The sequence below is a fragment of the Nannobrachium achirus genome (genome assembly GCF_963921795.1).
Source record: "Nannobrachium achirus genome assembly, chromosome: 19".
Taxonomy (NCBI): domain Eukaryota; kingdom Metazoa; phylum Chordata; class Actinopteri; order Myctophiformes; family Myctophidae; genus Nannobrachium; species Nannobrachium achirus.
Window position 1 is genome coordinate 21,664,943 of NC_137826.1, and position 72,089 is coordinate 21,737,031.

The 72,089-nt window shown below is 43.3% G+C and overlaps 5 protein-coding genes across 5 annotated transcripts in view; 3 read left to right on the forward strand and 2 right to left on the reverse strand.

The window, feature by feature from the left end:
• Window positions 1–2,099, forward strand: part of dlat (dihydrolipoamide S-acetyltransferase (E2 component of pyruvate dehydrogenase complex)) — an 11,630-nt gene extending 9,531 nt beyond the window's left edge. The window contains exons 13-14 of the mRNA XM_080749702.1: window positions 330–466; window positions 949–2,099. Of these exons, the coding sequence (XP_080605828.1) occupies window positions 330–466; window positions 949–1,078 (267 nt within the window). The 3' untranslated portion in view covers window positions 1,079–2,099. The remainder of the gene's footprint in view (window positions 1–329; window positions 467–948) is intronic.
• A 117-nt stretch (window positions 2,100–2,216) lies between these two features.
• On the forward strand, window positions 2,217–8,002 carry LOC308305056 (immunoglobulin superfamily member 11). Its single transcript, XM_080749703.1, has 7 exons — window positions 2,217–2,508; window positions 4,733–4,887; window positions 5,307–5,373; window positions 5,907–6,038; window positions 6,561–6,713; window positions 7,273–7,395; window positions 7,496–8,002. Exons 1-7 carry the CDS (start codon window positions 2,367–2,369, stop codon window positions 7,696–7,698), a joined length of 975 nt encoding a protein of 324 aa, XP_080605829.1. The 5' UTR covers window positions 2,217–2,366; the 3' UTR covers window positions 7,699–8,002.
• A 7,190-nt stretch (window positions 8,003–15,192) lies between these two features.
• Window positions 15,193–17,412, forward strand: LOC308304692 (dynamin-2-like; the record flags this gene model as incomplete). The annotated part of the gene is made up of 1 exon (XM_080749318.1): window positions 15,193–17,412. The coding sequence occupies one exon, from the start codon at window positions 15,193–15,195 to the stop codon at window positions 17,410–17,412; it is 2,220 nt and encodes a 739-aa protein (XP_080605444.1).
• Window positions 17,413–19,438: 2,026 nt separating this feature from the next.
• Window positions 19,439–57,629, reverse strand: LOC308304535 (pecanex-like protein 3). Its single transcript, XM_080749155.1, has 35 exons — window positions 57,127–57,629; window positions 54,405–54,613; window positions 53,023–53,128; window positions 52,738–52,777; window positions 51,594–51,692; window positions 49,576–51,345; window positions 49,100–49,229; window positions 48,475–48,644; window positions 47,633–47,690; window positions 46,983–47,139; window positions 45,291–45,448; window positions 44,784–44,937; window positions 44,294–44,326; window positions 43,395–43,566; window positions 42,896–43,006; window positions 41,751–41,842; window positions 41,022–41,131; window positions 40,384–40,489; window positions 39,924–40,016; window positions 39,243–39,393; window positions 39,014–39,158; window positions 37,934–38,111; window positions 37,264–37,372; window positions 36,330–36,459; window positions 35,034–35,092; window positions 33,390–33,605; window positions 31,314–31,567; window positions 30,461–30,691; window positions 29,047–29,150; window positions 28,162–28,309; window positions 27,253–27,483; window positions 26,250–26,524; window positions 24,769–24,941; window positions 23,639–24,063; window positions 19,439–22,851 (listed from the first exon to the last, which is right to left on the reverse strand). The coding sequence occupies exons 1-35, from the start codon at window positions 57,277–57,279 to the stop codon at window positions 22,699–22,701; spliced, it is 6,903 nt and encodes a 2,300-aa protein (XP_080605281.1). The 5' UTR covers window positions 57,280–57,629; the 3' UTR covers window positions 19,439–22,698.
• A 10,256-nt stretch (window positions 57,630–67,885) lies between these two features.
• On the reverse strand, window positions 67,886–68,959 carry LOC308304693 (leucine-rich repeat flightless-interacting protein 2-like; the record flags this gene model as incomplete). The annotated part of the gene is made up of 1 exon (XM_080749319.1): window positions 67,886–68,959. One exon carries the CDS (start codon window positions 68,957–68,959, stop codon window positions 67,886–67,888), a length of 1,074 nt encoding a protein of 357 aa, XP_080605445.1.
• Between the last annotated feature and the right edge of the window lie 3,130 nt (window positions 68,960–72,089).

Below are 72,089 nucleotides of genomic sequence, written 5' to 3' on the forward strand. Positions count from 1 at the left end.
TTTTCAGAGCTCATTCTTCTCTGTTTTTTTCCCATGCATGAGGTGTGCAAGGTTTAATCATGGCTAAGTTGACGAAAATAAGGCTTCTAAAATGCTTGGTAGCCAATAGCTAACTTCAAGCTAACTTCATCCTCTTCCTGTACATGCAGTCATGCACAAAGGAAAGTGTTCAGGCAAGTCATGGCTGCAGGGCTTCTGCATATACCAGCATATCTCTATGGGATTTTCTCTGGCCACTGGGCGCCCTCTAGTGGTGAAAGGGGTGGCACTAAATGAGTTAAAATAATATAAAAATATCACTTGTATTGTCTTGTTCTTTCTTTTTTAAGGGCGGTACGTTCACAATTTCAAACTTGGGGATGTTTGGCGTCAAGAACTTCTCGGCGATCATCAACCCTCCCCAGGCTTGTATCCTCGCTGTCGGAGGTTCAGAGAAGAGACTGATTCCGGCTGACAATGAGAAAGGGTAGGTTGTCTTTACCCATATGCTACCACAAATACTGTAGATGACAGATCTGATCTCCCAAATCAAATGTTTCTTTGACTTTTGTGTAGTAACAAACAATTGTGTGTTTTATTTTATTTTATGGTAGTTTACATAATGGTAGTATTGTACATTCAGCATTCAGTGCTTTGAGTTCAGGTTTGTCAGTCACATGCTATAGTTAGTGTACAGCTCTCCTGCCGACTATAGGTCCAATACAAAAAGAGATATGGAAGTTAAGAAAAGCTAATATAATAAAAAAGAAAGGTAGAGGATAAAATATAGCTATTCTGTTGAAACATAGTTTGTGATTTTCTGAAAATGGTGAATGTGGCAATGCTGATGACATAGTAAAATGGATAATAAAAATCTGTGGAATAGACTACAAATGTCCATATTCAAATGTATGTGCAGATAATGGGTTAATGTATGTATTTTTGTGGATGTTTATTTCTTTTTGGCAGGTTTGACGTTGCCAACATCATGTCCGTTACACTGAGTTGTGACCACCGGGTGGTTGACGGGGCAGTCGGCGCTCAGTGGCTCGCCGAGTTCCGCAAGTTCCTAGAGAAACCAGTCACCATGCTGCTCTGATGGGACAGTACTGTCAAATAGAAAGAGATATATTGTGATAGGCCGGGACCTCTCAACTGAGTCGATCTCTTGATCCACCTGTGTTAGGCTGGCTGGCCTATTACAAGGACACTCCCAGTCTCCCTAAAAGGGAAATGGCAGCAGCCACTCTAATCTCCACCATACCCACACACAGCCCATCTACTTGCCTGTTCGGTGTTGCTCTACTTTCTCTTCCCCCCCCCCCCCCCCCCCCCTCTCCCTTATTCATTATAATGTATTTATTAAGGCCCCATGTCTCACATGTGAGACCAGAGTGAGGTGAGGCCGTTACCCCAGGTAGAGGCTGGCCATAATGGCAGGAAAACATTGTTAATGTTTTTAATTGTTTGTTTATTTGAAAGTCCAAGCAGTGGGCAAATTGTACTTTATTCAGGTGTACATGGTGCATCTGTGTGTGTGTGTGTGTGTGTGCGGCATACAAACACAGTGTATCACAGTTTATGTATGAGTTGTGTATGAATGGGATAAAGGCTACTGGAAAAGCAACAGCCCTTTTTGGTTCTAGAGTCTTTCCAGTAGCTGAAGGTTCTGTGTGTACTGTAAGCCCAGAATTAAACACGCACACATACTTTACCAAATGTCACTCCCCAGCCCCCAGTCGTGGTCCACATGTGCTCTCTTCCATGGGTAGATAGTGCAGCATCTCTGTTGGACAGTGCAATGCTGTGTATGTCATAGTGGGTCCTGTAGCTGCCTAAGACGATACGATGGCAATAGGTTACAAGTGGCTAAAGAAAAAGAAAAAATTTGAGACTGCAATTTTATTTAATATTTATCCAGGCCTTTAGTGTATAATAGCACTCTCTTTAGGGAAGCACTTAACAGTTTCTGCCTATCATCTCTCCATCTCTGCTACAGTATGGGAATGTGTATTTTCAAAACTTTTGAACACTTTACTTTTTAAACATAAACTGGGGATGTACAGAGAGGTGGTGCTGGATGTATCATTGTCATTTGATGAATAAATGAAGTAAACCTGGCTGTATGGGATTGTTTGGGGTTTGGGTTTTTATAAAACATAATTTTGAATGCCTTGCTTGCAGAATTGAATTGCATTCACCAGCTCCCTGATTATATATTTTATATATATTATTAGATGACATTATGAATGGAATTAACTTAATTGTAAGATAGATAGATAGACCTGTCAATTCAAGGGGTCAATATAAGCTTCAGGCTTGAAGAACCTGTGTGTGTGTGAGCAAAAGGAGGGGTGGGGTTAGTTGCATCACTCGGCAGATTAAATATGCATGCATGGTCTTTGTTTTTGCATGAATGTTGTACGTGGTTACAACGTGCAGACAGAATTTCTTTGGTCTTAGTTATGGGTGGCGCTGGAAGATGGTTGTTCTGGACTTTGTGTGTGTATTTTAATACTACTGAGAATGGTAAGCAGAATCTATTTTATGACTCCAGTTTAGAAGTCGATGTCAACTTCAATTTTATTGTCACATCACATGTTGACAGAAGTTCAAGTCGGTGAACATTTTTATACAAGCTCCGGTCATTTGTAGTTTTCAGGAAAGAATAGAGATGGAACAAGGAAAACAGACAATGACTAAATACAAAAATTAACTGATTAAACTCTCCTGACAGGCTAATCTAGGTCATTGGCACAGCGCAAAGACTTTGTGGGGCTTAGCAAAGAAGATGTAACATGTTTTACAAACATGGATTTCCATTAAAATTGATATTTATTCTCTTTCTGTCATGCTGCTGTAAATGCATAGGGACGTAGAGAAAGTGAAGTTCCAGTGTACCCCTGCAATGTATCAGCTACTGTGAACTCCATGAGTAGGCCTATGCAGAGATGTTTCAGTTTTGCACCTGTAATGTATTATAGCTACCCTGGATGAGAAATAACACTCTACAACCTGTCATCAGTGATTACAGTAGTTTACTACATAATCATGAATAATTTATGCATTTAATCAATGTTAAAGAATATGGAAAAATATGAATATAAATAAGTGTTTAAAATGTAAACTAAAACGGAGTCAAGTGAGTCTGGCACAGACTAAGCTACTTATTCACTCACTGCAGTACTGAACTCAATTTCTCAACGTTTTTACTGTCGAAGCAAAACGGCTATTCATTGAAAAGCTATCAAATTATTCCTCCTTAATTTAAATGATACTGAGGGTTTTTACTGATCTGTGAAAATGGGTTACATGGAAATGTATGCTTCCATTGCAGTGAATTGAGCTCTTGTTCTGCTCTCAGCTGTCAAGTGTAATTAACAACCAATACACAATGGGTTACCACACACACACACACACACACATCCCCCCCCACACACACACACACACACACACACACACACACACACACACACACATCCCCCCACACACACACACACACACACACACACACACACACACACACACACAAAAGGACATGGAGCACAACAAGGAGGGGGAGCAGGGGCGTCACAAGGGGTAGGAAAGTGGGACTGAGTTACTGGGGCCCAAGGTGGAGGGGCCCTAATAACTTTATCTATTTTTGAAAATGTGTGAAAATCTTTGAATATATGTATTTTTTAAGCGAACATGTCTAACTCAAATTTTGCTTCTGGAGGTCCCTGGAACTAAATATTTTGAGATCGGGGTCCGTGGCCAAATACATATCATCTTGGGGGTCCTTGACATAGGTTTCTTGCACACATTTTCACGATTTAAAAAAAATAGCAGATATACAAGCTCATAGCGCGGCACTCGGTGCTGCGCTGTGAGCTTGTATATCTGCTATTTTTCAATAGTTAACATTCATGGGGGGCCCGCAGTGAATCCTTGTACCCAGGGCCCAGAATTTGGTGTGACGCCCCTGAGGGGGAGGGTTCATTGTTACAGTAATGAGGGAAAGGCATCCTCATCAGCCTGTCTGCAGGTTCATAATGAAGTTAAAAACCCACACCTCCACGTTTATGTGTGTTCAAGGTTAATCTGTCAATGGTTTGTCTTGACCACAACCTTAAGAATGATATTTAGATGATAGCATGTTATTTAATTAATTGGTTACCTGAGATCATATCGTTCCAATATCCACATTATTATTTTAGTGTCCATCTTGTTTAGACCAGTAGTTCTTAACTTGTGGGTTGGGACCCCCAGGGCGGTCCCCAACTGATTTCAGGGGTCCCCAGATGATTAACTTAATGTGCAAGATTGTTTTCCCACTCAACAGTAAACAAACCAACATAAAGTGTTTAAGCGTATATGCACATTTCTAAAGTGACAATTTAAGGACATTTTAATTCTTCTAAAATGACAAATTAAACATTGGCCAAATTGTCAAATATTAGTGGCAGAAATTGTGAAAATACCAGATCTACATGCATGAGCATGTAGATCTGCTATTTTCACAATAGAACCATGTTATACAAAATGTAATGCCTCAACTCTTAGTGCTCGTCAGGGTGGGGGGTCCCCAGTTTAAATATGATTATTTTGGCGGTCGCGGCCTGAAAAGGTTGAGAACCACTGGTTTAGACTGGTACCTCTTGGTTTTCCTGTGATCCTAGTTTCTCGGGAAGCAGGAATAGAAAGCACCCAAAGATGACAGGGAAGTACCATACAGTAGGTGTCCTGACTCTTCTCAAATGACTCCTCCCAGATGGCCTGTCAGTGACCATGAGGGAGTCCAGTATGGAGGCGGTTCAAGGTGATGTGGTCGTCCTGCCCTGCTCGTTCTTCACCAGCACCCCTCTGTCTAGACTCAATATCATCTGGACCGTGGCACCCTTCTCTGACCCAGATTCCCCTATGCAGGTCTGCATGAAATAGGCTAATCTCCTGAAATTGCAGAAAGGGCATTTCCTAGTGATGTATTTGTATAAAATGGTTAGGTTCGTAATTCAGCATCACACACAGATTTCAACCCAGATTTGTTATGCTGTTATTTGCTAGCCTTGGCTATCTTAGATTAAAGGGATATTTCACTTTAGAAATCATCGCAGGCTCTTGGGAACACCCAGGACAGTTTTTTAATCGCTCGATTCAGTATTTAGATATTTGATATCGATATTGACACCCTCTGTGTATATCTAAATACTGAAGCAAAACAAATAAAAAAAACTGTCCTGGGTGTTCTCAAAAGCCTGATTAAAATTACCAAAAGTTGAAATATCCCTTTAAGCAGTGCAAAAAATGTAATTTACAAGAATGTAACACGTTTTTCTCACTTCCAGGTGATCGTGTATGACCATGGACAGGTGATTGAAGACCCCTCCCTCACTGGCAGAGTGGGATTTTCAGGTATTGTTCACACTCAGTTTTGTCCATATACTGTAGTTTAGTTACATTTAAAAGGGACAGGATTTGAATATAAACAAACAAGTGCATACTTTTTCCTTTTTGAGGACCTAGTCTTAAATGTCACGACACCAACATGACTAAAAATGTACATTTTAACAAACCTGACACATGACTTTAAAATAAGAGTGTATCAATTTTGCTATGCCTATTTTGTCACTGACCCATATACGGTACATTGATGAATGATATGACAGCAGGTACTTCTACATGTACATTTTCAGCCAGCCACTACAATATAGATTTACGTCCCTTGATTCCCTTCCCTCTAAATATGGAAATAGTCACAGATGTTCAGAAATATACTTCTCTCACAACATTCAAGGACATTATATGAGGCATTATTGTCATGGTTTTGATGTTTTAATTGCTTTCTGCTTTCAGACTCAAATTAACTAAGGACTTTACTTGAAAGAAAGAAATGTAACTGGAACTGTTTGTAACTGGAATTCACACAATCTCCCCCTATTGCATAGGCATCCCATGGAGTGCTGATATTGTGCTGAATGACACACGCTTATCAGATGCTGGTGTCTACCGCTGCATGGTGAACAACCCACCAGAGCCAGGAGATCCTGGCATAGGAGAGCTGATGCTCAGCATCCTGGGTAGGTGTCTGACTGGCATATTGTATAGGCCTACTGTACGTTGTCTCTGTGCAGGGTAGGTGTATGGTCTAACTCTAACGATTTAGTTCTAAACAGAACATTTCCAACATGCAAGGTGCAAGTTATTGTTTGTATACTGGCTGCCAGTGTGCCAAAGGAAAATGTTCCATTTATATTACATTTAATGGACATTAAAGTTATCTACTAACAAAATAGATGGCCAAATTGTAACTGTAAATAAACAGATGACTTTGTTTTGTTCAATTATTGTTCTCATGCAAGTGTTGCTGGAATACTCAAAACATATGTGATTTTGGGTCTACCTCTAGCTCCTATATTTTACATTCTGTTTATGGTAAATCTATTGTGCTATTCAAGATTCATTATGTACTTTACATTGCATATGCTGATACACAAGAAAATAGTTTCTATGTAGGGTAACTGCCAATAGAAACTTGGCTTGGTTTTTGGACAGCGAGTATGATTAATTGATTGATTGATTGATTGATTGATTGATTGCAGCACCTCCATCACTGCCTCTCTGCCAGTGGGATGGAGATATTGATTTGGGAGGAAGCATCACCCTGTCCTGCTTGGTAGCTGAGGGGGTCCCAACTCCAGAGATGCACTGGGACAAGCTTTATCCTGAGGAGTCCCTCCCAGTCACTATGCACGGTAAGAGCTGCAATGGACATGTTTCTTTTTTTTCTTTTTTGTATTATATCATATCAAGTGCAAGTACATCACCAAGAAACAGTACATAATTTGCGCTATATAGATGTGTTAGTCTTTGTGTATACCGTAATTTGTATTTCATTAAATTACGCAGCCTCACAAACCCTCATTAGAACTTCATATTGTGTACTAAATGAAAATCTGACGTTTATTGGTTTGATCAAGCAACACGGTCATACAACCAAGTATACATTGAGCTTAATGTTTACAGTGCTTAGACCTTCCATCCTTATCTGTGGTAGACTGTTTACTTTTATTTGTATTATTATTATTAAAATTATTAATATTATTATTATTATCATATTGGGTTCAGCAGGTTACATACATCATACAGTACTTTTGTATTTACATCAGAATTTGATTCCAGTGCCGCTTTTTGCCCCTTTTCTTGACAAATAACAAAAAAAGAATTATGTGTTCTGATGAAAATGAAAATCTTATCTGAGCTTAAAGGTTTTGCCACATTAATGAGACAATATTGTTTTCTTTTACAAAACAGATGAGCTTTCAGCCTCAGCTGACATTGTAAACATATCATCCCAGACCTCTGGTCTGTACCGTTGCTCTGTCACCAACCCTTTGGGTACACAGAACTGCTATGTCAACTTGTCTGTCTACAGCCGTAAGTCCTTAACTATAACTAAAGTGTTAACGTTTGTAAAATGCTGATACACAACTGTCAATAGAATTCAGCATAAGCTTCTTTTTCCCACTCTGCACAGCCCCAGAAAGTTCCCCCGGCATCCTGCAGGGGGTGCTACTGACCCTGGCTATGACCTTGGTACTGGTGGCACTGACAGCCCTGGTGTATTGGCTCCATCGCTCTGGACAGCATGGGAAATGGAGGGAAAGGAAGAAAGAAGAAGAAGAGTGTTACAATGAGATAACATACAATCCATCCCTGATGAAACGCTCCTTTGTTTGATTCTGTCATCAACAGAAGTACAGCAGCCATATATATAGCAACATATATATTTGTACATTCATCTGAACATTTTAATTTTATATATATAAAAAAGAGAGTGGAAATTAGCCTTTGGTTTATGTATTTCAGTCAGGGGTCATCAATAACATGGACAAATGTGTCAAATACTTGGCCTTGTCTGTGTCAAATCTTTGGTTTTACACATCATCATTATAATAACCATTCTTATTTTGATCATAATACCCTATTAGGCTACTGTATGTCAAGTGTCCAGGGTTTCCGTTCAAAGAGATAATAAATAAAGGTGACATAATAGCAAAGTCAATGTCCTTGTAGAATATTATTGTGTGGGCCGACCACTGGCTTATAAGCAGTTTATGTGGTTGCTTAGGGCCACAACCCCTTGGGGCCCAGGGGCAGTGTTGTAGTGGGGGGGGCACGCGTGGGCACGGCGTGCCCACACTTCTCTCACGTCGCGTGCACGCGCATTGACGCGCGTGCACAAGTGATGCGCGTGCCGGCAGGCTGGCTGCTGGTCTGTCATCAAGTACCTACAGTACCGCAGACAGAGTGCAGAAGCCAGGCAAGTACAGAGCAGATCGTCCACCGATTGGTTGTAATATTGCCATGACAACCAACAAGGCAACAACCAACCAACCAGCAAGCTGACTGCCCCTTCGGGCTATGGGATAAGACTCACTGACCAACCAACCAACCAACTATGTGTCTGTGTTTACTTCTTCAAACGTTAAGCGGTTCATAGCCTGCAGCAGTTTGTTTGTTTGTTGTGAATTTTTGTTACCTTAATGGATTATCTACCCAAGTATTATACCAGCACTGTCTGTACAACGGCAACGTGGTGCTACACGTGAGTAAATAAACATGTCTTATTCTTATTGGAGGGCTGGTTAGGTAAGACATAATGCCTATATTAACTATTATATTAAGCCTAAAACGGTTCTGTTATGCCGCCGTGCATTAACCATGTGAATTGTGAAATATCTCTTGTGAAAAGTCTTTAGGAAATATTGATATTATATTACAGGTCGTTCTGACCCAGCAATTGGTTGAAATAGGCTCGCCTGCCGTGCTGAAATGAGCATGATTGACACAGCAGATGGTAATAGAATATTTGAGAATGGATTAATGAATTGGAAATATCAGTTGTGCAGCTATTTTGCATGGTTTAGCTGATGATCTGGTCATCAAATTATTGGTTGAGAATGAGAACCACTGGTCTATATCAACTTGTTGCACTAACTAGCATTGACTGCTATGGTCACTTTTGATTTGGACACTGTACTATTTTAAGTTTAAAGTCATTCGATTGAAAGTTATTGCTCTACATGCGAGCATCTCGCTGCGGCCGTTTTGTTAGGCGACAGACAGGGAGTGCACAGAATGTTAGAGAGGCATGGGCTGAAGGGCCTTTTGGTGGACAATTCTGTTGATAAAGTTAAGGGCTCCAGCCCCCTTTGCTGTATGTGCGCACGTGCCTGGCGGCAGCGCATCACATTACAGAACCGTTTTAAAACGTCACGCGATGCGCGTGCACATTGGCGCGCGTGCCGTGCACGCGCATTGGCGCGCGTGCATGAATGTGCGTGCACGCGCGTGCGTCGGTGCGTGCCCACACTTCCAAATTTAGCACTACAACACTGCCCAGGGGACACCCTCACACATGCACACATACATACTGTGTAATCACCAGTAAGACGCCCTAAGGGCGAGATGCGGCGACAACAGAGACTGACACAATTGGGCTCTATTTTGATTGTCTTAAGTAGCAGCTCTTATGCCTTAACTTACAGGCCTGTATTGTCCTGTTTTGTATTGTCTTGTATGTCATGACTTGAATAAAGATTTATTAAAAAAATGAAAAATGAAAAAAACTTGACCAAGTTGAAAAAATTCAAATGGCACAGCATGTGTGTGTGTGTGTGTGTGTGTGTGTGTGTGTGTGTGTGTGTGTGTGTGTGTGTGTGTGTGTGTGTGTGTGTTGCAACCTGCAGGAACCGGGATGGTGTTTGGAGGTCTGTGCAGCAGCCGGAACTCGGACGGTGTTCGCCGTTTCTGTGGTGCAAGAAGACGAAACACCGTCCCGGTTCCTGACGCATTTGAGACGTCGAAACAACATCCCGGTTCTGCCGCCCCGAGCGGCGCGGCTGCCTGCGGCGCCGATGATTGACGAACAGGCGACGCCAAGAACAGCAGCTGCGTTCAGATTCTAAGTTCCAGCTGATTCAGTTTCACACTACAGGCTGCAGCAATCTATAAACACTTCGATTTCAATCCAAAGGCCATAATTACATGTTGCACAAAGACGTTAATGTGATGCCTTTTCTACAGTCTCTGTCCTCTGCCCACTCACACAACCGGCGGGCGACGCCGTCCATACGACGTGCATACGACGTCCAAGTCAGACCTGCAAACTACCTAAAAACAGCCATTTCCAGGCCAGCGTTCGCACGCCGTCTATACGACGTGCATACGCCGTCCAAAGTCAGACGTCCATACACAGACCTCACCACCAGTCGTCGCAAAAACACGCATTTTGCTGCCTTGAAACCGGCGGACCATTGAAATAAATACAACACAGACACAAAATACAAGCAGCCTATACAATAACATGAATATTCGATAATCTATAGACTTTGTGGTGATGATGATGATTTTATAAGTAGGCTTGAAATAAGTCAAATTCCTCCTTCTTTCTAGTTTGACATGAACTCAGGGGGAGCCCGGATTCGAACTGGGAACCCTTCGTGCTCTAATAACGGTTTCTCTACCCCTGAGCTATGCTGCCCCATGATGATTGATTGATTGAAGACTTTATTAGAAGTCTGCATAGAAAAAGGTACTGTTTCAATCATGACGGTATAGATCACTGGTACAAGGTCAACTAAAAGGAGATGCTAGAAAAGACTGCTTATTTCCATAGGAAACCATTGAAGTATCTCATATAAGAATAGGCCTACTAAAGAACACGTCAGATGTGTGACTGAATGGTGCAGCACATACTGTAGATTCCATTTTCAAATCAGCAGCTTAATTTAATTTAAATAATTGAAGACTAACATACAAATGAAATGAATAGTAGGGTACTAAAATGATTCAGAAAAATGTGTCTGAGTGGTGGTGGTGTAATGGTCTAAGCATCTGATTTTATGTGCAACCAGTCCTTGTTCAAATCCCACGCCTCCTATTATTCAATGCTGGAGTAAGTGGAGTTTCAACTTAACTTTACTAACTGAAGAGAATCATACAAAATAACTCTTGAATAGTAAGATACCATTGCTGAGTTATTATAGTGTAGATGCCTAATGTTTACTGAGATTCCATGATCAAATCCCAGGCATCATGGTAATTAATTGCTATTTTTGGCATAACATAGAGAAGACAAATATCACTTGTTTTCATGAGTTATAGGCTACAGCCATCTAAACACTTCAATTTCTATCCATTTCAATCCATAATTCAATGTTGCACAAAGACGCTGTTATGATGTCATTCTACTCTCTGTCCACTTTTTGGGGGATTATTTGGGATTTTGGGACTCTTGGGACTTTTCTCCGGGTGTTTTGCCTTGATGGGACTCACTTTTCTCCGGGTGTTTCGCCTTGATGGGACTCACTTTTCTCCGGGTGTTTCGCCTTGATGGGACACACTTTTCTCCGGGTGTTTCGCCTTGATGGGACTCACTTTTTTCCAGGTGTTTCGCCTTGATTTTGGGACTCACTTTTTGGGGGATTTTGGGACTCACTTTTCTCCGGGTGTTTCGCCTTGATGGGACTCACTTTTCTCCGGTTGTTTCGCCTTGATGGGACTCACTTTTCTCCGGGTGTTTCGCCTTGATGGGACTCACTTTTCTCCGGGTGTTTCGCCTTGATGGGACTCACTTTTTTCCAGGTGTTTCGGCTTGATTTTGGGATTCACTTTTTTATTTTATTTTTAATTTAACTCTGAGGCAATTATCTTAACCACTGCACCATTGTGGTTCTTATTTAATCTGTTCTCTTGCAAGCTGTCAAGTGAAAAATTAGAGGTAAAGGTACAAGAGCCAGGTAAAACCTTGAAAAATCCCTGTATTGGATTTGAACCCCAAACCTCCTGGTTGTCAGCACTGCATCTACTCCTCTGCTCCACCAAGTTGACAGAATCCATGCTGGATTTGAACCAAGGACTTTAAAATTGCAAACTCTATCTCTTTACCACTGCACCAACTGTAGTTTGTACTTATATGTAAAAGATCCAGGTAAGCTTTCTTTTCATAATTTAAACGTTTTTTTCCCCATTTAGGTGGACAGTGAAAGACAGAAAATGTTCATAAAGGTGTCAAAGCACGCACTCTACAACGTCACGCCCACTGCACTCACTACACTGAGCTCACAAAAATTGTCGTTAAATGTTTTAAAATAAATCTTCACAAACTGTGCAGACCTTGTTCATATTGCTCCAATTTTCTTTTTAAATATTTCATGCTTGAAATCTTTGAAACCAATTTTTGTGAGAATGACCCGAATGGGTTGCTTTGGTGCGGTTGACCTTAAAAAGGTTTTGTTACATGGCGAATCATTGGTGCAAAATTCAATAGAACACAGGAAAATATATATGTTAAGATTACGTTCTTGGGAGAGGACCCTATACCCTATAGACCCCGGTTGGGGAGTCCACCCCTTTACAAAAAATCAAACCTCGGTTCGAAGTGAAGCGGTGAATCTTAGTATACAATTGTCTGGAGAGCCGGTATAATAGGTTTAGAAAAATATATAGATTAAAAATACATTAAAATAAGAATTTGTAATTAAATAAATACATAAATAAATAAACAAAAATGAAAGAAAAAAGTGTTTAAATAAAAGGATGTTTAATTAAAAACTAGACCAGGTCAACCTGGTTGTGCCAGACCCCCTGTCTGTCATCATCATTTATGACATCATGCCTTTTGTAGGCATGTCATCATCATGTCATCATCATATATACCCTTTATATAGAAAACCCGGACAGACAGACCGACATTTGCTTATGTAGGCCTACCCATTTCATGGGTCTGGCAATTAAAGGAAAAGGTGTTTAAATAAAAGGATATTGTCTGGAGAGCCGGTATGACAGCCGGTATAATAGGTTTTAAAATAAATATAGATTAAAAATACATTAAAATAAAACCCGAAGACCAAATTATCATGTGAAGCTTGACCAATCCTCAAAGTATCCATTCATCAGCCCGGGAGGGACACTACACACATATTCTGGACGTACAGGACAGATAAAACCTATTCATTCTGAACTGAAATGGCCATATATGGACATGGGACACACATTTTGCTTTTTGAAAAAGCCTATTCATTCTGGACTGATATTCTGGACGTACGGGACAGAAAAAACCTGTTCATTCTGGACTGGAGTGACCATATATGGACATGAGGTGACATACATTGTGTTTTTGAAAAAACCTGTTCATTCTGGACTGAAATGACCATATATGGGCGTGGGACACACAAAGCCACTCATTGGAAGCGGTTTTCACCGCTTCAAAAATATAAATCTGACAGTCCGCTTACTCTGTATATGGTGTAGCGGACTCATGATCGGTCTCTCAGTTCAGAGATTCCATGTTCAAATCCCAATCCGCCAGACTCCTCCTACAGATTGTTGCTGTGTTACTTGGACCTTTTCAAGGTTCAAATACAAAATAATTAGTCAAAAGCACCCGAAAATATCTTCAGTGAGATGTAGTGGTTTAACAATCAGAGGTTCCATGTTCAAATCCCAGTCCTCCTACAGTTCATTGCTCAAGACCTTTGTTCTTTTCAAGGCTAAAATACAAGAGAAAAACTCAAAAGCACCAGGAGATACCTGTTGAGGGCCCAAAGGTGCCTTGGCTCAATGATGTGGTCACTTGTGCGGTTGTCCCTGCACAGACAGGTTTCAGACAAGTTAAAGTCCCATGCCTAAGTAAGTTACACGAAGGACCATCAGGTGTCCCTCCCCCTGTTTCCTGAGAGGCTAAAGGGGGGGGTTATATCTGAAAGAACTCTGTCCAACTAAAACTTTACAGAAATATGGGGACCCTTATGCCCATATATGGAGATCCCCAGGCATCAAACCCAGGCCCTAACTCGCCAAGGCCAATGTCATCAATATTAAGGACATATCTGGGAATGCCCATATTTAGTAATGCCCATACTTATATGGGCATGTTTTGACATAACATTGTTGAGTATCATGCAGGGGTCTCCATATATGGGTAGCTAGTCCGATATACATCACTGGCCAGATGGCCAAGAATTGGCGCGACCTCGCCCTTTAGGGCGAGGCATGTCGCAGAGGCGTCTTATTACTAGTTAATAGAGCAACAACCACAATGGTTATCATAAGACTGACACAATATCTAACTAGAAAGTTGCAATTGGAAATTGTAAGTGCGGTTGCCTATTCATTTATTTATATTTATTAGATCTGGGTAGCCACATTGTCATGTGAAGCTTTACCAATCCTCAAGCTAGCACCACTCCCCCATTGAGCTCAATGGACTTACTCTATAATGGTAATGTCACCGAGAACGCTGCTTCCTGATTGGCTAAAAGTTGAAAAGCGGGACAACTCCCGAACGGCCGGTTCATTCCCGGCAGGTCCAGGCTGGCCATTAGGAAAAAATAAATAAAAAAAATGTCGTCCTTCGTTCCTTTTTGGGGGCTGGGCGGCCAACAAAGTAAATCGTCACACTCGGGCAGAAACCTTGTATCTCCAAGTTTCAAATTTGTAATATTTTTCGCAAAGCAAAGCCCTGCTTCATAATACAAGGCCGTTGCACAAAAGTAGTGAAAACAGCAGATCTACAAGCACACAACGCCTCGCGGTGCGAGGCGTTGTGTGCTTGTAGATCGGCTGTTTTCACTAGTTTAAATCATTTTTCAAATGATAAATACAAAACGGTTTTGGACATACAAGGTTTCCACCCGACAACAACGAAATATAACTCATGTAATTGGCCCACTGGCTTGTCACTTGTCATGATCTGAAATGGCAAATCTTTGAGTAGCAGCAGCGCTATAGAGAGAGATCTCTCTCTATAGCGCGCAATGAGGGCCTCTCCAACTCTTTTTCCCGGGCTGAATCAGGGGCCCAGCATGTCCCTGAAAGCAGGCCAGACTAGAACAATAGTCTGGTTGCCCTACTGGCAACCACACTATCTAGATAGATGCAATTCTGGGAATGTGCGAGTGTGGTTGCCTGTGGACAGCCAAAATGTCATGTGAAGCTGATTGATAACTGACTGATAACTGAGTATGTTTGATTTCTGCTACCATAGCAACCCTGACATCATCAAATACTCTGTCCAATCAGTGTGAAAATGTGACACACACAGCGTCACAGCTTGTGAGGGTGAGGATATTTAAGGAGAAGCCACTCACTGGGAATCTCAACACTTTGAATAATCTGATCAACTGGTATTGCGTTTAGCAGCTGATCCAACGCAACGAACGAAGCCAAATGGGGAACCCAGGGATGGAAGACTTGATCCCCCTGATCAACAAGCTTCAAGACGCTTTCACCACCATTGGTCAGAGTTGTCATTTTGACCTCCCACAGATTGCTGTTGTCGGTGGACAGAGTTCTGGAAAAAGCTCTGTCTTGGAAAGTTTCGTTGGCAGAGACTTCCTTCCACGTGGATCAGGCATCGTTACCCGCCGTCCTCTCATCCTGCAGCTGGTCAACAATAAAACAGAATATGCAGAGTTCCTGCACTGCAAAGGGAAGAAGTTTGTGGATTTCAATGCTGTGCGGTCAGAGATTGAGGCGGAGACGAAACGGATCACAGGCTCCAACAAGGGTATCTCTCCCAACCCCATTTCCCTGACGGTGTACTCCCCAAACGTGCTGAACCTGACCTTGGTTGACCTGCCAGGGATGATAAAAGTGCCAGTCGGGGACCAGCCTGTGGACATCGAGCACCAGATCTTAGACATGCTGCTCCGGTATATCTCCAAGGAAAGCTGTCTTATCCTGGCTGTCACCCCCGCCAACATCGACCCGGCCAACTCAGACGCACTCAAGATCGCCAAGCAGGTGGATCCACATGGTCTGCGCACCATTGGTGTTATCACAAAACTAGACCTAATGGATGAAGGGACAGACGCAAAGGACATCCTACAGAATAAGTATTTTCCACTGCGTAGAGGATACATTGGCGTGGTAAACCGAAGTCAGAAGGACATAGATGAGAGGAAGGACATTCATGCTGCACTGACTGCTGAGAGGAAGTTCTTCCTATCCCACCCAGTTTATAGACACATGGCTGAGTGCATGGGCATACCACACCTACAGAAGACCCTCAACCAGCAACTTATTAATCATATCCGTAACACCTTGTCCGACTTGCGCAGTAAGCTTCAAAGCCAACTCCTCTCTCTGGAGAGGCAAGTGAAGGATTTACGCCTTGATGACCCCACACACAAGACCAAGGCCTTAATGCAAATGGTGCATCAGTTTGGCGTTGACTTTAAGACATGCATCCAGGGCTACAGGTACCAGGTGGACACTAACAAGGTATCCTACGGTGCCAAGATCAACCACATCTTCCACAAGCGCTTGACCCAAGAGTTGCTTAAGATTAAGATTGATGAGAAGGAGCTGAGGAGGGAGATAAAGAACGCCATCATGAACGTCCATGGTGTCAAAAGTGGCTTGTTCACTCCTGACCTGGCATTTGAGACCATTGTGAGAAAGCAACTTGCAGAGCTGAAAAAGCCCTGTCTCAGTTGTATCGATATGGTCATAGAGGAGCTCATCAACACAGTCAGGCAGTGCACCAAAAAGCTTAGCTCCTATCCCAGATTGAGAGATGAAACAGAGAGACTTGTCATGACTTATGTCAGAGAGAGGGAAGGCAAGACCAAGGATCAGATTCTCCTCCTGATTGATATCGAGCAGTCCTATATAAACACAAACCACGAGGACTTCACTGGCCTCTCTAATGCCCAGCAGAGTAACCCAGCTGCCAATAAGAATCAGGTGATCCGTAAAGGCTGGCTCACCATCAACATGAGCATCATGAAGGGAGGCCCCAAGAGTTACTGGTTTGTCCTGACTGTTGAGTCCCTCTCGTGGTGCAAAAATAAGGATGAGCAAGAGATGAGGTACATGTTGCGCCTGGATAACTTGAAGCTACAAGATGTGGAGGGGAAAGGCTCGAAAAAACATATGTTCGCCATTTTCAACACTGAGCGGAGGAATTTGTTTAAAGATATGCCTCAGGTTGAGCTGGCCTGTGATACTGTGGAGGATATGGACAGTTGGAAGAACGCTTTCATCAGAGCAGGAGTTTATCTTCAGGACCAGGATGAACTTGATGAGTGTGTCACTACAAACACAGTGTCTACTGACCACAATTCCTCTCAGGACCCTCAGCTGGAGAGGGAAGTGCAGAGCGTCCGCAACCTGACATACTCGTATATCGGCATCATCAACAAGTCCATCAAAGACTGCGTGCCCAAAATAATCATGCATCTTATGATCAACAGCACAGAGGACTTCATCCACACAGATTTACCATCCTACCTCTATTCACTGGTGGACCAGAACATCTTGATGGAGGAGTCGGCCGACGAGGTGAAGCGCAGAGAAGAGATGCTGCACATGTACAATTCCCTCAAAGAGTTACTCCAGATCATCAGTAACATCAACACCACCACCATCTCCACCCCCCGTTAGCGGCGACGGAGATTAGCTGGTAACAATCGGACGGACAGACAGACAGACAGACAGACAGACAGACAGACAGACAGACAGACAGTGCATGTCTGTCCGTCAAAACATATTCTCTCCCCATGCCTTTCGGCTGGTGGAGAGACAATACACAGAAATAAATTGTCATGTGAAGCTTGACCACTCCCTCATTGAACTCAATGGACTCACTGAGAATGCAGCTTCCTGACTGGCTAAAAGTTGCTCCAGAAAATATCTGGTGCCACACTAGAAAAATTAATTTACATTGCAGAGCTAACATCACTAAAACGAAACAGTGACGCCAACATGGTAACAATGCCCAACTGACATCAACAAAGTCCAACTGACATCACTGACTGACTCACTACAGTGCCCAAATTTGGAGATGACATCACAGCCTGGCCTGGACATGGAAAACCATATACGGGCATAAAAGAGTGCCAGCCAGACAGACGGATACAAAGGGTATTGGACAACTGGACATCGATGGTGATTATTCTGCCCAACGGGCACCGGTCTGTGTTTTCCAGCATTACTTCTGAGACTCCTACATTCAATCCCTCATCGCACACCCCCGGGCACAGGACAAGTGTCAATATCATCATCATGGATCTTTGTCATGGAGTTGTGAACATTCCAACCTCAGAAGATCAGACTTCTTAAGAAGGTTTGGCATCTGGCCAATTTTGACATCTACTCATGTTCAGTCATCTTGATGGCAGCTTAATTAATTTCCAATGATATAGTCGACTGTCAACTAAAACTAGACTAAACATTTCAGATGACAAAAATATGACTAAAACTAAATGAAAAATGATTCGAAAGACTGACAAAAATGTCAAAAAATCTAAATTTGCTGTCAAAATCAACACTGATGGAGAGATGGGGGAAGGACATGCCAGTCTCCACATCAGCTCCTGGTCAGACAACTCTGCAGGCTGGGGAAGAAAGTCTATTTTGGCAGACACATTCTGACAGCATTGTGGACATAGCATAATCAATTACCCTTGGTGAGGTGGATAAGTTAATCTCCATATACGGACATCTTGGTACAAGATGCATTCGATACACAATGACAAACTTAAATCATCCTAGTGATGTATGACTTACTGTAAGGGCCAGTTCACCAAGAAATTAAGAAATGAAAATAGAATCTTTAAGTAGGTTTAGTTGAGGTAGGTCGCTAAATTTGTCTTACAGTATCTTATGAAGTGCGCACTTTAACAAAGTAATCATATAAATGAAGATACAAACTATAGATTATAGGGGTGTCACAAAGATCTGTGACCTTAAAATCTACCAAGATTTTGAAATTTAGTCGACTAAGAATAAAACATTTCAGATGACTAAAATAGGACTAAAACTAAAACCCATTTAGGCCTAGGATTATTGAATGCTTTAACTATTGAAAAATAGCAGATATACAAGCTCACAGCGCGGCACCGAGTGCCGCGCTGCGAGCTTGTAGATCTGCTATTTTTGAAAACGTGTGAAAATCTTTGAATATATGTATTTTTAAAGCGAACGTCTCACGTAACTCAAATTTTGCTTCTGCGTGGTCCATGGAACTAAATATTTTCAGATGCGCGTCTGTGGCCAAATAAATATCATTTTGGGGGTCCTTCACATGAAAAGGTTTGAGAACCACTGACATAGTAGTCTCTCAAGAACAGACTAACTGAGCTCCAGTTAAGTGAAAAGGACCTTTTCTTTGACGATGGCTGGCCAGATTGCTGACAGAAACATAGGTTTTTCAAAAAATCTTAGAAGGATTCTAAAGACACTTATAGAATCGGGTCAAAATTCTAATTTTCACGATTTTTCAAAAACAGCAGATCTACAAGCTCACAGCGCGGCACTCTGTGCAATTTAAAACGTTTAATTTAAAACGGGTAAAAGGTAAATGAAACCACTCTGCATTTAATTTGCAAACAAAGACACAGAAGCTTTAATTTAAATAGGGGGAGGGGGAAAAGAAAATCACATAAAAAACTGTACATAACTTCGAATATTGACTAAAAGTTCTTAAATAAAAGAGACCCCCGTCCGCCTTTTTCTCGTTGAACTAAAACAATAAACCATAACAAAGTGGGCTGATGTACGATACACATTTGTGCAAAAAAAAAAAAATAAAAAAAAATCTTCCCAAACTGCATGGTTGTGTGACATGTGCTTTTCCCACTCAGAAGCCACTCTTCTGAACAGAAAACTGAAAGGCTCCCCTCCCACCCCAAGCCGCAACATAGTGTTTTTAATGTAAAATAACCCCCAAAATCTAATCATAATAAAATAGATTTTATATCTTAAATATATATTTATATACGAAACATGCTGTACATAAATTGCAGAGATCAAGTAATCCCTTTTGATTTTTGACACCCAGGTCTTTCCAGTAAATTTGTGCTTTCCTCTCCTGGATAATAATACAAAAAAAAAAAAAAGAAAAGAAAAAAAGAGAAGAAATAAAGAAAACTAACTCCCTAAATGAATGAGGGAGGGAGGGTAAGGAGGGGAGAAAAACAGAAATCAACCCTGATCAGAAAGTCTGTTTTTCCTGAGCCACAGAGTTTGCAACACGTTGGCGAGAACCGGGATACTGACACACAATTTGCCTGTTGTAGCATCTTAACCCATTAAAGACAGTAGTTTTAGATTTAAACCACTTTAACCATCATTTTATATTTTGGATCATTCAAAAATAGCAGATATACAAGCTCATAGCGCTTCATTTTTTACAAATCTTTGAAAATATGTTTTTTTTTGAGCGGTGCCAACTGCTCCTACATCTGGCTTTGTGTGTATGTCCGTCCGTCCTGCAAAGCTGGGCATTGGCCAAGCTTCATGGGATGTTTAATGAAATTAACTCATAAGGCACCACTAAAATCTTTGCTTCTGGGGGTCCCTGGAACAACATATTTTGCAACGAAGGTCCACGGCCAAATACAAATAATATGGGAGGTTCAGTTTGAGAACCACTGATATAAAAACGTGGGTGTTTCTGAAAAACGTTAGGATTTAGAAGACATTTGTAGTCGGCCTCAAGTCTCAATGGGTTAACAGGCCAAAGATTAAAAAGAAAAAGTCAGAATTTCTCCAAACAATTACGTGCTAGCCTTAGGTTTCTTATCAGGATATTACCAAACATGGGATGATGTCTATTTAATAAAGAAACAGGCTGGCCCTATGTGCGTGTCGATGGCAGAAGAAGTAAACAGTCCTCTGAAGCTGGAAAAATATGCAAAAAGAAAAAGAAAGTGGCAAAACAATAAGCATGCAGCGTGAAATGTTAACCCATAGCGTTAACCCATCATCACTGAAGAAAACACAACTCAAGTGTGATTCTGGGACACCTTCTGGCACTTCAAACGTCACCTAATATGCAACCTTTTAAAGACTTTGCCACTAATAAAAACTATATTGCTCCTTTATCGATTTCTATCCCTTTGGACAAAAAAACTAAACAAAACAAAACAAACAGCCTTCCTGTTGAAAGACGGTAGATCAATTTCTTCCCCATGTCAAGACCCTGAGAACGCTAGCTTCCTTTTTTTTTTAGTTTTCCTTATAAAAACCCAAACACAGTTCATAATACTAGACGATTATTTGGTGAGAAATCTGAAGCGTGCACAAGGCTGAGTCTTTCTCTGGGACAGATGTCTACGCTATGGCACAAGGTTAATTCCAGAATGCAGATCAATCCTGTGGGTGCGAGGGGCTGGGGGGAGTTTAGTTAGCCTAAAGCTGCTTGACCCAAGGAAACAACCAGTTGCAGACTTATTGTGAGATGGTCAGCTTACTTTCTGTGTCATCTGCTTCAACGCACAAGATCCCTCACATCAGTGTTATTATCAGTCTGCCTTTCACTGTGGCAGGGGGAAAGGAGTGCAAGGCTGGGAAGGAAACCAACGTAAAGTGACTTCTCAGGGATACTTCCAGTTCACACATATACTCATACAGCCTATGTATATGTGCATATACATAAAAATATATTAGACGTCATTTAGCGAGATGATGAAAAATTGCTATGATACTGAGCAAGTGGGGAGGGGGGAAAAAAAGTGAGCTGACAGAAGGCAGAATTCTCCAAGCACGCCGTAACGACAACCCCCCCCCCCTTTACAGATATCTTTAAGACAATATTAAGAATCAATAAATATTCCACCTTTGCTTTCACTCATAAACTTTAAGTTTATTTTTCCAACTAAAACGCTGGAGTTTGACTGTTTCACAAAACAGCAGTTGTAGTGGGTATATTCTGTAGTAGCAGGAGATGCAGTAGTATTAGAGTAGCAGTTGGGGGGGAGGCAGGGGAGGGAAGAGCCATACACTAGGGGAAAGGAGAGGGGCTTCTGGGTAGTAGTGGCCAGCTCTGCCACACGCAGAACTGCCTGGATCCCCTCCTATGGAGAGAACATGTAGACTCGGCTGGGATCTGGCCAGAGGGTGTGTGTGTGTGCGTGCGTGCGTGTGTATAAGGGGTGGGATTCTTGATAGGTCACCTTCGGAAAAACAAATCCCAACTCAGCGAGCCTCAGACACTGAGACGTGTGATTCTTCAAGTAAAAGTAAAAAGACATTCCACTCACCAAAAAAAAAAGAAAAAGAAAAAAGGCCTTAGTAATACAGTACTGCCAGCATCCAGTCTTGTGATCAACACAATATCAATGGTAGGCACCACTGTCGTACCCGACCACCCACCCCCGAATACGTCCTGGACCGAGCTGTCAGCTCTGTCCACAAACTGCACCTCCACCTCACCCCCTCCCCCATGTCCCTTGTGTCAATTAGCCTGTACTATTAGTCCTGTCCGGCCCGACACGTGGACTGTAAACTTGGCTGTAGAAGCACCGCATGTTGGCTGGGAGGGAGGGGAGGGAGGGAGGCAGGCATAATGGATGCTGCTGTTGATGTGCAGGATTCAGTGTTTTTATACCTCCTTTGGCTGAGGAAGACAGATGTATTCGTGTACAACTGAATATCTCCAGTATTGCGGTGGGTTGAAATAATGTGCAACAGGGGGATTCTCCCCCCCCACCCCATTTAGAAAATGTACCCCACCCTCCCACAAACACTTTTTTTTTTTTTTTCAAGTGTTAATTGTCTTTGAATGAGGAATCATTGTGGAATGAGTCCAGAGAAGACTTGGAATGAGTTCCCTGTCTAAGAGGAGGGGGACATCAGGACAACGTGGGGGTGGGTGGGTGTGTTTGGAGGGTGGTGTTGCGGTGTCGGTCGCTCGGTCGGTGGGTCTTCTCCAGCAGCGTAGACTCCTCAGCGCAGGTGCTCAAGTAAAGGCAGCTCTGTGGTTTCCTCCCGCGGGGTCACAGGGTCTACTGAGGTCAGCGGTATGCTGTCCACAGACTGTGTGGCTCCAAGGGGGTCCTGCGTTGGACTGGCCTCAGGTGGAGGCACTGGAGGGGTGGGCTGTGGAAACAAGGATACATTACATATGTATACATATACCCAGCCTTTATATACCCTGCGTGAGGTAAGTGCGGGACAGAGGGGCTGATAACAGTTATTGGCCCTAGGGCTGATACAGTAGCATTTGACCGATCAGCAAGCTAACGGGCTACAGCATGCCGAACAGTCAATGCAAGCCACATGTTAAAACATGGACGAAAACAATCCACCAAATAAAGTTGCTGCAGATGGTGTGGTAGAATTCATGTCTGAGGAGATTTTGCCACACACAAAGGAACCAAAAACAGCACCTGTCTCAGCCCACTCCCTCCCCACACTGTCAGGAAATCACATTTTGAAAAGTCAACTTTTGGAAGTGCATAGGTCTTAAGCACTACAACTACTAGAAATTATTCTTCCATGGAATACGATACAATAATTATGACTCAGCAAGAACAAGTGGTGATTGTCACAAATTAGTTTTAGCAAGACTATTCATTTAACAGCTGTTCAGTGGTCGAGTTTGGGCTTGGCGTCACCGCAAGAGGTCACAAATGCGATAACGTTGCTTTTGCCAGCTGTCCTTAAGTGACTGAATGAGTCATCTGATGGATACGACTTTAACCCATTTAGATCGGGTACAAATTATTGTGTATCATTATTTTATGCTTTAACTATTGAAAAACAGCAGATATACAAGCTCACAGCACGTCACCGAGTGCCGCGCTGCGAGCTTGTAGATCTGCTATTTTTGAAAGATTGTGAAAATTAGAATATTGACCCGATTCTTTTGCGGGGGCTCCCTCACCTGTGTGCGTATGCTGTGTATCGTGCCTCCATCGCTCTCCACTGCAGCCGGCCCGTTGTAGCCCTTCCTCCCCGACAGACTCCACTTCCCAAAGTGGCTCTCGTAGTGCAGCCCTCCGCCCAGGCCCAGGCCCAGGCCCAGGCCCAGGCCAGCCCGCTGGCCTCCCCTGTGCGCCGAGCTCTCCAGGAAACTCGCGGGGCAGAAGCGGTCGGCGCCCGTCAGGGAGGGAGGAGCCACGGAGCCGCTGAAGGAGAGCTGGGAGCTGGAGAGCTGCTGGCCCAGCAGGCCCTGGATGGAGGAGGTGCGGTGGAGGGAGGAGAGAAGCCCCGCCTCCATTCTGCCCTCTGATTGGCTGAGCAGGGCCAGTGGGAGGGGCTGGGGGTGGTGAGGCCAGTTGGTGTTGGGACCTACAGGGTTGTCTGTGCCTGAATGGAGGGGGGAAAGGGGAAATTAATTCAATGCCACTGTCATTTAGACAACATTACACAAAAAAGGAGGTGGTGCCCAGAATGGGTTCCAAGATTGATACTTATTATAATCAGATGAAGTTGTCAAATGTTACAGCTAATATATATTGAGAATTAAGAAACCAAAAAGAAATCAGGTTTTTTATCACAACCAAGTGCCATCACTTACTTATTCCCCTTTCTTCGTTGACGGCAGGGGCGTGATTTGGGGTCTCAGGGCATGGTAACTGCCACCCCCTAGCGTTCGCATTTAACCTCAAATTCCGATCTTATATTGCATTCTTTCACTACTTGAATTTAATTTGCAGATTTCAGATCCCAATCCATTCCTGTCCATCTATATGTGATACACTTTATATAGTAATGTGTTTTCTTGTTTTTCTTTTCAACCTGGCGTCCATACTTTGGCCATACTTATTATCATTATATAGGCTAATATTCTCAAACCAAAAAAGGGGAAAAAAGGAAAATTGTCTAAAAAGGCTATTTTCACTACTTTTGAAACAGGTTTCAAGTGGTCTTCTTTCTGCCACCCTAAAGCTTATTTTTTACACCTCTGGTTGACGGTGTGCCACTTCGTGATCTAAAAAAAAGACAGTGGATCTTGGCTCCAGCTATGGAGGGCTGCTGCACAGTGGTGATGTGAGTATTCCAGGTCCTTACCCATGGAAGAAGGCTGTACAGAGGTGAGGTGGGACAGTGGAAGGCTGGAGGCCGGTGTGCTCTGTGTGGTGTGAGCAGCCTGGTTGGTGGATATGGAGGCGGAGCCTCCCCCGCAGTCAGAGTCCTCGATGTTCCCTCCGCTGTTGCAGCCGGCACCGCAGCCTTTCTGTAACCTGGAGAGAAGAGGGGAAGGAGGAGCCCTTCAGTGACAATGTGAAACAAAAGCCCACCCAGACATGGTGTAAGCCTTAGGGTAGTGTTTCGGGAAGAGTAGGACGAAGGGCCTACGTCCTCCCGGTGGGGGCTCCTCACTGGCAAGTGAGTCACTGGGATACAACAGCAATGACAACTAGGCCTGGGGCGGTATTGACATTTTGTTATCGCGGTTATCGTCCTCCCATTTACCGACGGTATTGCGGTAATTACCGCACCCCCGTATCTATTAGTTAAGGTTCGGCGATAAGCCAAAATAGTCCTATCACTTGCCCAAAATTCACCGATCCATGGTCCTATAAGCCCGAGTTATACTTCCCCGTACAGCACAGCGGCTCTGGCTTTGAAAGTAGCAGATCTACAAGCTTACAGCGCGTCGCGTCCACGACACGTTCTGAGCTTGTAGATCTGTGCAGTGTCGGGTTTCTATAGTAACGCACTGTGGCTTCTCAGACAGACACTACATGCTGTGTGTGAACAATCAAACGATGAGACGGGTAGATCGTGTGATTCTGTAAACTCACGTCGCAATTCACATTGATTGAGTGGTGATATAAACAAGTAGGCAGGTTTAGTTACCAGACTTGACAGAAAAGGTTGTAAGAACAATGACGGAGCACGCGCGCTGCTGCAATTGCAGTCAAAAGTAGTAAGTGACAATCCCTAGCGTCTAACCAGCAGCCCAGCACTATTTTCGTTTTCGGTTTTAGTCCTCGCGCTTCGCCCGTATGAATGAAAAAGAAACTGCCACAAGGAATGTATAAACATACTTGTCATGTGGATTATGGAGAAAGTTTAACGCTGCTGCTAGGCTACGAGGCTACTGCTCCAGTAAAGGATTTGTCTCCGACACGATTTGGAAGCGTACTCCTTCCTTTGACGGCCAGAGCTTCCAAACATGCGGTACGCGGCCCAGAACAGAGCGGCATGGATCGCTTGCCGTCCTCGCTTCTCCCCGTTTTAAAACTCGCTCGTTCTCATTAAAAAATAGCCTCTTTTTTGACTGCGGTAAGGACCCCGACACCGCGGTAGGCCACGGTATACCGCGGTACGGTACGCGGTACGGCTAAGTAACATGGCCTCCCCTAAGTGACAAGAAATCTTGTGAAATAAAATGTCATCAATCAATCATCAAGGACGATGATACACGAAAGAAGCAGCAACGTGTGTGGGGTGGAATTACAGTAAAGGGGGATAAAAAAAGACTGGCTAGTGTAAATATCAAAAAAGAAGAACTATCACAAAATAACAGCAAATGAAGCCCGTACCTGTCCCAGCTGCTGATGAGCCAGGTGTAGATGTTGTGGGGACTGATGGGACCCCCCCAGACAGAGCGGAGCTGGGTGTGGCCCCCGGCGTAGGAGGTGGTGAGTGGGGACACGTAGATGGGGTAGCCGATGGGCTGGTCGCACGACGAGTTGATCATGTTCCTCAGGGCCTGCTTGGCGTTCTGGATGCTGCCGCGCTCCGGGTTCCGGTTCCTCAGGAAGACCAGCTCCTGCTGCTGCCCCGCCCACAGACCACGAACACACTCCCTGTTCACCTGTGGAGGGAGGGAGGGAGGGTCATAGAGTAGGATGTTGTCAGCAGAACAAGAAATCTTAAAAAACGCATACACCCCAGGAATGTCTAAAGCACTGTTTCTCAATGTCTGGTGCCTTCATGGGTCGGGAGAGTGTTTTTTGCAGGTCTTTCAGTCCGAGTGTATCAAAAAGGCAACTGGGTTAAGGCAGCGGAAGCTTGTGATTGGCTGCGCGGAGGTGACGGATGTCAGGGGGAGGGAGATACACCTAAACCTAACCTTAACCCTAACCCTAACTGCAGTAAAACTAACGCTGTTGAATGCTAACCTGGTGAAATGCTAACCTGCCGACGCTGGTGAATGCTAACCTGGTGAAATGCTAACCTGCTGACACTGGTGAAAGCTAAGCTGGTGAGATGCTAACCTGCCGTCGCAAGTGAATGCGAACCTGGTGAATGTTAACCCGGTCGGACCAACGGGAGGTCGTCTCCACCTTAACCGAGGTGCTTTTTTGCAGGACTGAAAGACCTGCAACACTCTCCCTTCATGGGTCAGTATACAAATGGAATGTACAATTGAGTACATTCCAGTTCATTTATATTGTTTCCATTTGGACACTCTCAGAGTTAAAATAACACTGAGGATTGGGTAGATTTAAAAACGACACATCAAATGGGAGTCCTAGAAATGGATAAGGTTGATAATCGCTTGCCTAAAACTGTATTCAGTTATGATGCAACCACACTGACCTTGATGACCCTGAAGCTAAGGAACCTCTTGTTGAGCATGATGATCTTGTACTCGTCGCTGCCATCGTCCATAATGTGCCGCAGTGCCAGCAGGGAGGGCATGTTGGCCAGGATGGCACTGCGCCACACCGGATCGCCCTCATGCGAGATCAGCATCTTATCCTCGTTGGCTGTGATGGCGTCGTACAGCACCGCAGGGTCTTCATACTCATCCGGGGATGTGAAGTGGTCCTGGATGGAGACATGAATCATGGGTATGTTTGATTGTACATCTATATTTCGTGTGTGTGTTCAGTGCCCCGGCTCAGTTGAACCACAGGGATGTCCGTCAGTTTGTTCCTTTGAATTTTGATGTGATTTGTTTTCAAAAGCAATAACCCACAAGTACAATTCAAAGCAAAATAAAGCCCAGGTCTCATTTTCATAGAACCATTTTTTTCTTGTGTTCATGCCTGACCTGAGTAGATTCCACTCCATATAAAATCTTCACACAAAAGAATTATCAATCATACAGTTATACAGTAACATCTGTGGTCTCAAGCCAGAGAACCAAGACAGTTGTATGTTACGACAACTATCCTTGCCGGTTCAATGGAACCGGTTCAATGGAGAAGACACGCTCTCTACAGGAGTGAAAAAGTATTTTCATATAACTTTGTGCAGATTCTTGTAAGTATCAGAATAAAGGGAATATCCGCACTCTTGAGTAGTTTCTTGAAGTTTTTCTTAAATTCATGAAGCACAACAGCAGTCTCACCAGCAAGCGGACGCGTTTCGGAAGGCACCAGTCTGAAACGCATCCGTTTGCTGGTGAGACTGCTGTTGTGCTTCAGGAATTAAAAGAAAACACCAAGAAACTACTCAAGAGAGAGCGGATATTCCCTTTATACAGTTGTATGTTACTCATACCTGATGTAACTTGAGGGACATCCGCACACCTGGAGCCACCACCCGATTCAACAGGTCCATGTCCGCAAACACCCACTCGTCCCTCGGAGAGGTGATGCGGAAATCTCCCTTAAAGAGGGCGTGAAGGCCATAGAGGAAAGGCTCCAAGCTGTGACAGGGACAAAAACACAATACTGGCTCTTGTCATTCTGATACTGAGGTATAGATGTCAGAGAAGCATACATAATGCCACAAGGTACCATCTGGGATCTGCTCTCTACGTAGGGCTGTCACGATATGACATTTTACATGACGATTAATTATCACTCAAATAATTGGCGATTAACGATTTAATTGTGTTTTTGTCGTTGATAATTACATTTCTGTTTGGCTTTCAGGCTTTGAAGTTGTACATGGTAGATATGACACATAACCTAAATATACAAAGAAATTACTGACATATTTGACAACTTTATACTTAAAAAAGAACATTGATAGTGGAAATAGCCGATCTACAAGCTCACAACGCGTCGCGATGCGACGCGTTGTGAGCTTGTAGATCTGCTATTTCCACTATTTTTGACTGGAAACAATTATGACGATTATGAAAAATAATCATGATTATGTCAAATAATCACGATTAGACGATTATGTAATAATTGTGACAGCCCTATCTCTACGGTAACAAGTCATTGGTTAGACCTCCCTTTGGTTAGACCACGTAAACCTAACCTTAACCTCAGTAAAACTATGCCTAAACCTAACCCTAACTTCAGTAAAACTATGCCTAAACCTAACCCTAACCCCTAACCCTAACCCTAACCAAAGGGAGGTCTAACCATGGGGCAGTCTCCTTCTCTACTCAAACAACATCTACTATGGAGGGGTGGGCCGAGAGGGACTTACCTTGCTGACATGCTGTGAGAAGCTGTTCCCAGGGCTCTGCGTCCCAGGATGCACAGACCGAAACAGAGGTTGACCAGGGGTGAATCCCTCTCACTCTCCACCGGCTACAACACATAAACACATCAAAATGTTAACAATCAAAATGTTAACAAGAAGCTAAGTGATGGGGAACTACATTTTTTTTAAACCAATATGACAGTTCTTAAAACAAATTTGTATTTTCAGTAACCTTTTACAGAGGTATATTGAGTCTGAAAAATGTGGCAGAAATGCTACACTTGCTACACCCTTTTGGCCAATAAAAACGTCACAATGCATTAGCCTGCACACAAGGTCCTGACACTTAGTGACCTCTGGATGTTGACAACGGAACGACAAGTTAATCAGTCCTTTCTGGAAAATTGATTAACATTTTCTAGCAGTATTGAGGTTAATCTGTTCAGAATCTATGTGTATTTGTGACACAGGCCACCATCCAAGATTTTCCTCCCAGTTTTGTGCAAATCCTTACCAAAGTACTTCATATATCCTGCATTTTCTCCTTAACTGAGGTAACGTTGTAAATGAATGCCCTACTTCATCATACTACAGTGTTGCGCAAAAGCAGTGAAAATAGCCAATCTGCAAGCTCACAGCACATTGCGACACATTGTGAGCTAGGAGATCTGATCATTTTACTTTACAGATGAAAAGGTATTAAGAAGCTGTGACTGAATAATATCTACAAACAGGTTATTTCCTTTCTTTTTTTAACCCATTTAGAACGGGTACACATTATTGTGTATCATTATTTTATGCTTTAACTATTGAAAAATAGCAGATATACAAGCTCACAGCGCGGCACCGAGTGCCGCGCTGCGAGCTTGTAGATCTGCTATTTTTGAAAAATCATGAAAATTAGAATTTTAACCCGATTCTATAAGTGTCTTTTGAATCCTTCTAAGATTTTTTGAAAAACCCTATGTTTCTATGTCAGCAATCTGGCTAGCCATCGTCAAAGAAAAGGCCCTTTTCACTTAACTGGGCTCAGTTAGTCTGTTCTTGAGAGACTACTGTGTCAGTGGTTCTCAAACCTTTTCATGTCAAGGACCCCCCAAATGATATGTATTTGGCCACGGACCCCCATCTCAAAATATATAGTTCCAGGGACCGCCCAGAAGCAAAATTTGATTTACAAACGTTCGCTTTGAAAATACATATATTCAAAGATTTGCACACATTTTCAAGACTTTTTTCAAAAATAGCAGATCTACAAGCTCGCAGCGCGGCACTCGGTGCCGCGCTGTGAGCTTGTATATCTGCTATTTTTCACTGGTTAAAGCATTCAATAATTCTAGGCCTAAAATGGGTTAATTTCCTGAAAAGTAAATTATTTTAGACCCGACGGCGATAACATAACATAGGTTTGGCTAACCGTTTGGCGCCTGCTGTTGCAGTACTGGATCCAGTCCAGGTAGACCATGCAGAAGGCGGAGGGAGTGATGCCAGAGGCTCTGTGGTCGTAGTCCTCGTCGATGTTCAGGTTGAAGGTGGGGTCGCTGTCCACGTAGGTGGGAGCCTGGCAGGGCCGGAGCGCCTCCTGGACCGTCTCGTTGGCCAGCCATTCCTCCAGCTTGGGAGAGCGATTCACGTAGTAAATGATGCTCTGTTTTAAAAAAGGGGAATGAAAATAAATTATGCAAATGAGCACTGCATTAATGCATAGCGGTTTATAGTAAATCAATTTAAATCGATTCAAACAGGTGACGATTTAAAACGATTTCATAAAAATTTCAAATCAACGAGCAGATGCTCGTTGGCGCTCGATAATGCATCAAGGGAGGCAATTATGTTTCTGCACTGTCAAATAGGTCTACGTCTATTTTATGATAGCGTTGTTTTTTTGTTTTTTTTTACAGGGGGGGGGGGGGATTGAGCTAAAAATCTCCAAACTGTTGTTTTAATGCAGAGTTTCCTAACATTTTCAGCTTGATACCTAAAATAGAAATTTGGTATGTTCCCGAGAACTAAATGTACAAAAAATACAAATTAACTAAATTATAAACTATTATGAACTCTTAAGCCCCATTTGAGAAAATTGCTAAAATAGCTCACAACACATCACATTGTTGAAATGTTGACATTTTGAGTAGCAAAGGTTTACATTTATATTTATATTATTTTTACAATTTAATAGTCTTTATTTTATTTGTTTGTAGGAAAGGTTAGGGTGGCGACCCCATGTTTGGGGGAATCACTGCTTTGATGAAAAGCGGTGGACATGGCACCTTGACGTAGTAGGTGATGAGGATCTTGCGGAGGTCGAACACTTGCAGCATGGAGGCGGCGTTGTTGTCGCTGATGCTGTAGCCCTCCAGGACGTACTTGGTGGCCGCCACCTCCCAGGCCAGCCAGCGCTGGCCGAACGCCGCGTTGAACGACAGCATGTGGGGGAGGTGGCCCGGCTCGCAGCAACAGCAGCCCTCGTCTTCCTCCACCCCCTCCGTGATGGCCTCCACCTCCCTCTGCTGACAGTATGTCCCTAGGAGAGGACACCATAGTATTCGTATATTAGTATTTAGTATACTGTTGGAGACAGGGCAGTATAGTATACTAACTATAGCAAAGTGATCCTCACCCTTTTCAGGCCGCGACCCTCCCAAAATAATCATAATTTAATTGGGACCAACTCGCGAAACGTAATCTGTGTGACCTAGGAATATAATTGGGAGCATTTATGCATGTGGAAATAACTGCTCTTGTGCAACCCTTTTGTCCCTTTTCTTACCATTATTGAGTCAAACAGCAAAACAAGAAATGATTCAGATGATAATTGTATTGCAAAATATACTTTTCAAGCCGTTCTGGGCATTTAATAGCACTTCCCACTCCAGAGGTCATCTAATGATAGTGGTTATTGGTCCATTTGGTTCCATTTGTACACTCTTGGGAGTTATAGGGGGTCCATGGCCCAGTCGCTCCAATGATTCACAACTCAACTAGTCACATCATGCAACCACCAGCATTATCCGCATCCCCTTCCTGTTTAATTTCTTTCGCAGAAATGCCTGTATCTCGGCTCCTATGTTTCCATTGCATTTTGCGGCAAGACACGCTGTATTCAACGGCCCATAACTAGAGAACCGACAGTTGAAATGACTCGCTTTTTCCCCCCGCAGAAGCACAGAGATAACCTCCGTCTCTACCAACATTCAGTGAATTGATTGTACGGGAGATAAATATTCTGAAACTATTCAGTGGCCTGAGATTGGGAGGTCGGGGTTCGATTCCTGGCCGGGTAATACCAAAAACCGGGGGCCCAGTGCCCATAACTAGAGAGCCGACAGTTGAAATGACTCGCTTTTTCCCCCCGCAGAAGCACAGAGATAACCTCCGTCTCTACCAACATTCAGTGAATTGATTGTACGGGAGATAAATATTCTGAAACTATTCAGTGGCCTGAGATTGGGAGGTCGGGGTTCGATTCCTGGCCGGGTAATACCAAAAACCGGGGACCCAGTGCCTCCCTGCTTGGCACTCAGCATCAAGGGTTGGATTGGGGTCCCTGCTACATACTAGCGTCATGTCCAGGGGGTGTACTTGTACATTAAGCTGCCTCACGCTACAGATACAGGAGATGGGCTCCTGCCCAATGGGCCTCATGGCTGGGCAATCTTGTTACCATGGTTACCAGGTAAACAGGTGCCAAATAGGGGCTGTTTTGTTGCCAGGTGAGCAAAAACATTACATTTCCCAACAAGCTTAGCGGCCGATCCGCCCGCGAGTATTTCCTCATTCAGTCGGTGACTCAGTGTTTCAATCCTCCATGGACGCTCCATTGTAAACAGGAACCATGTAATTCTCAGCTTCGGTTGCGGCTTTACATCACCACGCTAAAGATCACATGCGCCCGTCATTCACGGCGATGTTCGCAAGTACAACGCACATGCACGTGCGCCGGTAAGTTTAAGGCATTTAATAATGGCGGCCAATGTGTTAAAAGCTTTAGGAACCACTCATTGAATTCTATTAGAACGGGTACACATTATTGTGTACCTTTTCATGTGAAGGACCCCCAAACTGATATTTATTTCGCCACGGACCCGCATCTCAAAATATCTAGTTCCAGGGACCACCCAGAAGCAAAATTTGAGTTACAAACGTTCGCTTCGAAAATACATATATTCAAAGATTCGCACACATTTTCAAGACTTTTTCAAAAATAGCAGATCTACAAGCTCACAGCGCGGCACTCGGTGCCGCGCTGTGAGCTTGTATATCTGCTATTTTTCACCGGTTAAAGCATTCAATAATTCTAGGCCTAAATGGGTTAATTAAAAAAGTGCTATTCTCTCAAAACCAACCTCTGAACTCCAGGCCCCTGAGCTGGAAGGTGACCAGGCCGTTGCCGATCTCGATGATGTGCACCAGGGCGTTGAGGTAGTCTGAAGCCAGGATGAAGCAGTCCCCCGTGCTGTAGTTCCCCCAGCGGCCCAGCAGCAGGTCCCCACACAGGCTGTGCTGTAGGGAGCGCGTCAGGTGCTCGTAGAAGATAGAGTTCAGGTTGTTGTCGTCCGCACCTTGGGGGTGACAGGGGGAGGGGTGGGGCACAGACACCAGTGGTTTAGAACAGTGGTGTTCTTTTTTAATCGTTAATCCTCCGATAAGTTGAATGGCTCAGCTGATCGAACAATCAATCCAAATGTCACCATTCGCCATCCTAGCTTACAATAACAGGAGGTATAATCTTGTAAACTAGTTAATACATGTCTCGAGTGTTCAAACACAAAAAGATAAATGAGGGTGGTTGTTGTTGTTTTTGTGTGTAAAAACATAGCTTAATGGACAAGGATTCATATTTTAGATAGTCATTAGAGAAAAGAAAAGATGAGTTAAAATGTTTTCATTTACTTCTGTCGTTGTAGCGATTTAATGATGTTGATTTGCATGCATGCCCCCAGGTTGGGGGCATGCAAGCAAGTGGCTAAATATGTATTTTTAAGACACAATAAGCCCATTGCCAAGATGCACCGCTGTTATAGTAACAAGAAAGAAAGAAATTACCGGCTTATTGTGTCTAAAAAGACATATTTAGCTACGTATGCATTCCCCCAACCACTGAAATCAAAATACTAAAAATCGCTAAAACAATAGAAAGCAGTAAATGAAAACATTTTAACACTGATCTTTTCTTAACACTTTTGCTGCCCCTTACTTTGAAGGGATGAATTTTCCTTGCAGCCGCGCGCCGCTTCCTCCATAGGCCTCCGCTCTTATTTTGAAGGGCCAGGCGGGAATTTGCGCCGATTTCTTTTCACTTTTTTTTCTTCAACGTTTACCCCATCTAGTCACGTGACAGTGTGTAGACGAGAGGGTGTCATGGCGGCCCCCATGCGATAGCATATTGAGCTGTAAACATGCCAACCTTGGGATCAAAATGGAGTCTCTTTATGGGAAGATCAATGGATTTCTAATGGAGGAGCTTCACTTCGTGTGCACGCCCAGCGTGCGTTGTAAACAAATCCCGGACATCGCCGATGCAGAATGGACAGCCAAGACGTACAGTAAGTCATAACAGTGTTACTGTATTTACAGTAAGAGTGACGAGCTGACCCGTCAACGGCGTCATGGTATTAAACCTTTCATTGACGGGCAGCTATAAAGTTAACATTGATCTTTTCTTTTCTCTAATTACAATCTAAATATGAACCCTTGTTTAAAAAAAAAAAAAACAGTTGTCCTTTACCATGTTGTGCGCTATAGAACATTTTAATAACAAATATTACTACAACTACTACAGAAAATTGCAGAGGAGCACTTCATATCCAGTATACTATTCCTCAAAAGAGATTGCCCTCAATTTACTGTAGCACACTGCCCAAGCAAGGTCTAGCCATATGTGAGGTTTCACCTGGCCTGGATCCCTCATGAGCTTGTTCTAATTTCACTTTAACTTTCATGTTCCCATTTATCTCCTAGGAGAGACATGTGACTCTCTCATGGCCTACCTGGGTTGCGGTCCAGCTGAGTGGCGAGCCTCGTGTTGGAGTGGTCGACCCGCTTGGTGCTGCAAGGTAGGAGAAACCATAACACATTTAGTTCCCACCTTCATTTTGAGAGGCATTCTGATGAAAATCCTGAAAATAGCACTCAAAACACATCTCTATAAAAGTATCATCTAGCTCTACTTTATTATACCTACAGTATAATCTAGCAACAGCTGCCAGTTGTCAGAATAAAAGTAACGTTTTCCAGCATCAGTTTGATGATAGTTTTTGTGGAATTGTAGTGACATCTTTTGGCATTGTTGATGTGTGACATTGAACCTAAAACTGACAGCATCAGATTTATTTTCACTGTCATCAATGTACCCAAAACCAAAAATGTGGTGCAGCGCACCTAAAAATACCTCAACTGGGCCAAATCAACAATTTATCTCACTCACAATCCAGGATCTGGACTTCAAAAAAAGAAAAAGAATGAAGCCAAGGGACAATTTTGCTTTGTGGGTTTTGTAATAAGCTTGTCTTGATCCCAGCCATAAATATGTATATTTATAAGGCATAAACTCAGTAATACACTTGAGGTCATGCTACACCTTGAGATATTGGCACTTGGCTTCATGCCTGCCTATGACTGCAACATATCAATGGCAATGTATCACAGAATAGCACGCACTCGTGTGTATTATTGTTTAATTACAGCAATTATAGCGGTTTCATTAGCACAAAAAAAAAGGTATTTTGGTCTTCAGACAGTGGCTTAGAGCCACTGTCACTAAGACACAGGGAAGGGACACTAAAGTCAAACATCTTAGGAGTTGACACTAGCACTTGCCCGATTGCCTGCGGCAAGTAAATGAAAAGTTTGGGCAAGTGGAGTTTGCTTCTTTCAGGTTGCCAGACAGGAAGTGTGTTTGAATGGGGAAGCAACTGTCTCCATTAAATATTATTGAACAAACAACAAATAATGCTATCTAGTAGCAGTTAAGCTCATTCAGATTTTCAAAGTGACTGATGCCACTTGGCTGTTGCTGATTGGATTTAACATTAATTTGATTTACTTTTCAGGCAAATGGGCATGACCTTTCGGGCAAGTACAACTTGGCCTGTACTTGCCCAACAGGCAAGAAGAGCCTACCCCTCCCCCTCCCCCCTGCTACATAAACATCATACATACTGTATACACAAGAGGCACAACAAGATGAAAACGTAGGACAAGTCAGAGTTTCAACTAATGCAACACTTCCTGGTAGACATGGAATTTGTGACCACACAATACAACATAATCCAAGCGCAACTTACTTGTAGTCTCGCTCCCAGAACTTAACAGGCCTGGTGTATGAGGTGACAAATACAGCACTACCCAGGACTGGGTTGAGAGGAGTAGAAAATATGGCAGAGAACACAGCCTGGACGAACAGCACAGCAGAGTCTGAGGTAACCATTGAGTTAAGGATCTCTCCGACATCAATTTAATTGCTCAAATGTAATTCCCTCAATACGTTAACTCATTTAGTGCTCCTGAAATTAACGGATTATAAAGTCCACGATGCCACCCTCAGGCTGCATTCACTCCCGTTATCTTATTTTGAAGGCCAGAAGTCCACAGCGTAAACACTTCCGGTCTGACGTCATCGCGTCCTGCGCCGGAATCTATCATTGTTTACGTGGTGTCATGGCGGATCGGCTCGGAGCTTTTCACCATGTGTTATATAAGCGAGCATCTGCCTCCATCTTCGCTTCTAAAGTGTAGTTTTGAGATAATGGACATTAAAGATGAGATCCCCTGTCCACCTCAATGTTATGGGATGACTATTTTGTGCTCGTGGAGCCGTGATGATGAGAAATCAGCGACGGATTTCGGCTCCGGACCTTCCGCCATTGTATCCGGTAATATAACCGCCGTTACAGTAATATATTACTTTTCACGAGTATACTCGGGATTGGCACTCCGGGTACTCGAGTACTTTTCACGAGTATTCTCGGGATCAGCACTAAATTTTAATATATGGATCCTGTAGCACCTGCAACCTTTGCAGTGAAGGGATATGTCATCAGAGATTCACACACACACACACACACACACACACACACACACACACACACACACACACACACACACACACACACACACACACACACACACACACACACACACACACACACACACACACACACACACACACACACACACACACACACACACACACAGTATGAGTATAGTGTTGAAGGATACGGGGCACAGCGAAGGGCTGGGCAAAGGCGTGGAACGCTGAACCCCAGGTGATCTGCCAGGGGGCGATGTAGGTCAACACAAAACGCAGTTTGTACAGCAGGTCCCACATCTGGCACGGGAAAGAAACATGCTTCAGTAATCACTCATATACACAAGCACACATACACACACAAAGCGTATTGCTATAGATCAGGGGTCTTCAACGTTTTCAGGCCAAGGACCCCTTAGTTGACAGAGATGAAGCAGGGATTCTTACAACTTTTCATAGATTCCATATAGTTTCATCCTTTTCTCAGCACAATTATCAGTGTATGTTGGATTCATGTAAATTTGTGTTTTCAGATATTTAACCACTTGAACCGTCAACAGTTAATAAACTTGAGCTTTCACTCTGTACTTAGTCTGCTCTTTTTCCCCTCTGCACCAAAGCTCTTTACCAAAAATAGAAGATCTACACGCTCACAACGTCTTGCGCTTGTGAGCTTGTAGATCTGCTATTTTTGGCTACATTTCTCAGAATATGGACACTAGGGTTCAAGTGGTTAATATAAAAGTATATCACTCAAAGACTTGGAGGACCCCCTGTAGTAGCTCTGAGGACGCACTAGGGGTCCCGGACCCCCTGTTGAAGACCCTTGCTATAGATATAGAGGTGTGCTGCATCTCTCACCTTGCTGAAGAGAATGGACATGAAGTAGTAGTCGATGAGGAAGGTCTCAGAGAAGTTGGGATGGTCAAATTGAAAGAAGAGCGTGGTGAAGCACAGCGTAACGTACTGCAGCGACGGGGCACAGAAGGACGATCGCAGCAGCTTCATCCCTGCCACCGAGATGAAGAGGGCACGGCTACTGGAGGAGTGGAGAGAGAAAAGAGAGAAGTACATAATTACACTTAATCACTTGAACCCTATTGTCCCTATTCTGGGGATGGCGATCTACCGCGTAGCCGCCCGACCTCTAGTATTCAGAAGTATGCTGAGTTACAAGCTTGAGACGCGTTGTGATCTTGTATATCTGCTATTTGTTAAAAATAATAATTAATGTTCATTGATCACATAGGGATGTGACGATATGAAAATGTCATATCGCGATTTACGATATTATCGCGATAATCAAAATCCATTATCCTGGGGTGGAACATTTGCCAAAAAATAGCAGATCTACAAGCTCACAACGCCAAAGACAAATGATAGTGAATGAAAGAAAAGACTGTATCATGAATTGATCCCAGTGCATGACGGAGGACGATATCATGATAAATTAAATCTCCAAGATACAATTATCTTGAGTGTTTTTATCACGATAAACGATAATATCGCTTATTGTCCCATCCCTATTCACACGTGATCCACACCTGGTTAAAAGTGGTTCAAAATTGGCTACAGGATTATTACTGTTACTGATAATGTCCAATAACAGCCAATATATTGGCCAAACTGATATATGGGTTGGGCTCTATACAGATACACCTAAAAAGATATTGTGGGGAAAAAAGCAGCAGATATAGCATCCCAAATCATCACTGACAGCGGAAACTTCACACCGGACTTCAAGCAACTCTGACTTCAGAAGGATGACATTTCTGTATTATAAATCCTTGTTTTGACTGGTCATGTGTAATATTGTAATATTATGAGATATGGAATCTAAAAATCTAAATTAAAACAATAAGCGTTTTGAACGGAAAATAATGAACCTTCCCGCATTTTTTTTAGACCGATCTGTAGTTGATACGGTGTGAAGAGACTTACTAGATGTCCAGTTCTTTATGGTTCTGTCCCACGGTGCGGGCCTCTGTTGTTAGGGAGTTGAGGACTACAGCCGGGTAGATTAAGTACTTCTCCACGCACTGGAGCCACGCGTACAGCTTCTCAAACCACATCAGCTGAGCAGCATCTGTAGCAGACCCCCGTGTGAATTACAAGTAGTAATTTAAATGAATACATTAAAAAAAAGGGTAATAAAAAAGTAGCCACTCACCTCGGACCTCAAACTGGCTGTACTCTTTGGAGCGGAGGACTGGGTGCGCCAGGCAGAACCAAGGTAGCTGCTTACGGAGCTGAGGCAGGAGATAATGTGTGAGGAAGCCCACCACTCCTGCCATGATGTACAGCACCAAGCTAAGAGCAGGCTGAGGACCAGGAGAGGAGAGACAGGGATATAAGAGAAGAGAGCGAGAGAGAAAGAAGGTTGAGCTTTAAGCAAACATTGGAAGTTTAAAACCACTTAGAAATCAAGTGCTTTAGTTCAAATATATGTATATAAAAATTGACTTTTTTGAAAGGGCTATGTGGGTGCTTTTCAAAACAGGCTACCTATGGCACATTTGCATTGAGAAAATAATTTCAATTATAGTATAGTAATTATAGTAGAGTGGGAAGGGCATCATGCACCCACCCTGGACATATACTTATAATCAGTTTCTGTTTCTGGATTGGAAGAAAGCATTTTACAAAATGTCCCATATACCATTTATATGCCAATTGGTGCTGCCATTATAGAAACTTTAAAAAAATATATAAATCAGACGATATTGAAATTAACTGAACAAATAAGTTGTCTAGATGTGTTGAGGACAATTTTCCCTAAGTGGACTGAGTCAATGCATCTGTCTACATGTAATTCTTTCCAAATACGATTAAGACAATGCCAACAACTAACTTGTAGAGCTATGAAGACTGTGCTGGCACTGATGGCGAAGGTGATGACTGCCATGAGGGGACACATGACAAGATCTGAATGAAGAATCTCTTTCTACAAAGAAAAGAAAGAAAAAGAAACAGACAGAGAGAGGGAGAGAGAGAGTTTAATGTTTCCCCGCTGCCCGATGAAACTTTTTTTTTTTATCAGTGAATCCAATCCATGATAAAATGTAAAAACTGTGGTGCGACCAATCAATATGAAACTGTCAAATCAAATCCACGCCAGGATTTCATCTCAGCACATTTGAGCCAGGGGATTCTGGCACGGAACATTGGATTTAGCTTGAAACAATATAAATGCACAACAAATCAAATCTGCCATCAAAACCCCAGGCACGCGAGTATCACAAAAAACAGAAGTGAAGCAGCACCGTGGTTAGAACACTTTCTAAAGGCTTGTAAAGGGTTTTTGGCTTTACCACAGAGTTACGTAGCTTCTCAGGAAGTGGGTCCTTGATCTCCACAGGGGGTTCCTCGGGTGTCCGATTTTCCAGCTCTGGAAATAATTTTGCTCGCACAAGAGACCTGGGGAGGAGGGAACACAAATAACACATACTGGGAATGCTGTTATACTGTATATCAACGCTGTTATACTGTATATCAATGCTGTTATACTGTATATCAATGCTGTTATACTGTATATCAACGGAGATGTGATTCGGTTGTGGTTACGAGGCCACCGGTCGAAGATAATCCCAGCCATGCTGACAGTGTAACAGCACAACCACAAGTGTAATATTGCTTTTGAAATGGAACGACAACAGTTTCTGATTTTTTCACAAAATATAGTTCGTTCTGGATTCAATCAAAACTTTTCTTAGGCAACATAACAATAAAACAGTCATCTCAAATTAAGTCAGTAGTCCGGGCAACATCAGATGCAACGCAGATCATAGATCATCAATAAATACCTACATAGGAATCTCTTACTACACAAAATATGTTGGGAATGAATCCGGGCTGTTTCCAGCCTAATGTAAGCTACTCCCCCCCCCCCCCCTCAAAAAAAAGAAAAGAAAAAGAAGTAGATGATGCCATGTGAAGACAGAATACTGACCATAGGATGGTGGGGTCACTGCTCTGACGACTGAGGTGGTAGGACAGGGCCAGGAGGAGCCCACAGAACACGGAGAACAGCACTGGCACATGGGCGTCACCCCACGGCGCCTAGAGGTCAAAGGTAAACACCACAACATGAGGAGACCACATTCAACGGTAACATGTCATGACTCAGACCTCCCTTTGGTTCAACCACCTAAACCTAACCTTAACCTCAGTAAAACTATGCCTAAACCTAACACTAACCTCAGTAAAACTAACGCAGGTGAGTAGCTAACCTGCCGACGCTGGTGAGTAGATAACCTGCCGACGCTAAGTCGGACTATGGATAAGTCGGAGTCATGAGCAGTCCCCCATTCAACACATATACACACATACACACACAAGCATACAGAATGTAGATTCAAATCATCGAGCATGACATAATCAAGTCTGACTCATTTCCATTGTGGTCCTCCTGGTGGGCAGAAGAAGCAACATTTCTCACACCCTGAAGAAAGCACAAGCTGACACGTCTTGGTGTATTTTCTATTATTATTCTAGCCCAATGAATTGAAGGCCCTTTACATTTTTCAAACCTAACAGTACCCTGAGTGCCTGGATCTGGATTATTTATGCCATTTCTTATATATTTTTTTCTTTTCAGACATAACTCTTCCTCTGTCTTTGAACAATGTTTCTCTATTCATGATGTTCGCTCTCAAGTGTCCTCCTCGCCGCCACTTACATTGATAGCACCAAGGCAGAAGCCATACAGCAGAGCAGCCACCAACACACTGCGGAACAGGCTGAAGAGCGACGATAAGGGGCTGGTAGTGGCTGTGGAGAGACCAGACATTAGGGTTGGGATCCGGAGGAATCGGATCCAACATTGAGGAGCCGGAATGGGTTCCATCACATTTGGAACAGTTTCTGGAACTAGGGCTGTCACGATATGACATTTTACATGACGATTAATTGTCACTCAAATAATTGCGATTAACGATTTTTTGTCGTTGATAATTACATTTCTGTTCGGCTTTTAGGCTTTGAAGTTTCACATGGTAGATATGAAGCATAACCTAAATATACAAAGAAATGACTGACATATTTGACAACTTTCTACTTAAAAAATAACAATGGTAGTGGAAATAGCCGATCTACAAGCTCACAACGCGTCGCATCGCGACGCGTTGTGAGCTTGTAGATCTGCTATTTCCACTATTTCTGAAAATGTTTATCAATGTATGAACATTTTTCAACTTTCACGATTATGACGATTATGAACAAATATGTGCGATTAAGTAAAATAATTACGATTAGACGATTATGTAATAATTGTGACAGCCCTATCTGGAACCGTTTTTTAATCACACAGGTCAGTGTGACACTACAATACCATTGGTTCTCAAATTTCAAGGACCACCATAACTCTGAGTGTACAAATGCAACCAAATGGACCCGTAAGTTCCATTTGTACACACTCATCAACTCTGAGAGACCTGTTGGGGTTCATTTGGAACACCCCTATAGGAATCGTTAAAGGGACCCATTAAGGTAATCATTAAGGCACCGGAATCGTTAAATCATAAAGGATCCCAACCCTATAAGACATGGATTAGATTTTTTACAGTGATACGATAGTGCACATTAATCAACAGAAATCATCACTGTCAATGTGCCAGTGTTTATCCGTGCGGCTAATTTGCTACATACAGAAAGAACCCTAAGTGAACATGAGGAGAACATGCAAACTCAACACAAAGTTCCCAGTTGCATTGTGAACCCAGGATTGACATGTGCCAAATCGCTGAGCCAGCAAGACCAATCAATCACCCCTAGCTCTGACAATGTTTTATTTTTTTCCTATTTTTATATGAAACGTGCTCTTACCAGTTCCGCCAAAGATGTGCATGTCAATTTGCTCCAGCACACACATGATAAAGGTGTTGACTTGAGGTAGGAGCCCAAACAGGAAAATGACCGGGAAACACAAAGCGAACACTGTTGGAGAAAACCAAAACACACAAATACAAAATAAGTCAAAACAAACCGAGTTATGTTGGCGATATGCATTTTTTTTTTTTGTTCTTATAATTTTTATCCCACAATTTTGTAACCCATTTTTTCACCCAGTGCCAATTGTCTATGTAATCCTGGGCTCTGCTCTCCCTCTGCCAACCGGCGATATGCATTTTAACATAAAATTAAGTTTCAACCATGGCGTCTCCATTTTGAGCACATTTTAAAAAGAAATGTAAAAGAAACCCGTTTTTAAAGATTATAAAGAAGAAAAAACTCCACCATCAGTGTGTGAATGGGTGAATGCAATGCTAAATCATTGTAAAGCGCCTTGGATAAAGGCGCTCTATAAATGCACCATTTAACCAACCTATGAGCATGTCCCTGGCACAGTGCAGGAACTGCGCAGAGAAGAAGGTGACGCCGTAGAGGGAGAAGGGCTGCAGGCCGGCAGAGCTTCCAGACAGGTCAAAGATCCAGATCATCACACAGCACAGGCAGAAGTACACCGGCCGGCTGTACACGATGATCCAGTTATGACCCTGTTGTCAGGAGGGAACGGACAGAGATGGGTCTGTCACGATTATGACATTTTACATGACGATTAATTGTCACTCAAATAATTGCAATTAACGATTTGTGTTTTTGTCGTTGACAATTACATTTCTGTTTGGTTTTTAGGCTTTGAAGTTGGAAATAGCCGATCTACAAGCTCACAATGGGTCGCGGCGCGTTGTGAGCTTGTAGACCTGATATTTCCACTATTCTTTACTTTAAAAAAAAGATATGAACATTTTTCAATATAGAAACGATTATGAAAAATAATCACGATTATGTCAAATAATTGCAATTAGACGGTTAGGTAATAATTGTGACAGCCCTAGACAGAGAGAAGATATAATGGGTGAATTACTTAGCTTTGAGCTGACAAAAGATCCAATGAAAATTGGATGGTTTTCAATGTCGAAATTATTTCATGGTGTTCTTTTCAATCATTAGAATATTGGACTGGAGGATTTGATGTATTGCCAAGCACTGTTTCAGAAGAGATGATAGGGAATCGAAGTAGAGTAGATGCCCCAGCCCGTACGAGTCGCTGGTGCAGCGGCATGATTTCCAGCTTCCCTACTGTGGCCTTGTGCTTATATGGATGCCCAGGCCAAGCCAGATGCACCACCGAAGATTCAAACACCTAGTCTCTGTGGAGGTGGACATCAACTTTTACCCCTGCGCCACCCAAGTGCTAAACTAAAGTTAAACAACACTTACATGCATTGGAGAAGCTGCATCAGGTTGTACACTCTGTAAGAAAAGAGATTGGCATGGATTGATGGTAGGTTCTCATAGACATAAAAAGGTATCAACAGTTTAAGGAGATAACAATGAAGAGATAATACCACAGATAGCTAATGTAGATAAGAGCCATGTGTCCCCATTCTTATACTGACACCAACATCCCTTATCTAAGCTTGTAATCTAGATTAACGGTTGTGGCCTTTCCCCACTTCTTACCGCAGCTGTTGCTTAGACTGCTGGTGCATGAGAAAGTGAAGCTTATTCAATAGCCATGCTTGTATGACACAGTTTTTGATTACATTGGAAGCTACTCTTGATAATAGCATCAACTAAATGCCCCAAAATCTAAAACAGAATGTGGATGCTCAGTGTAAATAATCCTAAAAAAGAAAAAACCCAACAGCAAAGTAGCTGGATGGGACCCAGTTCTTGCGGGCTGCCAGAGGCAGGTCACTGACTGCACCTTGAGTAAGGAGTACTGGCAGCTGGCGATGACCAGGCAGAACTGGAAGACCCAGATGTCCCTGAAGAAGCCCTGGAGCAGCAGCAGGAACCCCAGGAAGGCCACCAGGCTGGCCAGCACCACGGCAAACACGTTCTCCCCCACTCGCCGGTTCCTGACACAGGGGGTGAAAGTGGGGTCAGTTACACGAGACGTGTGACTACCACTTCACATCGTTTGGAGAGTTCTTTAAAATCCACTTTCACAATTCAAGGAATGATGCAGGTCTTGCAAACATCGGAATTGAAATGTTAAACACATTTTAGACACCCTGAAGGACAGGCAGAAACCTTGTATCTCGTAAAAGTAAAGCCCTGCTTCATCATACAAGACTGTTGCACAAAACTAGTGAGTTGAAGTTTAAATCATTTTTTAAATGATGAATACAAAACGAACGGTTTCCACCCAACAACGACGATTTATGCATTTTCAAGCACCCCATCAAAAACCTCCATCTATCCTTCCTACCTGTCTAACAGGGCTAGCAGGGCCAGACGATCATAGCGGACCCTCAGCCACCTCCTCGGCAGCACCCAGAAGCGATAGTATTGTTTGGGTTTGGCCTTCTCCTCAATCATCAGAGTGTTCTCCTGGGACTCCTGGAGAGACTCGTGGTCCAGGTCAAACTAGAGAGAGGTATGGTGATGATAAGAGGGTTGAGAGGACTCTTGCATATTCATCAGAATCGGGTATATTATCGTCACAGCAATTATTGCACAAACTAGGACATTTCAAAAAGGGTGTGTGTGTGTTTGTTCATGAATATACTGTTGTCTGAGCCTGAACATCTTTGTTAGCTCATCAAATACAAGTCAGGTTGAGCTTTTCTTTTGTTGTTGCTTTGTATGTAAAAAACGAAAAATAAAAAAAATAAAAAATAAAAAAAATAAATAAACATTGTAAAAAAAAAAAAATACAAGTCAGGTATGAAATTGAGTATTTTTTTTGCGTTTGTATTTTTTTTAATTTTATTTGCGTTTGTATTGAGAAATTAGTGTGCGCAAAATACTGCTATAGTAAATAAAAAGCAAATTCATAACTTTTTGTAGTTGCACATTGTATAGGGAATAATTTGTGGTTGACACAAAATCCGAGGCACACCTGGACTGATCACAACAGTGTGCCTGCACACCGTTTGGGAAAACACTGGACTAGAGTGACTGTCTATACCGTTTTAGGGAGAAATGTAGCATGGCGTGTTACATCCAGTCCCATTGAATTAACTGCAGAAGAAGAAATGTGCCGTCCTCGGCCCCTAGGTTTCTTGTGCTGTTGCATACGTCATGACCCAACGCGCCCAGAAGCAAAACGGAGCTATGTACCACTGACGCCTATTCTATGCTGTAACATAAAAACGATTGTATCTCTGGATAAGGTGCAAATAACACCGAAAAGGCAGAGAGACACTCTTTTCACGGCTACACTTGTCAATCGTGATGGTCGGCCTCGGTTAGGATTTTAGTTTTGCGACCGTTTGTAAACAAACTGATCTCCTTCCTGTAATAATCAGATTACCGTACATACCTGGCTTCCGGGGCAATTCAAAATAAAACAACAGGCTATGGGGGCAGGCGTTGTGTTAACACATAGGATGCCATCATAGGGTTAATGGAACTCACTGGGGCGCGTGTGCGCGCGTGCATACATCGGCTCGGGTGATGGTCCCGCATCATAACGTTAACGTGGTCTTGTAAAATCCAATTCAATGTGTGATCGCGTCGCTCCATCGAGACATCATTGCGGGCAAGCCCCGTTCACATAACATGGAGCTAGAATGAAGCTCTGTTTACCAGCGCTCTGCGCGTCACCAGTGCGTGTCATCAGCGAGCGCCGCTGAGGCTTATGGGTAATGTAGTCTTTTGTTTGCTAATCTGGCGATGAAATAGTAATATTGATTATTATTTATTGGTAGAAACGCCAGGAACGCCAATTTTGATATAAAGATGTTTCCAGACGTCTTTCTGGCTATTTTCGCAGCCAATGTGTTAATAGCCAACATATAAATAGATACAGTGGTTAAGATGATTGTGATGCTATGTTAACTACTTTTGCTGGGATCCCCCTGGAACCCCCCGAAGGTCCCCTGAGGGTCCTCAGACCCCACTTTGAGAACCAATGGTTTAGTGAAAGCACGTGAAACAACAAGGAAGTAGTGCTCACCTCAGGCATCTCCAACGGAACCCTGCGCACCTGCATACCCTGCATACCCTGTAGGACCACCGGCCTGGGCTGGAGCATGGTCAGCACTGGCGCCCCCTCCTGGACCTCAGTGGAGGTGAAGCTGGAGGACTGCGACTGTCTCTCTCTCTCCCTCTCCCTGCAAGTCAGGTAACGTCAACAAATGTTAAGTATATCCTGTACCTTGGATACTTTAGTTATGAACCCTGGTTCAGGTAAGGGGACAATACTGCATTTGAAGGTACAAAAGGTAATATGTCATCGTATCCACAACTTTCCTACATCCCATCGTGCATTGCGCAGAATGTACAGGCAGCTTCCGGCGCCGCAGCCGAGAGTGATCTACAAGCTCACAACGGTTGAATCTGCGACGCGACGTGAGCTTGTATGTCTGCTGTTAACCGCAAATAATGCTATAGTAAATTCTCGCGGAAACAGGTGGATTAAAAAGTTCTTAAAAAAGTCTTTAAATTGTCACTTCACTGTTATCTGGGGACCCCCCCTGGGGTCATCCCGAAAGATGAAATAAGTAGACATAAGGTTTCTGCCTGACAGAGGCGATATACTGTATGCATTATGCATTACTCTCCCAGTCATGAAGGTTAACTGGTGATAAAAGCTTGATAACTTACTGCATTGGGTCCTCGTAACCACCCCCAGAAGGTCCAAATGTATACGATCTCTTCACTCCTGTTACACAGAAACACAAATTAACCTCAGAGAGTGCAAGTGCAGAGTTTAAAAAGAGGCTATGCAGGCCACTCCAGTCACTATTGTTGCATTATGCAACGGTAAAATAAAATACTACGCTGCTGGCCCTAGATATCGGCACTGGATCTGAATGAGTGAACAGATATAAAGTACGTTAATAAACATAAATGCACAGGGAATATATGAATATCCATACATCTGTCACTAAACATTTATCAGCGATGAAAACAGATTATGAATGTACATATGGTACGCGGTACAGTTTATGAGCATTGAATATATAGGTGTATATGGATTGCATGAAGTATATTCAAGCCAGCATTTTTCACTACAAAAGTACGGGAAGGCATGTTGCTCCCTATTTGAAACACTGGGGTGGTTGATGAGTTAGAATATCTTTACCACCGCAGGGATGGAAGAGAAAAACTTTATTTTTATTACCTCCTCACATGTGCTTTGAAGAGTTTTAGTTGTACTTATACTGTTGCATTTCTGTATTTTGTGCGAATGTGCATTTAAATAAAAGACAGCCCTAGTCTCTGTGTGTGTGTGTGTGTGTGTGTGTGTGTGTGTGTGTGTGTGTGTGTGTGTACATTTCCAGATTTACCATGACTATTTTCTTTAAGTCTGTTGTTTCCCCCCGCCCTGCGGTCGTTTCTCGCCCTTAAAGCGTCTTACATGTAATTTTTTAAAGTAACTATTTACCTTTTGAGAGCAGCAACTATAACTATTACTTTTGAAAGGTACACTGCCATTCCCTCACCGCTCTCATCGTAGAAGTAGTGCACGGCCCCCTCTGATGTGTCGTCGAAGGTGGAGGCCTCGTGGATGCCACCGCGGGGCAGCAGCAGCGAGGAGGCGAACTGTAAGGCTGAGGGCAGAGTGCGGGTCCGGGAGTGGGAGGAGGTCCGAGCCCTCTGGAGGTCCTGGAGGCTACGGGATGATGGGCCAACACAACACTTTGGTTTGCTTTTCCATTCATTAGGCTGTTTTTCACGGCTACACTCGTCAATCGTGATGGTCGGCCCCGGTTAGGACTTTAGTTTTGCGACCCGGTTAGAATTTAACCCATTTAGCACCCCTTGACCTAATAAAAACATAGGTCAGGATTTAGAAGGCATTTTTAGAATCAGCCTCGGTCTAAATGGGTTAAATAAGAAGACGAGTTCCACATGCAGATCTAGATTCACCGGTGACACAAAACGGCTAGATTTTTAATCTTCCTCCGGCTCCTATATACTCATTTGTTAACGCAGGAGGTTAGTTCTGTGGAGCAACACATGTTTTCCAACCTTTTACCACATTGATGACATTACAACAAGTAGAACTCAAATTCAAGCGCCTGTATGAATATTGCTAGCTTGTTGGTGTGATTTAGCTTGGCTGACCTGGGTGGGGATCCCATGGTGGAGGGGGGAGGCGTGGGGTTGCTGCCTGCGTTGTGTCTCCTGCGGATGGCCTGGGTCCTCTTTACACTGCTGACTGAGTCACGTTTGCCCCCGTCCTCTGGGGCCATGGCTAGAAGGGGGGCAGTTAAAATAACGACAATATTTGCACGGCTGCATACGGTAACCACTTTCAATGTGGCGTTCCTTTTTTGAGCACGCCATTATTACATACATTCATTTTCATAAAAATTCAAAAGCAGCAAAAACAAGAGGTCACATAGCATCAAGATGTGCTTGCAGATCTGCAATCTTGCACGATACAACGAAGTAGGGCATTCATTTACATAAAAACATTAAATGTTGAAAAACAGCAACACAACAGTGACGATATGCCAAACACCTGTGCTGTAATAACTAATTAGTTTGTATGTAACCAGTTGAAATGAAAAAATTAACCTTATATTTAAAAACCTCACCTCCTCCCACAGCCCCCTCTTCAAGCAGCTCTCCCGTCCTCCACCCCATCTGGTTCCCAGTCCAGGAGCCTCCCAGGGAGTCCAGCCGGTGGTGATGACCTCCAGGGAAGCCGTCCGTGTGGATGTTCCGGGCCTCCAGGTCGGACTTGGAGAGTGTGAGGGTGCGGGGGGCCGGAGTGGACGACGAGGACATGGCGAGCGCCACAGCGGGCACGGAAGCTGCGGCGCTCTGACCCCCACCGGCCCCGTCCATGCTGAGCACCCTGGCGTGAGTTTTGGCGCTCGCCGTGCTGGCTGAGCGATGTGCAGCGCGAGAGTGCGTGTGTGAGGGGCCGGCCAAAGAGTCTGGCAACTCCCCATCCCTTTGTGGGGCGGGCGGCGGCGCAGCAGAGGGTAGCGGCGACACGACGCCAGCGTTGGTGAGGTCTGGGGAGTAGCAGGAGGTAGAGGAACTCGAGTCATCTTCGTCGTCGTCGTCATCATCGTCGTCGGAGCTGTAGCGCCGCTGAGAGCCCAGGCTGGAGCCAGCGCTCATGTCGCTGCCGTCGTCCTCATCGCTGGAGTCCTCAAACAGGCTCTCGCTGTACGCCTTAACGCCCAGCCGGCTACGCACAGGGATGTAGTCCCTGTGCTGCCTGTGGCTGTGGTGCCGCCTGTACGGGCCACAGTCGAAGCTGCCGCTCCCCGTGCCGACCCGCTTGCGGGGGGCTCGGGGGGCTTTCCGTCGGCCCGGCCTGTGGCCCGCGGACGTCCGCAGCAGCTTCAGGTCTTTGGGGCGGACCACCTGCTGCTGGGCCTGCAGCGTGGGCCGGTCTGATAGCAGGAAAGGGGCAGAGCACACGGGGAGGGCGGGCTCGGAGCACACTAGACCCAGGGCCAGCCCTGAGGACACCGAGTTGGCCTGTCGAGGCGGGGGCGGTGGGGGAACCGGGATAACCCGGTCTATATCACGAATGTCCATCGAACGGTCACTGCTCGAGGGGGAGGAGCCCTGCAGGGGGGGAGGAGGGGGCTGTGCGATATCAGAGGGCAAGTCCTCCCCCTCTACAAGTGTCCTGTCCAGCCCCTGGCCGAGGGAGTGATCTTTGGAAGGTGAACGCAGCAGCACGCTGTCGGACAGGTTGTCAGTGTCACTGCCGTCCTGAGCCGTTGGGTCCTCCAAGGGCTCGGGGAGCCCGGAGCCTGCGACGGGAGCTGTGGACGCCCGCGCTTCCGTGGGTCGTGGTAGGCTGAACGAGGGGCTCTCGAGCTGTGTGGAGTCCGTTTTCTCGCTGCGGTAGCTGCTAACGGTGCTGAGGGTCTCGCGGTCCGTCGTGGCCCCCCCGGCACTGAAGCAGCTATCTGTGGAACCGGCGGCTAAGGCCACACCACTGCGGCTTCCCGGGTGCTCGGTCCCAGGGCCAAATGCCACGGGGTCAAGGCCCAGACCCAGAAGGTTCTCACTGAGCTCCTCACTCAAGCTGCTCTTTATGAGTGGGCTAAGGGGAGTCTCCCCCAGGCTCTCGGACTCAGCGGAGGGACCAAGGGGAGAGTAAGCCCCCATACAGTGTCCATGGGGACTCTGGGGGGACAGTCGCTCCAGCGCCCCCACCTCCACCTCCAGTATGTGTTCTTTCTCCCCACCGTCTTCCTGACTGGAGGGGGAGGGCGGTATAGACAGGCAATTCCCAGGCTCTCTGAACACGGTTGACACTCCAGGCACTCCCATTAGGCCCGGGAATTCCCCTCCGAGAGCTGCAGCCAAGCAGGACTGGACAACACTAGCAGCCCCTATTGAGCGAGAAATCAACATTAGAACAAACGAGCTGGGCAGATACACCCCCCCCCCCCCCCCCCCAAAAAAAAAACAGAAATGACAGTGAAATGAGTCTTTGTGTAGAATGTGTAGGTCTATTTTATAGACAGAACATATATATCATGTTCAATCTCAATAAATTAGCTTCATTTGAAACTGAAGAAAAAAGTAAATACATTTGTTCAGTTCATTCTGCAGAGTGACAAAGTAAAAGCAGGCTTACTACTGATTGTATCCTGGGAGCTCTGACGTAGAATCTCCCGGTGAGCTGAAGTCACAATAACATTATTGCTGCCTTGCTCCCGCATTAGCTCCCTGATATCTGACATGCAAAGATGGAAACTGTGGTTACAACACAACTAAGTCACAGAGGTTTTTTCTCTAGAGAATAACATTGGGTCATCTTAACTCATACAGTGCCAGGCGACTTTTAGAGCAACTTTCTCACTATGGAGTTCCCTGCCAAGCGACTTTTTTTTTGGACCCAATTAAATCTAGTAAACATGATTTCAATCGCGATTTTGCATGTTCCACCCCCCATACAACCCCATCTTTCAAACATGGCAGCCATTTTTGTTTACATCTGAAGAAAACATTATGGCTGATAAATCATGAATGCCTGAACTGATTTCCAATCTTTTTTTTTTGTTTGAAAGCTGTGAACAGCCTGCACAAACATGGTGCATGATCTGTGCATGGGCGTGCATGATCTGTGCACTATAAATTACATGGGAGTCTATGGAGGCTTCTGGCACTAGTGCCACTCGAGGGGCATTTTAAATTGGCAGTAAGTGAGTTAAAATCATCGTGTATAAGAATTGTGGTAAAAAAAATAAACAAACTGTCTAGTCTGCATAGTCTCTCATTCTCAGTCGCTCATATTTGATACAGTTTCTTTCTGGTGAAAATGTAACTAAATCGGCGGCAGTAACATCAGCGTTTTCTTTAGATCCTATCCTATCAGTCAAACCTCCGGGATCATTTGTTTATTTTTGGACCACAGTTATTATTTGACGCGTTATTAAAAGAAAAGTCTATAAGATTTCAGAATGGGGGAAAGAAATGCAACCCAGGTTAAGATGTGTAAATTACATCACACTATTTTGCTAAAAGTGACGATTATCCAGATCACATCATCTGGAGGGAGTTTGTAGCAACTTGGGTTAGTTGCTTGTTCAATCACGGCTCTACCATGTTGGATTTGTCTCACATTGCTAAGCTCGCTTTCACTTTACATCACCGTTCTGAGTCTGAAACGGGTCCATTCCATTCACTGGCATGCTTCATATTGGTAAGAAAAATACACTGCACAGTGAGATTGTAAACCTAGCCCAGTATGCCCATCATGTCAGTTGTATAAAACATACCCTTGGTGCCGCCCGTATCTTCCAGCTGAGGTAAAAACTCCTGAAGACAGACAGACAGACAGACAGACAGACAGACAGACAGACAGACAGACAGACAGACAGACAGACAGACAGACAGACACACACACACTCTTACTAAGTTACACAAGCCATTTGAGACACATTATGATGTGAAGATAAAGCACACAGGAGGACTAATAACAAAATATAAGTACCTAATAGAAGGGAGAGATTTAAAATAGCCCTGAGCAAATTGACAACCGCTTAGTATGCAGTAACCCTTACCGACACCTGGTTGAGCCCAAACAGTGAGTGCTGAGAGCTGCATCGCACAGGCGGTGTCGAGTTGACCTTCCGAAACACAGTCATCTCCACACCGACATGACTGTCCCTGTGAGGGAATTAAAACGGGAGTGGAAAGAGGACTGAAATAAATACACCATGCCGCATTTGATTACGCTGTGTGATCTCATTCAATAATACTTCTTCAAACTATAGCGCAAACTAATGTCCACTTATTGTTCAATGTTCACAGGACTTAATGGCCCTCATCAATCTAATGTAGAAACCAGCGCAGACCCAACTGTAGAAATCACGTTATGACAGGGTTCACGTGTGATTTATGAAACGGTTGCATCTCATTTATCATGGCATAAGACTGTGTTGATAAACGTGACAGCTGAAAACGATCATTTAAATATTACGCCCTCAAACATTCTCGCTTTAGAGGCCGTGACCCTCGAGCGTACAACATGGACAAGTGGGAATGCGGCCAAGAAGAGAAAACTTCTCTGGTGGAGATAGATATTTCAACATTAAGTAACAATTGAAAAAGGAAGTCAGAAGAATGTGGTCTGGAAAAAGAAATCACTGATGCAGGATTGCAGGGCCATCAACGACACTTGAAGAGAAACAAAAACTGAAACTTTCATTACACACTTGTCTGTTTCCCGTAATGAATAGCGCACTTGCCAAACAACAAATGTATGTAAATTGTTAATACTCAACAATTTTTAACAGTTGGCAGTTTAGAAGCGATTAATGGGGTACTATTTCTTTAAGATTACAGGCCCCAGTTGTGGTTGTGCTGGCCATGGCACTGTAGAACACCACAGACAGACTACAATAATAGCGCACACTTTTGCGCTCCCCCAAACTATCTGTCCTAAAGATCCTGACGGGAGCACTCCACCGTGGTGCATGCGCGTATTTGTGCAATGTTGAACCTGCGCTCTTGCACCGTTGCAAGGTTTTGTCTGTGAGGTTATCACTTATTGCGTGAGCAGATAACCTTTGTCACCTAGTACACAAATCACACGAAAATGATGGCCCTGCCCCCATTTCAAACAATTAGGAAACAGGTCTAGCTACTTACACTATGGACACATTCTGTAGTCGATATAGGCATTTAAAAAACAGTATTCTTTTGACATACTGTAGGTATACATTAGGTTACATATTTTTGGTGATTCATAGCTCCGACAGCCAACAGATTCCCCAACTATGCAGCACGGCAAGTCTGTATCATGCACTTTATGCATCAGTGGTTTCATGTCAAGCTTATCGCTGCAACCACATCCCCAAAGTAAAGTCCTTCTATGAACCTTAGACTTGGCAATGACGTGTAAAGGCTCCTGACAAGCTTGCTTATCATTAACCTTGTTTACCTGTGTTGATTTCCATCATGGGTTGCTGACCCCTCCTCTCCCTCCTCCGCCCTCGGGGCATCGGCCGTGAGCGAGGCCTGCTTCTGCTCTATGATCTCGCCGAGGTCGAACATGGTGTGAAGCCGGAAGTTGACCACCTTTATGGCTGTGAAGAAGACCGCCACCACAGCACAGTACACCCCTGCTACCACCAAACTAGGGGGAAGGGCCTGACAGGTAGGCAGAGATGACGACAGCAAATTAGACTTTGCATACTGTAGTGGAGTCATATGAGAGATGTTGAACTTTGGTAGTTTTAAGTGTAGTTAAGTATTATCAAAGTATTAGTAGTCAGTATTATCAATCATCTTTATCAGATGCTCCTGTGCTGTGAGAGAATTGGGGGACAAAGAATGACACATTTCTTCCCTCTTTCCATTTACCCTTAAGTCTCACAACAAATCACATTTATAACACATAAATTAATGCATACAAAGCTGACTCTACTGAAAAAAAAAAAAGAACAAGTCCTGTTGTTAAGCTAGCCCCACCTTACAGAAAAGTCTGCCTGATTTTGGGTCCGATTCGCCCTTCCCAAAAATCGTTCCAAATTCAAAGATGGTCTGAACTGATGATGTGCCAAGTCTGCCAACTGGTTAACTCTTTTAGTGCGAGTGGTTCACAGGCTTCATCTTATGTCACCGACTGGATCAGAGGCAGCATCACCAATCTCAAAACGTAATCAAACACGTTGGATATTTACAACTAAACCCTAGCGTTAGTGTGAAAGGAACAATGGCTGAATGTTGAGCAAAAACAACAATATCCGAATAATCCGATCAAAGCGAGCTGTCCGGGAAGAGTCAAATAAACTCACATCATCAGAACTGAAATCTGCGTGTAAATAATGTATCAAGTCTGTTAAAAGTAAATCACGGCGACTATCAGAGTTAAAACCTTCACATTTAATGACAGGTGTCCCCAAACAGGTACAAACAGATTTATTGGCAAAAAACGATATATCGTTTGAGCTCAATATAAACCACGGTTCTACCAAAATTTGACCATCACTTTAAAAGGCTGTGTGACATCCATCACTTTAACACAGTCTGGAAAATGGCAAGACCAACAAAATGAGACAACAGTGTACAGTATGTACTGCCTGCACTGCAGTGCAAAGCCAAGGGAATCAAAAAGAAGCTGTCACCCACACTGTTCATGTCAAACTTTGAAGGCTTGAGGGGGGCATAGTTGTTTTCTAAGACATTCTAAATCAGAGGTTCTCAAACTTTTTTACGTCAAGAACCACTTAATTAATGTATTTGGCCGCGGAGCCCCATCTAAAAGGATTTTGTGCCAGGGACCCCATAGGACAGGGGTTTTCAACAGGTGGTCCATAAAGGTATTGCATGTGGTCCCTGACCATGCATTTAGTAATTCCACGGAACAGTGCGCTAAATTACCTGGTGACCTATGATGATGAGTCAATGTTGTCAGAGGTCAAGTACTTCTACAGAATAGGGAGTTATGAATCTCAAGAAGGGGAAGTGTATCGGATTGCCTGATTTTGTCATTATTAGGAAATGTGCCATATACAGTAATCACGTGTCTGCTCACTCATACTGAAGTTTAATGGACGGTTGGATAAAGGTTGGCGAAGGAATTCACTCACACATTAAACAATAGACCAGCCACACTTCATATTATCCAAACTAAATTTGGGGACCATGTGCATACAAACGTGTGCAATGTGCATGTGTGCGTGTCGTGCGTGGGGGGGGGGGGGGGGGGGGGGTAATAACGCAGGGAATAATTCTAGATGCCATTAAAAAGAAATCTAGAACACGTCCCTGTCCTGGAACCCCCTTTGGACTCCTGGTTTGAGAACCACTGGTCAAAATCATCACCTTCTGACTTGGAGTGCATACACCAACAGATATAAAAAGCTAGATACCTCATCCACCACTGCAGTTCATTGGCGCGACTGGTAAAACAGGACTGGCGGAAGTGCGGAACTGTGTAACTGTGGAAGGCACTCTGCCCCCTGAAGTGGGAAAGAGGGAGTCTCGCATCTGATTGGCCTACCGAGCATCCCATTCTGTGACGCACAAGGAAGCGTCCTTCAGAATTCCGGAAGCTTGCCAGTTCTCTTTTACCAACGCCCCTGAGGAGGCATCTACCTTTTTATTGTCTATGGTACATACACCCACAGATATAAAAATCTAGATACCTCATCCGCGTTGCAGTTCATTGGCAGTGGCACGAGTGGTAAAACAGAACTGGCGGAAATGTGGAAGAACTGTGGAAGGCACTCTGCCCCCTGCAGTGGGACATAGGGAGTCCCACTTCTGATTGGCCTACGGAGCATCCCATTCTGTGACGCACAAGAGCTGCGCAAGTCCTTAAATCAAATCCTATTTCCTAGTTCCTATTTCCTTGCTTGTATGTTAGTCCCTCCCATTGAGGAAATAGAGAAGAGGAGATGACAACATCACAGGTGATAGGCCAACTCCCTTGTAGAGGTGTTCTATTGTCAGTGGGCGGGACTAACATACAAGGAAATAGGAAAGAAGTGAAGGAAATAGGATCTAATTTAAGGACTTGAGACGCAGCTATAGAAGCGTCCTTCAGAATTCCATAAGCTTGCCAGTCCTCTTTTACTAACGCCCCAGAGTCTACCTTTTTATGTCTATCATGCATACACCCTTATCTTAAATCTGTGGAACTGTGGAATTGCACTCACCATGTAGAGCAGAAAGGGGAAGGCCAGGAGGAATATCCAAAGGTACAGGTGGAAGCAGTTGGAGAATGTGCTCTGATGGGGGTCCACATACCAGCCTCCTGTGAGAGAAGCCCACACCCCCTGCCGCAGTATCTGAAGAGCTTGGGAACCCATCTCTCCTCCTTCGGGTCAAGTCAACCCAAAGTGGCAATGCCTTTCTCGTGAGGCCTTCTAACTGTGCTGCAGTTGTAGCCACAGTGTATCGTGTCTACAGTGGCACTTCCATTTAGACTGGCAGTTTAACCATTGGGGCCGAGAGCGTTTCATCAAGCATGCCAGTCTTGCAGTCTCAAACTTGTACTTTTAACGTGCTCGCTGACAAACACACTGTTGCCAAAAGTTCTAACCTAGTCCTTGTAGGGTAATTAGGAGAGTGACTTTTTGGCACATTGGTAATTCACTGAATGTATAAAAAGTATTCATCTGTAAGAAAGATTAGAGCTGTTTTTGTTTTAGTTCCTCATATTCTGACAGCATTCTAATGGATATCATACTGGTAACAGGAATTCACGAATCTTGATGACGAGGTCAAGTAATTTGTATTGGAACATACACAAACACCATCATTTAAAAAGATAACACCTTAAAATGGTCTATTACTTCTTGGTTTCATTAGTTACGTTGCCAATGCTGATAAATCGTGTTTGTGATGACAGTTTTACTTTAGACAGGACAACTATTTCCAGCCAAAAAACAGCATTCTCAGAGCTGGGTCACTGTAGCCACAACAAGCCAGCTGACGTTTTCCAATTGACAGTAGCTGGGCAGGGACGAATTTAGCTCAACTGACCAATATCCTTGTATATGACGACTGGACGATAATTCAGTCGATATTCGAGCTCGTTAACCGTCGGTAACTGACGATTATTTCAGCGCTTAGCTTTAACATTAGCATAATATGGCTATAGCTAACGTAAATAGCTGATAACAGTTCACTAGCTGGCTAGCGTTAGCTTCCTTCTGGTGTGATTTGATTTAATATTAACATGTTGTGCCTCTCTATCACTGTGAGGTCTTCTCGAACAACACGAGCCCCCGTTACAGCAGGACGACTAAAACACCAGTTGTCGTTCAGCTTGCCTCATGTCCTCCTTTTCTTCCGCGTTTCAGTCCTTTTGCAAGAAAATCTCAGGTTTTTCCTCTTTCCAGCCCAGGATGCTAGCATGCTAGGTGCACTATGCTACGCTAGCTGGACTAGCCGAGGCTGTTGGTTAGCTGCAGGGCTAACTTATCATTGTTTTCTGCAGAGCTGCTGTGAGGAAGGTCTCTCGTCCTCCTTGGCGTGAACCGTCGTCACCGTCAGATGTCCAGCGGTTGCGGAGGTCCTCTGTCATGCTCGGCGACAGCTGTTCATTTCATTCCTTTGCGTTTTGTTTATTTTGAGGCAGAAACGTGATGTGATGTTTCAAAGAAGCTAGCTTGGCTAACTAGTTGACACACATGCTCGCACATGCGCACAGAGTAGTGTTCCCAGAAAGCTGATTGGAGGTTGCGAATACGTCATAGATGGGCGGAGTCAGCAGTTGTCTTATGTTCAGGATTCACGTCACCAAAGATGTCATGCACCAAGTGTGTGTGTGTGTGTGTGTGTGTGTGTGTGTGTGTGTGTGTGTGTGTGTGTGTGTGTGTGTGTGTGTGTGTGTGTGTGCCACTTATTATAACTCTATGGTGGTGCGTGCGAGCGTGCGTGTGAGTGTGTGACTGTCCCTCACTGCATCATCCCTATGTTCCCCGTACTTCCCCCCAAAAAAGGTTCTATGTTCCCCGCTCAACGAAAAAAAGGATCTATAGATTCTATGTTCCCCACCCATAAAAAGGTATATGTTTCCAACTCAAATGCAGGAAATGGTGTGACATCCGGGCACTATTTTAGGTGCCCAGTTGTCCAGGTGCCCACATGCCACATTGCCCAGATGTTTCTACCCCTATGTGCCCACCCGTCCAAATGCCCACATGTCCCTACCCCTATAGTGCCCAGATGTCCAGGTGCCCATTCATCCAGATGCCCAGTCATAATAAAAGTATGGTGCCCACTGCCCAGATGTCCCTAGTGCCCTCCTGTCCCACTAGTATTCCTAATTTCTCCCCATTAGTGTGTGTTTAGAGTTATTATTAATAATTTGAAATTAAAGGAAAAATATGCAAGCTTGTGTGTACACAAAAACATTCCCCCCTCCCCCTCCCCTCTATGACAGGCATCAAACAGGTAGTTGTCTTTGATGCTTTCATTGATTAGAGAGATCAAAACGAGGACTCGACACTTTTATGGCCCAATCAATTACCTTAGTGCACAACCCCTTTGAAGTTCAAACAGAGCAATTAAGAGCTCTGGCTGAGCTCCCCCTGATAAGAGCTCTGGCTGAGCTCCCCCTGACAAAAACGTCCCTCCACTGTTTCTGTTGACATTTAATGTCAACATAAAGAGTGGAACAGAACAGAAATACAGCCAGGGGATGTGTCTTTCTGCAAGGAAACACCCCAGAACAATAATATAGTTACTGATGAAGGGAATGACTGCTAAAAATGTATATGTTAGGATAAATTATGATACATAATTATGTTATTGGTGTATGAGTCTCATATGACCATATAAAGGCATAATATGAACTGAACGTACAGTATATAAGACCACATTTTGGTCGCATACTGTAGGTTCAGGCAAACTGATTAAAGGTCATAATAACTTTGAATGCCCTGAATAGAATCATGTTTTGGTTTATACTGTATGTCACCAGACTCACTGTCTTCCTCTGTCTGATATAAGTCACTAGTGGTGGAAAATTACCAACACTACGTGGCACTTTCTTCCTGTTATTTCCTTGTTATGATATAGGAACGAATCAATGAGTTCCTACTACTTCCTTGTTATGATTTGGGAACAAATGAATAAGTTCCACGCTTCTTACTGTCATAAACTATGTCTTTATATACATGTTTTCCTCCATCTTGGAGGAGAGAGAGAATCCTCTGTCCTGCCGTTAGGGTGGGGAGAGATTATCGAGCATACCACTAGGATGATATGCGCACTGTTTTGTCTTCTTTGTCTGCTCTCTCAAGAATACAGCAATCTAAAGAAATATAGTCCTTTGGCTCTTTGTCTTATTTTAACTATGGATTTAGAGATCCATAATTTATTTGCCGCCCCCCCCCTCCCTCATCTTGTCAACCCCCCCCCCCCCCCCTAACTCTGTGTCTCTGACCCAGTATGTGAGTGTGTGTGCACTTCTGAGTGCAGCGTCTGTTTGACTGTCTGCTAGAAACCACCTGGAGCCTTCAAGGTCAGATGGTCTGTGTGTGAGAGAATTGTTTTGGGAACATGTCTTGTTTAGACTTTCCTTTCTCCTATTTTTCGTAAACATTCTGATTGTTTACTCTCTGAAGTATTTTGTTTAATTGTCCTGTTCTTTTACTGTTAAGACTGCATTACCCATAAATCTCTGTTGGGAACGTCATGTCCCAGGTTACCATAACAACCAAATTAAACCCATTGTTGAGAAGGACACAAGGTCGCTTCTCGCCCCTGAGGCGTATTACTTATCACTGACAGTTTCACTGACTCCCCTGTGCCCAAGCTGCTACTGCACTGTACTGTAGTGTATGAATTAAGGCCCGTTTCATTGATTTAAATTATTTAAATTATTTTATTTAACTTTCACAACTATTGTTGTAAAAAAGGGGAGTGTTTAAGGTTTAATATATTTTAATTTTAATTTGATTTTAATTTATTTAATTTGGTTTTTCATCGATTTAAGATTTATTTGAAACTTAATTTGAAATGTTTCTGTTACATGGGCTGACGGTGGCGGAGAGAGGAGGAAGGCAGTGTGGGGAAGGAGGAGAATCGGGTCATCATCGAAAACCACCTGACTGATGGGGTGCAGACGAACCACGACCTGAGGCCCGGCCAGACCAGTGCACGAGCCAATCAACCGCAGTGGCACGATGTAAAAATCGTGCCTTGTCGGTGAGTTTTCGGTTGCACTGTTGTGATGCCATGTAGCACTACAAGCGCTATACATGAAGAATTAAATTGTTATGAACAAATAACTGGCCAGGTCCTTCGTCCCCCATAGGAAACTACCTGAGAAGAAAGAAGACGACCCAGACCCAGAAGAACCCACAGCTCCTGCGTCCTCCTCCACGCCGTCTCTCCACTGCCCCATCATCATCATCATCACCCTCATCATCATCATCGTCATCCGATCAATGGTCATCCGATCAACTCATATAAACCAAAACATGATTCTATTCAGGGCATTCAAAGTTATTATGACCTTTAATCAGTTTGCCTGAGCTTACAGTATCCACAAAATGTGGTCTCTATACTGTGAGTTCAGTTCATAATATATAACCTTATATGGTCATATGAGCGTCATACACAAACCAGAATTATGTATCATAATTTATCATTAATAAATTATGGATCTCTAAATCCATAGTTAAAATAAGACAAAGAGCCAAAGGACTATATTTCTTTAGATTGCTGTATTCTTGAGAGAGCAGACAAAGAAGACAAAACAGTGCGCATATCATCCTAGTGGTATGCTCGATAATCTCTCCCCACCCTAACGGCAGGACAGAGGATTCTCTCTCTTCCAAAATGGAAGTTTAACATGTATATAAAGAGTACAGTTATGACAGTAAGAAGTCGTGGAACTTATTCATTTGTTCCCATATCATAACAAGGAAGTAGTAGGAACTCATTGATTCGTTCCTATATCATAACAAGGAAGTAACAGGAAGAAAGGGACACGTAGTGTTGGTAATTTTCCACCACTCGTGACTTATATCAGACAGAGGAAGACAGTGAGTCTGGTGACATACAGTATAAACCAAAACATGATTCTATTCAGGGCATTCAAAGTTATTATGACCTTTAATCAGTTTGCCTGAGCTTTACAGTATCCACAAAATGTGGTCTCTATACTGTGAGTTCAGTTCATAATATATAACCTTATATGGTCATATGAGCGTCATACACAAACCAGAATTATGTATCATAATTTATCCTAACAATCTATCCTTTTAATTTTTGTATGAGGTTCATATGACCTCCATATTAAACATTTTATCAGGGTAATAATAATAATAATATGAAGACTTTAATAATATTTAGAAATTCAAATTTTCAAAAGAGAACTGTAATAAATCCTTAAAGTTAAAGAAACTTGACACCAAATAAAAATATTTCATCGTTTTTTACAGATGAAATGAAGACAGAATTAAAATTGAATAAACAGATAAAAATAAAGAATGAAAAATGAAAACCTGTAATAAAAGATTACTTAAAAAAAAAGTCCATAAGTCCAGTGATCGGATGACGATGACGACGATGATGGTGATGATGACCACTTAAGTCTTTCGGACCTCCATTTAAGGCGCAGTCCCGGGCAGAGACCCCTTTCCACTCGAGGTCTGCGCCCAGGCAACCCTGGACAGAGAGTTCAAGTTCTCCTGCTTCCCGGTGTCTTCTTTTCAAAGCCCACCGATCACAGGAGACACAGCTCGCCTACTGACGCATTCGCTTTTGGCTTACTGTGGCCTGACTGTACATTGGATCGAGCACAGCGGCCATCAGTCCTCAACAGGCACTGCATGGTCTTACTGCCATATGTGACCCGACCGGCCGGTGACCCAGTCGATAGCGACCCCTGACCCCGTAGTGATGATTGGTCACCCAGGGAGGAAGCCGACGGTCTGATCCCAACCCCACTTGGCTATGGGAATTGAAACTTTGACCGTTTTCACCAGCCTTGCCTGTTCACAGAGGTCGTCCCAAAAACCGCACCCTCTGCTAGGTGTGGACTGTCATCCACGTACCACGTGTTGCCTCCACACTGCCTCACAGGGTCTCACGATGTGCGACAATCACGCCGACTAGACGGTACCACGGCAGGATGTTAACTCACCCTTCACTAGACACGGGGGCCTTCAGTAACTCCCCAGCACTATATACAGTCTTTATCGTGCCCTCGGAACCTCGCGATTCCGCCGCCGCCTGTTGTCCCCTAGGTTCGGGGAGCCCAATCCCCTCCCTAGGGGACGATGATGACGGTGGTGGGGCAGTGGAGAGACGGCGGTGAGGACATGCAGAAGCTGTGGGTTCTTCTGGGTCTTAGATTGCGTCTTCTTTCAGGTGTTTCCTACGGGGGACGAAACCTGGCCAGTTTACTGTTTCCAAAACAATTTAGTTCAGAACTTCAGGTAGCGTTTGTACTACATGGCTGTATTTCAACAGTGCAACAGAAACTCACCGACCAGGCACCATTTTACTGGTGCCGCTGCGGTGGATTGGCTCGTGCACTGGTCTGGCCGGGCCTCAGGTCGTGGTTCGTCTGCACCCCATCTCAGTCGTGGTGATTCCGGTGACCCGATTCCTTCCCCACACTGCATTCCTCTCTCCGCTCCATCTCAGCCCATGTTGAAACAGAAATATTTCAAATTAAGTTTCAAATAAATCTTAAATCAATGAAAAACCAAATTAAATAAATTAAAATCAAATCAAAATTAAAATCAAATTAATCCTTACTCAGGCAAGGGAGTGAGGGACTAGCCTAAATTAATATAATATGTTGTAACGTTAAGTTTTAAAACCTCCAGAGGCTTCTGGCTGTGTATTATACTATAATATCATTTATTTGATGAGTTCTCTCTGAGTATGAGTTTGTTATACAGTATGTGTGCGTGCGTGCATGCATGTGCGTGTGAGGTAGAGGGGGAATGTGTGAGCTCCACCCCCCCTCTCTCTTGGTCAATGTGCGTGCCGCTCCAGTACTGTATGTGTGAGTGCGGGCATGCGCCTGTGTGTGTGCGTAAATGTCGCTTTAAGCCCTTATCTTTTTTTTTCACTCCCTCTCCCCCACTCTTGTGTGAGTGTGTGCGTGAGCGTGCATGTGACTGTGATCCATTTTAGTTGAGGTGTGTGTGTGTGCACTTCTGAGTGCAGCGTCTGGTTGACTGTCTGAGAAACCACCTGGATCTGTCAAGGTCAGATGGTCTGTGTGTGAGAGAATTGTTTTGGGAACAAGTGTCTCTGTTTTGACTCCTCTCTTCCATTTTCAACAACATTCTGATTGTTTACTCTCTGAAGTATTTTGTTTAATTGCCCTGTTCTTTTACTGTTAAGACTTCATTACCCATAAAGCTCTGTTGGGAACGTCACGTCCCTGGTTACCATAACAACCAAATTAGACCCCATGGTTGAGAAGGACACAAGGTCCCTTTCTCGCACCTAGGGCGTATTACTTATCACAGACAGTTTCAAACTGTCCCTATCTCCCCTGTACCCACTGTACTGTACTGTAGTGCATGAATTTTCATCGATTTAAATAATTTAAATTATTTTATTATAACTGTTATGTCACAACTATAAGTTGTAACAAGAAGGGGAGTGTTTAATATATTTTAATTGTTTAATATATTTTAATTTTAATTTGATTTTAATTTATTTAATTAGTTTTTTCATCGATTTAAGATTTATTTGAAACTTAATTTGAAATGTTTCTGTTACATGGGCTGACGGTGACGGAGAGAGGACTGCAGTGTGGGGAAGGAAAAGAATCGGGTCATCATCGAAAACCACCTGACTGATGGGGTGCAGACGAACCACGACCTGAGGCCCGGCCAGACCAGTGCACGAGCCAATCAACCGCAGTGGCACGATGTAAAAATCGTGCCTTGTCGGTGAGTTTTCGGTTGCACTGTTGTGATGCCATGTAGCACTACAAGCGCTATACATGAAGAATTAAATTGTTATGAACAAATAACTGGCCAGGTCCTTCGTCCCCCCTAGGAACTACCTGAGAAGAAAGAAGAGACCCAGAAGAACGACCCCACATCAACTGCATCCTGCGTCCTCCTCCCTCACGTCTCTACAATGCCCCACCACGTCATCATCATCATCATCATCATCATCATCATCATCATCATCATCATCATCAATACAGTCATCATCATCATCATCATCACCGTCATCATCAACTTTTTAATTAATCTTTTTTCATTTTTCATTCTTTATTTGTTTATTCAATTTTAATTCTGTCTTCATTCATCTGTAAAAAACGATGAAATGATGTGTGAAGTTTCTTTAACTTTAAGGATTTATTACAGTTCTTTAAAAAAAATATATATTACAGTCTTTTGAAAATTTGAATTTATAAATATTATTAAAGTCTTCATATTATTATTATTATTATTACCCTGATAAAATGTTTAATATGGAGGTCATATGAACCTCATACAAATATGAAAAGGATAGATTGTTAGGATAAATTATGATACATAATTATGTTATTGGTGTATGAGTCTCATATGACCATATAAAGGCATAATATGAACTGAACGTACAGTATATAAGACCACATTTTGGTCGCATACTGTAGGTTCAGGCAAACTGATTAAAGGTCATAATAACTTTGAATGCCCTGAATAGAATCATGTTTTGGTTTATACTGTATGTCACCAGACTCACTGTCTTCCTCTGTCTGATATAAGTCACTAGTGGTGGAAAATTACCAACACTACGTGGCACTTTCTTCCTGTTATTTCCTTGTTATGATATAGGAACGAATCAATGAGTTCCTACTACTTCCTTGTTATGATTTGGGAACAAATGAATAAGTTCCACGCTTCTTACTGTCATAAACTATGTCTTTATATACATGTTTTCCTCCATCTTGGAGGAGAGAGAGAATCCTCTGTCCTGCCGTTAGGGTGGGGAGAGATTATCGAGCATACCACTAGGATGATATGCGCACTGTTTTGTCTTCTTTGTCTGCTCTCTCAAGAATACAGCAATCTAAAGAAATATAGTCCTTTGGCTCTTTGTCTTATTTTAACTATGGATTTAGAGATCCATAATTTATTAATAGTATATACGTACATAGGCCTATATATTTTTTAATAGCCTTAAATTACATATAATTCCTTTAATGTTTCCTGCATTTTTGGATGAGCGGGGAACATAGAACCTTTTTAAGTTGAGCGGGGCACATAGAACCTTTTTTTGTGGGGGTAAGTGGGGAACACAGAACCTGGGGAACATAGGTAGCCTATGGTCCCCTCTGTCCCACATTGACCATAATTCACACCGCGGCCATCTTGGATCAAAATATGAGTTCTGTTCTACCAATTTCTTTTGACCAAATAAGGGCTTTTTAAAGGTCCTTAATACTAAGCTGGTATGCCGCCCAGGATGTGGAATGCACTGGCGGTCCAACTACGGTTAGCACCATCCCTGCCCCTGTTTAAGACACTTCTTAAAACATACCTTTACACCAAATGTTTTTCATAACTGTTCTTTTTTGTGCTTTGTGAACGTACACTTTATAGTACACTCTTTTATTGTTGTATCAAATTGTGTTAAGCTTTTTTCTTTTTCTTTTTTTTCTTTTTTGCTTTGCTGTATGTTGTTTTTACCCTTGTTCTGTGAAGCACTTTGAAACTTTGTTTTGAAAAGTCCTATACAAGTACAATTCATTATCATTAAGACTATCTATAAAAACAGGAACATATTGCATATGTGATTAAGTGGAAAGAAGTGCAGTGCTAATGCACATACAGAAGGCCTATCTGCAAACACGCATATGATGTTAATTGTAATATTATTATGGCCGATAAATGTATTCTTTGGCCGGTAAAATATAATGATTTATAAAAATCACACCTGTGTGATTTCTATTCAGACTCAATGTGAGCCATTGCCTCCAGGGGTGTCACACCAAATTCTGGGCCCTGGGTACAAGGATTCACTGCGGGCCCCCCATGAATGTTCTTCATTTAGACTGGGAACGCATTATTACGTGCCCGATTCCCGATTCCATAAATGTCTTCTAAATCCATGTTCTAAATCAGTGGTTCTCAAACTTATACATCTCAAGGACCCCCAAAATTACATGTATTTGGCCACAGACCCCCATCTCAAAATATTTAGTTCCAGGGACCCCCCCAGATGCAAAATGCAGCACTCTGTGCCGCGCTGTGAGCTTGTATATCTGCTATTTTTCAATAGCTAAAGTATAAAATAATTAAGGCCCCTCCACCTTGGGCCCTAGTAACTCAGTCCCACTTCCCCCCCCCCCCCCCCTTGTGACGCCCCTGCCTGTGTGATTTCTATTCAGACACAATATGTGAGCCATTGCCTCACTGTAACAGACAGTTACAGTTATTTTGGTAAGGGTTGGCCTTCTTCTTCTCAAGGCGCTTCACTAGGTGGTTTCTGGTCATCTTCATCTCTTCGATCTCATCCAGGGATGTACGGATTGTACGCAGCTCTCTCTGAAGTTTCCTCTTCTCTGCTTTTAGTTCTTCTTCTATTTTCTTTGAGTTGTCTGCTGATGACTTGTACCTCAATAGCTGCCCTTCGAGTCTGTTGATGATTTGTTTCATTGTACCCATTTCCTGTTCCGCCATAGAAAGCTTGAACTTGTATTCTCTAATCTGCCTGTTGGCATCTCTCTGCATCGCGTTGAAATGCAGGTCTGTGCTATTCTTCGTCTTTTTTATTTATTTTAGTTACCAGTATTTTTTTTTAATATATATTTATTTAGGAGCGAGCCCACGCTGTTTCGTAGGAACAGTACTTCTAGTTTTGGTCGAAACTCTTTTTTTGGAGATTCTAACAACTAATCGTCGCAAATGGATTTTTCAGTAGCAAGTAGCAACCCATATTTAGATACCTGGTTGTTTGTGACATCAGAACTAAGCACTGACTTTGGCATCTTCAATTCATAGTATGGTATAGAGAGTAGAGTAGATGGGCAGAGCAGAGAAAGAGAACATAAACTGTACAGCGCACGGACGCCAGGCTCCCCATTGTTCTCTTTGGAGGCAGGGCTGCCTCCATCTCTTCGATCTTATCCAGGGATGTACGGATTGTACGCAGCTCTCTCTGAAGTTTCCTCTTCTCTGCTTTTAGTTCGTTTTCTATTTTCTCTGAGATGTCTGCTGATGACTTGTACTTCAATAGCTGCCCTTCGAGTCTGTTGGTGGTTTGTTTCATTGTACCCATTTCCTGTTCCGCCATAGAAAGCTTGAACTTGTATTCTCTAATCTGCCTGTTGGCATCTCTCTGCATCGCGTTGAAATGCAGGTCTGTGCCGTTCTTCGTCTTCTCCCCATCTGTGTTGTGCACACTGTTCATCTTTGAGTGTTGCTGTCTCTCACCTTCCAGTTGCAGTTTCAACTCCCTGATCTGGGCCAGCAGCAGCTCATCCTTTTCCTCTGCCAGCTTCTGAAGCCTGGCGTCCGGTGGTCCCTCTCCTGCCTCCTGGAAGACCACAGTGATTCCTGAAGATACAAGAGGCTCGGGGCTGACGTCCCCGTTTGGCGTACCTTCTGGGATGACGACCAGACCGCGTTTCTCTATGAGTTCATCTCTCTGGCGGAGTCCCTCTTTTAATTCCCCTTGTTTATGCTGCAGGACTTTACACGTGTGCTTTTGTCTTTGTAGTTCCTTTGATTTGTCCTCCTCCCTCTTCATCTCGGCCATTTGCTCCTCCGTCTTCTCTACGACGTCCTTGAGAGAGTCTACCTGGTAGATGAGGTTTGTCTCCTCGTTGTCCGGCTGACGTGCGTTCGATACCATGGCTTTCTTGTACTTTTCCTCAACATCCTGAATCTGGTCCTTTAGTTCATCCCTCATTCGAATATCCCGTGCCTCTGCTCGAGCTGCCATTTTCGCTGCCAGCCTGGCCCTTTTCGCTGCCAGCCTGGACTCCGCCTCTCGGGCAATGCTACTCAAGTCCTCGGCTGAGTCTTGTGGAGTGTGCTCTCTACCGGAACCTTGTGTGGCCATTTTGCCAGTGCAACTGCAGCTCCTTGAAGGTAGTTGATGTCTCTGAGTATCATCGTTGGATTCCCTTGCCTTTTTATATCGTTGGCTGCGGTGCTGGTGTCAGGTGATGTCACTGTTAATCAGCCATATCCATAACAGTATGGAGTCTCAATGTTGGTCATGCCCAAATATAGAGTCTATGATGTCAGGCTTGGATGTTTCAGTTCGCTCCATATAAGGAGTTCCAGAAGGGGTTAATGATGTCAGACATGGGTATGTCGGTTATCTCCAGATATGGGGATATCAGAATTGGATAGTTGGAAGTCAGTTATCTCCATATATGGGTTCCAGGCATCCTGAACACGGTCTAAAATATGCTCTGAAACATTCTTTACACCCACCATTGAAGGCCAGTCCCCCTCAGCTAGCTAATACTATTAGCCAGCTAGCTTCGTTAGGGGGGGCTCTCTCCATTCCGACATGTCGCCACCCCGACAGTGATTTCTTATTGTCGGAGTGGCAACACTTCCATAGAGGTTAAGGTTAGGGTTAGGGTAAGAGATAGGGTTAGTGTCTGTCGGAAAGGAGTTTGTGTGTGGTCTAAAAACACACTTTGTGCCACTGATCCAACAGATATTGTCTGAAAGCTCATGCATGTTGTTGCAATGTTCAGGAACTGAAAATAATCATGAGATTAAGGAATGAAATCTTGAACCTTGATACTACGCACATCTATGCTTTACATGATCTGATACAATGTAACTAAAATACATTATGCGTGTGCTTCAATGACTCATAACATTTGATCAAATTAGGCAACACCTTCAGAAAACTGTATTGAAGTGAAAAATGTGCCGCTTCCACCTCTTGAAAGAAGATGTCAGATTTTAAGTTGAGCTGTGTTGTGGTATAGAATAGAATTGTACAATTAACCCTAACCCTTAAAATAAGTAAAATAACACAGTGTTTTCCATAATAGGAGAGAGAGTATACTTTATAGCTGTCTGGCACATTATCTAGATAATTATATATATAATATATATATACAAATATTAATTAGGCTGATGCCCTTTGGGAATGATGCTCGTTGGGAATGCATGCACCTCCGTTGTATCTGTTGTCAGCTGTACATAGTGCAGTAGCCATTATCATACAGTAGTATGATAGGCTAGTCTATGACGTCAGTACTATAACAGCATATTGATGACATCAGGGATCTCCACAAATGGGCATAAAAGGGACACACACACGCACGCACACACGCACGCACACAAACACATTTATAGATACATAACTAAAAATAATTAGGTAATGAAATAAAATCAATATATTGCATTCAAGTAAATTAAATTACTTTAATAAAATGTTATGGAACCTTTGATTCTCTAATCTTGATTTATTGTTGTTTCTTTTACAATTACACAAATGCATCTGTGACTGTGGGTGCAAACTTACCTGCACCAAGTTGTCTTTTTCTCTCTCTTTTCCAGAGCTATGGTAAATTTTGACCTCAACCTTGATTGTGACCTTGACCTTTTTGACCCCTACGTTTCTCAACCTGTCTTCTATTATATGAAGACAGGTTGAAAAGTGGTGAACTACTCCTTTAAGTTGGATCATTCCCACCAGGTTGCATGAAAATCTGGCCATCCATCTTGTTAAGAAATAAACACATACTGTACACACAGACAGAACTGATTACAATACAGTGCCATTGCCACACCCTGCAGCAGGGAGGGTAAAGAAGACTAGGCTAAGGAATATAAAATTACAAAAAGAATAATATTATAACATTAATTGACACCTTGCACGGTTTCAATACATCAGAGGCAAACAGTGCCCCACTATGTTCCTGCCCTAGAGACGGATTTATACTTCATTGCATGAGTCGTGCGCCGAAAATAGCTGATCTACAAGCTGCAATTTTTGTATAAATCCATAGCAGTCTTCCTGTAGCATTCCCTTAAAAGATTTAAGAGAGAAGGAGAGAGAGAGAGGGGAGCTAGATGATGAAACACAAGTGTAAGAGACATGTTTAAAACATGACACTCCCTGTAATTTGGGTGATATGGTAATTAATGCAACAGAAGAAAATGGGAAAAAAGGCATGAACTGCATTCATATAGAAACATTTTGCTGCGGTATGGCTGATCTGAATAACAGCAAGAAAAGGTTTTCAGCAGTGGGCCATGCAGCGTAATGCTTCATTTAGACTCAAATGTCCAAAATAGCAGCACTACAAGAATGATGCCTTGCGAGCTTGTAGATGGACTATTTTAGTGGAACGACACCATTGTATGATAGATCATAAACTCATAAGAGTACATGACGCCTGCATGTGATCTACTTTCTGTTGCAATTTAACCCATTAAGACCTGAGGCAGATTCTACCAATGCCTTGTAAATCAATAGTTCTCACACTTTCAAGATCTTTTTTTTTCTTTTTTTTTTTTTTTTTTCTCTCAAATACGGTTCAAAAAGAGTGATGTACAAGCTTGCAGCGTGGCACAAAGTGACATGCTGTGAGCTGTGAGCTTGTATATCTGCTATTTTTGAATAGCCAGTGCTAAAATGTAAAATGACACAGATGTTTTCCCAGTTTTGGTTGAAGCAAATCCCCTTGTTCAGCACCGGATGTTATTTCTATTATCTTGGACAAATCGACCTGGATTCATGAATACAGACAATTAGTATTGACACCTGTTATTTCCCAAAGCTAGAAATAGGTTTTTACGAGCTGATGCAAAATGAGCTTGATAATGTCTACTGATTAAGTGTATATACTGTAGGTGCATCTATCTGTAACAGCTGGTCATGTTGCCATACAATATGCACTATTAAACATGTATGTATTCCTCTCTGAACTAAGTTTACACAGTATACTGTACCAGAGCGTCCATAGCATTGCACTGATTGAAATACAAGCTTTGTTTAATAACTGATTGTAATGGATTGGACACTTTGCTGCATAGTGCAGGATAGTTGTATAGGTTTACACTATTGTATGGGCTACCGTTGTTCTGTATTGACGATTCTTCTGCTTTTCTTGCCTTTTGTATTGCTGCATATGTATTTTCCTTACTCTGTAACTCTTACAGTAACTGCTGTGCTGCCTCTGGGTGGCTGAAATCCCCCCACAGGTATCAATAAA

Bases quoted from the DNA above. Each gene is read 5' to 3' on its own strand.
- LOC308305056 (XM_080749703.1), top strand. From the start codon at position 2,367: ATGCATGCATGGTCTTTGTTTTTGCATGAATGTTGTACGTGGTTACAA. The intron at 4,888-5,306 runs GTCTGCATGAAA...TCTCACTTCCAG, and splicing joins ACCCAGATTCCCCTATGCAG to GTGATCGTGTATGACCATGG. The intron at 6,714-7,272 runs GTAAGAGCTGCA...TTTACAAAACAG, and splicing joins CCTCCCAGTCACTATGCACG to ATGAGCTTTCAGCCTCAGCT.
- LOC308304535 (XM_080749155.1), bottom strand. From the start codon at position 57,279: ATGGGTTCCCAAGCTCTTCAGATACTGCGGCAGGGGGTGTGGGCTTCT. The intron at 49,230-49,575 runs GTGAGGTTTTTA...CCCCCCTTCTAG, and splicing joins AGAGGGGGCTGTGGGAGGAG to CCATGGCCCCAGAGGACGGG. The intron at 28,310-29,046 runs GTAAGTCCCTCT...TCCCTGTCACAG, and splicing joins TCTCACAGCATGTCAGCAAG to CTTGGAGCCTTTCCTCTATG.